The sequence below is a fragment of the Panthera uncia genome (assembly GCF_023721935.1).
Source record: "Panthera uncia isolate 11264 chromosome C1 unlocalized genomic scaffold, Puncia_PCG_1.0 HiC_scaffold_3, whole genome shotgun sequence".
Classification (NCBI taxonomy): domain Eukaryota; kingdom Metazoa; phylum Chordata; class Mammalia; order Carnivora; family Felidae; genus Panthera; species Panthera uncia.
In genome coordinates, this window is record NW_026057584.1 from 56,596,674 (window position 1) to 56,668,548 (window position 71,875).

The window sequence follows — 71,875 nt, forward strand, 5'->3', positions numbered from 1 at the left end:
CACTCCAGAAGTAATGCCAGCGTAGCCTAGACCTCATTATTTTTGGTTGATTTCTCCGTGTGGGAGAGCCTCTACAGATAGTGTTAATTCAAGTGACAAATCGGTATGAGGACCTATGGTTACAAATTTAAAGTGGATATGACTTTAGTCCACCCAAAATACAGGTGTAAAGCATCCAGCTCCTGCTTGCCTCCTTGTGTTGGTTGATTTTTGCTAGCTTGCCCTTCCTCTGAAGGCACAACCTTTTGGGGCCTTAGCATTGTGGGGATGTCTAACTTAACACTGGCCCAAGGCCTCTTGTTTTCTTGCATGGGAAATAAACCCAAGGCTCTAGGTTAACAAGACCAATAAACTCTCCAGGGCAATCATAGCATCATCTTCCACCACCCTGTTTTGGTTCTCAACTCAGTCTTCACTTTGGTGTATGGGGATGTTTTATTTTACCCTGATTTCCAAGTGTTTTATACTGAGAGATGTTTTCACGTTGTTTAATCCACAATTTTTCTGGAAATAGAAGTGTCAGTGGTGCCTTTTTTTACAATGAAAAATTCAACTGGTTACTCTATCAGTATAATTATATATCATTATATATAATGATATAAATGACTTATATAAACAAAAACTACTTTCAAGAAAAACAAGAGAAGGCCTTACAATGATGTATTTGAGAGAATATCTCACTGTCATTTATATATTTGTTATAAATCAGAAAGCCTAGAAAATAATTTCTGCTCTGTGAAATAACAAAATAGCATTCATTTCCTGTTATCTTTTTGCATGTTCTTTGCATATCCACTGCCACTCTGGGTTAGGCCATTATCTCATGCCAGGATTTATGAAATAGACTCTTAATTAATTTCCACATTTCCAGTCTGTCTCAGCTCCAAATCATGCCACAGATAACCACCAATTAATCTTCCTAAAAATGCTGCTTTTGCAGTAACATTCTTTTTATATATCTCTGATACTTCTCTATTCAGACATTTACCCGCTATACCTCTGTGCCCTTTTTATTCTTGCTTTTGTTCGTAATTTTTCTCTCATCTAGAAGGCCTTTCTTCCTTTTCTCTGTCTTTCTGACTCCTGCCCCACTCTTAATGTTCTGTATAAATCTTCCATCCTGGAAAGTTCTCTTACCTACCCCCCTGGAAGCAATCTTGCCCTCCCTAGTACCCAATTAAGTGAGTAGCATCTGAAATATTCACTTAGCATTTATCATATGGAACAGAGAATCCTCAATTTTCAAACAAGTGTGTTCCAAAAGTATCTTTGTAAATTGGCTGCTTAAAATACTAAGTACAATTTCCCTCAGAAGTTAGATTGTAAATACTGGTTCGATTCTGAAGCTAGCTCTCTGCATTCTATTCAGCCCCTGAGGAAGCTGAACCAAAGTACTAAATAGTAACAATTCAAGAATTTGTGGGTCAAACTTTACACTATCTAGAAAAAGCAAAAGAATGAATATTAATGTATTCCCCCTTTGATAAAGCAATAATTTCCACTATTAGGCCAGTTTCTACTCAATTTAACAAATATTTTATTGGACAATTGCTAAGTGCCAGGTACAGTAGAAATACAGCAATCAAGACAGACATATCCCTTGGCCTCATAACAGTCTCTTATCCCTACCCCTTCATGTATCCAATCTTCCCCCATCTCAACGTGCCCTTCTTCCAGGGCCCAAAGTTTCTGACCCAGCAACTGGGCTGTTGCCATTCACCAGTGTGGGAATTACCAGAGAAAAGATGGCCTTGGTTTTGCTTGCTTTGGAGTTTTTTTGGTGGCTCGCTTTTTATGATAGAAGTGGCAATGAATGTGGTTTCTACTATTGTTATATTTTGTTTGGAGAGAGATGGTGTTTTTAATAACATGGAGGACATTTTATTTTATTTTTCAGTGAATTAATTAATGTGAGAGAAGATTACGTATTCTATTGGAACTTAAAGTTTGGCATGCTGTGGGACATCATGTAGAGATCTACAGAGTGATAAAGAAAGGAAATCCGGTCTTAGAGCTTATGGGGATAAGAAGTGACCTGGACTAGAGATAGAGGTTTAGATTCATCAGTGATTGATTCTCATCATAAGTATGAGTTAGATCATTGTTTTGTAAGTATAGGCTGCTTGAAGGTTTATTTTTTAAAGTGCTAAATTGGCTGTGTGATCTTGTATTTTATTTTGTTTTTTTTTCCCCCGAGGGCATTCTACAACAGCAGCTAGTCTGCTCCCCTAGGGCTAGAACCTTTCCAGTCTAGCTTTATGCCTCATAAAGACTCTCATACTGTACTATATGGATGCAGTAAATATTTGCCGATTGTTCCCCTGTGTCAATGTTAGATTCTGAGACACATCAATAATTTCCCTAGGGTTAATAAAAGTAATTGTAAACAGTTGGATAGTCTGATGTACCACAGGCTGGCTAAATATAGCAATAATAGCTACCACATTTGCTAAAATAACAGCTAAGCTGCTATACACAATTTGGGATTAAAGACTCATTAAATAATAATGCAATTCTTTCCAGCCAAACTATTCTGCTTATTCTTCCAAGACAGGCATTGAATATTTCTGTTCCCATGTTTGTGATGACTCCATTTATCCTACCCGGAAAGATTTTATCACTTTTTCCCATAGGTCCACCCTCTTCTACCTTGTTAACCTTTCTCAAGTCCTGTCCGAAAAGGTCTTCCTGAACACTCCGGCCCTGGGTTATCTTACCACCCAGTACACATCAACCTGTTTCCTTAATTTTATCTATGTAGCCTATTTCCCAGCCAGATTGAGGAGGAGTCTTTTAAACTTTTCGGTATCCCCCTTTGCCTAGCCCAATATGGTGAAATAATAGGCATGATAATAACTCGTTGTTGATGATGATTGAAGGATAGTCACCAAATAAGTCATAGGATCATAGGATATTAGAATTTGAAGGAAACTTTGGCAATTCCATGATGCCGGCTTAACATCTAACAGGCATTGTGCATTTGCCCTCAAATTGACTACATAGGCTAATTGGAGGTTCCCAACTAGGATTCCCCAGACAACTGCTAAAATGAGATCTTCTGATGGGGAAGCAGGTCCAAAAACAACCCAGGCTAGCCCAATGTTCTTATTTTGGAAATAAGGAAACATAGTTCCAGGAAGCCAAAATTATTTTTCCAAGGTTGCACAACTGGCTAGTGATTTAATCTAGTTTATCTAGATAAACCTAGTTTACTGATCCCTGAAGGTTTTTGCATAATGCCAAACTATTTGGAGACCGGTACCTTAGCTATATTACCTATATAAAGGACATACATACTTGACAACTTTCCCTTTCTGCTTTCAATAATGATATTTTGAGTTCAAAATCTGTTGAATAATTGAACTAGACAGTGACTGGATAAAAATAGTCTTTTGAGTTAACCAAAATAACTTTAAACTTAAAAATGTTCTTTATGGTTATTACCACTGAAACTGAACTCCAAATGGAGTAAAGTAGGAGAAAACTTCCAGAAGGAAACTGCTTCCACTATTTTATCCTTGCTACCAATTCCCATAGGTCAAGGATATTATGAATCACTAAATCCTCCAAAATAACTTCTATAATGTAAATATGGCTTCTTTGGTGTTGTGAAATTACCACGCTTCATTTTGTTTTGAACATCCTAGATAGACTTCAACCAATAGTCTTGAAATATAGGAAGCTCTAAAAATGGAGTAGGCTATAATATAGTCAATACCTCAAAAACAGAGTTTATTAAGTAAACAAGCATATTTAGCTTCCATTGCATCCTCTCAAAAGTCTGTAATGGGAATAATCCATGCGAAAATTTAAGAAACTATTCATTTCATATCTATGCTTATTAAAAATCTGGAGTATCCCTTTTGAACATATGCAAAAATCCTCAACAAAATATTAGCAAACTGAATTCAACAATACATTAAAAGGATCATGAGGAATAAAAATCATACGATCATTTCATTAGATGGAGAAATATTTGATAAAATATTTGACAAAATATTTGCCAAAAAATATTTGACAAAATACAACATCCATTATAATAAGAACTCTCAGCAACATGGGTATGGGTGGAGCGTACTTCAACATATTAAAGGGCATATATGACAAGCCCACAGCTAATACCACATTCAGTGGTAAAAAACAGGAAGGTTTTTCTCTAAGATAAGGAACAAAATAAGGATGTGCAGTCTTGCCACTTTTATTCAACATAGTGTTGGAAGTCCCAGACAGAACAGTTAAGCAGGAAAAAGAAATAAAAGACATCCAAATCAGTTGGGGCACCTGGATGGCTCAGTCAGTTAACGTCTGACTTCAGCTCATGTCATGATTTCGCAGTTGGTGAGTTTGAGCCCCTCATCCGGGTGCGCTCGTGCCCTGCTTCCAGTGAGCTCTGCTTCAGACTCTGTGCTGTTAGCATGTGATTTTCTCTTTCCCCCTCTCTCTCCCCGTCTCTCTCCCTCTCTCTCTCCCTCTCTCTCTGCCCCTCATGGGATTCTCTCTCTATCTCTCTGCTCCTCGCTCACTCTCATCCTCTCTATCTCAAAAGTTAATTAATTAATAAAATAAAATGTCCTCCATGTAATTAAAAAAAAAAAAAAAAGACACCCACATTGGAAAGGAAGAGGTAAAACTCACACTATCTGCAGACATGATTTGATACATAGAAAACCTTAAAGACTCTACCAAAAACTATTAGAATAAACAAATTCATTAAAGTTGCTGAGATCAATACACAAAAATCTGTTATGTTTCTATACAGTAACAACAAACCATTAGAAAGAGAAATTAAGAAAACAATCCCATTTACAATTACAACAAAGGAATAAAATACGAAAGAAAGAAAGAAAGAAAGAAAGAAAGAAAGAAAGAAAGAATAAAACACCTAGAAATAAATTTAACCAAGGAGGTAAAAGACTTGTAGACTGAAAACTATAAGACATCAATTAAAGAAATTGAAGAAGACACAAACAAATGGGAAGATAGTTCTTGCTCATGGATTGGAAGAATTAATATTGTTACCCAAAGCAATCTACAGAGTCAATACAATCCCTATCAAAATTCCAATCACCCTTCTCACAGAAATAGAACAAAGAATCCCAAAATTTGTATAAAGCCTAAAAGATACCGCACAGCTAAAGCAATCTTGAGAAACAAGAACAAAGCTGGAGGCATCTCACTCCCTGATTTCAAACGATATTACAAAGCTGTAGTGTAGTGATTAAAACAGAATGGTATTGGCATAAAAATAGACACATAAATCAGTGGAATAGAAAAGAGAGCCCAGAAATAAATCCATAAATATATGGTCAATTAACTTATGACAAAGAAGCCAAAAATATACAATGGGGAAAAGACTATCTCTTCAATAAATTGTGTTGGGAAAACTGGACATGTGCAAATGAATAAAACTGGACCACTATCTTACATCATACACAAAAATTGACTCCAAATGGATTAAACACTTGAGTTAAAGGTCTGAAACTATAAAACTCCTAGGAGAAAACTTAAACAGTAAGCTCCTTGACATTGATCTTAAAGATGATTTTTGAGATTTGATTCCAAAGGCAAGGGCAACAAAAGCAAAAGTAAACAAATGGAACTACATTAAACTAAAAACCTGCACAGCAAAGAAAACAGTCAACAAATTAAAAGGCATCCTAGTAACTGGAAGAAGATATTTGCAAATCATGTATCTGATAAGGGGTTAAAATCCAAAATATATAGAGAACTTACACAACTCAATAACAATTAAAAAAGAGATCTGATTAAAAAATGGGCAGAAGATCTGGATAGACATTTTTTCAAGGAAGATATACAGATGCCCAACAAATACATGAAAAGATGCTCAATATCACCAATCATCAGGGAAATGCAAGTCAAAACCACAATGAGATATTACCTCACACCAGTCAGAATGGCTATTATCAAAAAGACAAGAAATAACTAGCGTTAATGAAGATGTGGAGAAAAGGGAACCCACATCATTGGTGGGAATGTGAATTGGTGCAGCCACAGTGGAAAACAGTATGGAGGTTCCTCAAAGAAATAAAAACAGAACTGTCATATTATCCAGCAGTTCCACTTCTGGGTATTTATCCAAAGAAAACAAAAACACTAATATGAAAAGATATATGCATCCTTATACTCATTGCAGCATTCTTTACAATAGCCAAGATATAGAAACAACCTAAGTGTCCACTGATGGATGAATGGATACAGAAGATATGGTATATATATATACAATGAAATACTACTCACACTTAAAAAAAAGCACAAAGAAATCTTGCCATTTGCAACAATATGGATGGACCTTCAGGGTATTATACTAAGTGAAATAAGTTGGATAGGGAAAGCCAAATACCATACAATTTCACTTATGTGTGGAAAACAAAAACAAACAAACAAAAAACAAGCAAACAAAAAAGAATGAACAACAACAACAAAAAACCAAGCTCACAGATCCAGTGGTGGGTGCCAGAGGGAAGTTGAGTTGGGGAGTGGACAAAATGGGTGAACGGGGTCAAGAGGTGTAGACTTCCAGTTGTAAAATAAATAAGTCATGGGATGTAATGTACAGCATTGTGACTATAGCTAATAACAGTTATTGCATATTTGAAAGTTGTTAAGAGAGTAAATGTTGGAAGTTCGCATCATAAGAAAAAGAATTTGTAATTATGTATGGTGATGGATAGTGACTAGACTTATTATGATCATTTCACTGTTATACAAATGCCAAATCATTATCATATACACCCAAAACTAATGTTGTAAGTCAATTATACTTCAGAAAAAAAAAGAATTTTCTACTTCAGTAAGAAAGAAGTAGCATTTAAAAGAAGAATTCGTTTTCTTGCTCTTTCCCTTCCCCCATCTTTTAAACTGACAATAAAAAAAATAAATACAAATTTTACTTTTCAGACAATTTATTCAGTCTTGCTATTGTTATATCTCCAGGGACTAGATTTACATTTTGAAAAAATACCATGATGTACAAATGTGCATACTATACTCAGCCAACATATCATAAGATACTATATAATAACATCTGGGAATATTAAACTTTGCCTTTACTGGCAACCCAATTGGCATCTTTAATTTATAGTGCAGATGTTTTATACTGATGTGTTTTGGAAATATTTGAAGTATTCTCAAGACAGTATTCTGAGGTTTCTGCAGTGGTCCACTTTAGTCTTTTGAAGTTCTCTATACAATAGGATACATACATAGATTTTCCAAAACATGCTTTGGTGGGAATAAAAAAAAAAAGAAAAGTTCAAGTTGGCATTATCCAAAGCTTCCCTGAGTAGTCTGTCCCCAATTCCTTTTTGGCACTGTCGTTTTGACAGTCAATGAGCTTTATGATACCCATCTGATAAAACCGTTCCTGTTTCCAGACTGCTTTGTGAAATCTAAATCATTTTAATGCCTTATATTTATGAAACACTTATATTTCTAAAAGACGGATATGAAATTTTAATTTCACCTCTGAGCACATCATATTTTGGTTGTGCATTAACCAAAGGGTGATGCCCCACGATAGCAATTATTGTCTCTGTGTGTGAGGAGATGGCTGCTGAATCCGATGTGTGATGAGGAGCCCTTCCACGGTGTTGCCACTGAACAGAGTTCTTTCATTCAGGTCCTCAATCATCTCTCCTAGAGCTTGCTCCTATTCACACAACCAGCTTCTCAACTTGAGCACAGTCTGGCTTTTGTTTAATAGGAGCTGACTTTAACCATCTGTTGCCAGTGCTTGCCAGTGGTCCACCACTGTGCCACATGCTTAAAACGTGGACCTTGGAACTTCTTACAGCAGAGTTTACATCTTCCCTATGTCAGCGTAATGTAATTAGCACGTAGAAAGCACATAGACTTTGAAGACACATATGCGTGGGTATAGTTCCTAGGTCCATTATTTACTAGCTCTGTGACTTTGGGTAAGAATGCTTTGGGGCTCCCAGTTTTCCTTCTTCTATGATAGAGACAACAATACTTTCATGACTAGGCTGCAGTGAGGATGGAATTAAAGGAGGTGAATAGAACACTTTCCACAGTGTCAGATTCCTATTAGGGTATGCAATTGACATTCTCTGAACTGACTTGGATTAGCAGTATTAAAACGCACACTGCTTCAATTCCTTTTTTTGTGTGTTAAAAAATACATAACACAAAATTTACCACTTTAACCATTTGTAAAAATTTTAATGTTTATTTTTGAGGGGGGAGGGGCAGAGGGAGAGGGAGACAAAATCTGAAGCAGGCTGCAGGCTCTCAGCTGTCAGCACAGAGCCCAACTCAGGGGGCTCGAACTCACAGACTGTGAGATCATGCCCTGAGCCGAAGTTGGATGCTTAACTGACTGAGCCACCCAGGTGCCCCCATTTTAACCATTTTTAAATACAGTTCAGTGGCATGAAGTACATTCACCACTCCTGTCTGTCTCCCCAACCACCATACTAGTTTCTGTTTCTATGACTTGACTACTCCAGGTATCTCATATAGGTGGACTTATTATAATATGCATCCTTTTTCTTCAATTCTTATGAATTAGCCACTATTTGGAACTTTGTTATTGATTACCTTGTCTTGGCATTAAATTATTAAGTTAACACTGCCATACACGCATTGCATTCAAGATATTAGGGTCTAACATAATGCACCTGTGTATATATGTATCTTAACTATCCTTTTAATGAGAGATTAGACTAGATGATGATGATGATGATGTATCCTTCCACTGTTATCTCCCCAGCCTTCCTTTTGCCCTCTGGAAAAGTCATTTCATTGTTAGCAACTTCCTGTCATCCTTCAGTCTCTTCACAAAATCTGACTCATCTCTTGCCTATGGAGAACTTGGGAACTTTCTGTGCCCCAGCCACCCTGCTATAGCCCTGTGGAATAGAGGCTGCTCATTTTCCATCTCTTATATTCAATGAGCCTGGAGACTGTATTGGCATTCTCCTAATATTTCTGTTTTGAAAAGCATTACTTTTGGGGCACCTGGGTGGCTCGGTTGCTTAAGCATCGGACTCTTGATTTCTGCTCAGGTCATGATCATGGTTCATGAAAGCAAGCCCCATATCAGGCTCTGCGCTGAGCATGGAGCCTGCTTAAGATTTCTCTCTCTCTCTCTCTCTCTCTCTCTCTCTCTCTCTCTCTCTGTCTCTCACCCTCTGCCCCTCCCCTACTTGTGCTCTCTCTATAAAATAAAAATACAAAAGCATTAGTCTTTGATCTTTATGCAAAAACACTTCCTCATTTGGGTCTCCTGTAAACCGAGATAAGTAACAAGGTTTGCTGAGAAATTTGATGTAGAGTAGGAGAAAAAAAAAAAAGAGATGTCAGTGATGATGCCAAGATTTTAGGACTTTAGAAGGATGGAGTTGCTATTCACTAAGGTAGAGAGGACTGAGAAAGCATTTGGAGGCAGAAAGGAGTATCTGGAGCTATGCTTGGACATGTTCAGTTTGAGAAGCTCAGCTGCTCATTAGATACCAATGGAAGATGGCAAATAGGCAATCTAAGTGAGATTCAAGGGAGAAGTTCTGGGAACCTGAAGTTCATCAGTCTATAAATGGTACATAAAGTCAAAAATTTGCATGAGATCATGTAGGGAATGAGTGTAGACAGAAAGGAGGAGAGAGAGGTCCAAGGATTGGATACTCCAACATTTCCAGGTCAGCAAGTCACCAAATGAAACTGAAGAGGAAAAACCAGAAAAGTCAGACGAAAAGCAAACTAGTGTGGTACCCTAGAAGACAGAAGATGTTTCAAGGAACAGGACCATTAACTGTCAAATGTTGCCAATGGGCCAAAGGAACTGAGGACTGAGAAATGAATACTTACTTGAAAGTGTGAAAGCTATTGGTGACCTTAGAAAAAGAGCAGTTTGAATGCAGTAGTGAGGGTGAAAATCTGCCTAAAGTGGGTCCAACAGGGAATCAGGCAAAGGCATTGAAGATGGCTGCCATAAACAACTAATTCAAGGAGTTTTGCAGGAAAGGGACAGGGACGTTAAGTATGTAGCTGGACAGGGAGAGAGGGCTGAGAGGCTTTCTAAGATGGGAGAAATAACAGTATGATTGTATACTAATGTGAATGACATAGTAGAGAGGAGAAGGGAGGATCATGATGCAAAAGAGAAGGGGACAATTGCCAGAGTGACATCCCTGAGTTGAGACGGCATGACCCCGTGTGCAGTGAAAGGACTGGCCTTTTCTAGAAGCATGGCAGTTCATCCATAGCAACATGAGAGAGGATGGTGTATACAGGCACAGATAGGGGTAGATGAGTAGACATGATGGTAAGAGCTTGTGGAATTCTCTTCTGATTCCTACAAGTGTCTCAGTGAAGCAAAATCATCAGCTGAGAGCGAGGGAGGGCAAGTACGAGGGAGATGTTTGAGGAGGGAGGAGAAGGTGCAAAGTAGTCTAGTCATTTAGAGCAGCATTCCTCAAAAAGGCTAGTCTAGGGGCGCCTGGGTGGCTCAGTCGGTTAAGCGGCCGACTTCGGCTCAGGTCATGATCTCGCAGTCTGTGAGTTCGAGCCCCGCGTCGGGCTCTGTGCTGACAGCCCAGAGCCTGGAGCCTGTTTCAGATTCTGTGTCTCCCTCTCTCTGACCCTCCCCCATTCATGCTCTGTCTCTCTCTGTCTCAAAAATAAATAAAACATTAAAAAAAAAAAAAAAGGCTAGTCTACAGACCAGTGCTTTTTCACAAATTCTTTGTTATCTGTCCATGAAAAGGTTAAGTACAGGAATTAAGGGTAAGCATTTAGAAGCTTTTAGCAATTTAATGAAATAATTTTATGACTGCTAAATTTAATGATAAAAATTTGGGACTTGCATTTTGTATGTCTCTGTTTTATTTCATTTTTCTTGTAACTCATTTAAGTTGTATTTTCCAAAAGTATTATTCCAAAATGGATTTAAAAATATAAGAAGTTGACCCTTCACCCAGATAGTTTGAGAAACACTTGGTTTCCACTTAGTGGGGGAGACTGGATGAAGCAAGTATAGCATAACTGCTGGGAAGCATTAAGCACCTGATGTTAGAAATCATGAATTTAAAACACACAGTTAACATAGTTGTTGTTGTCTAGTCTTATTCAACCTCACAGGTAACTTTTTATTGGTTGGAGAATTGTGTTTAAGCAGGCTTTGGTTTCTCCAGGTGAAGTAAAATAAAGAGAGAAGGGACACGAGAGTTGAGGTATAAGCAAGGAATTGATGACAAAGAGTGACTATATACTTTGCCAAAACTCAACAAATGTGAACTTTAGATTTTTGCCTTTCTTTGTGTGTAAATTTTACATCAAAGGAAGAAAACTGTAAACAAAGATTGAACTGAATGATACGCATGCTGAAAACTGTAGGGAGAAAGTCAAGATGTCTGTAATTTACCTTGAAATCAGTTTTTAAATTGCTGGATAGAGGCACCTGGGTGGCTCAGTTGGTTGAGCATCCAACTCTTGATTTCAGCTCAAGCCATAATCCCAGGGTGGTGGGATCAAGACCCACATCCGGCTTTTCGGTGAGCCTGGAGCCTGCTTAAGACTTTCTCTCTCTGTCCCCCCGCCCCCAACCTCTCTGCCTTACTCTCTCAGCGCCTGGGTGGCTCAGTCAATGAAGTGTCTGACTCTTTTTTTAAAAATTTTTTTAATGTTTATTTATTTTGAGAGAGAGCGCACGCGGGAGAGACAGAGCTTGAACCGAGTAGGGACAGAGAGGGAGAGGGACACGAATCTGAAGCAGGCTACAGGCTCTGAGCTGTCAGCACAGAGCCCAACGGGGGGCTCAAACTCACAACCTGTGAGTTCATGACCTGAGCCGAATTTGGACGCCCAACTGACTGAGCCACCCAGGCGCCCTTAGTGTCCAACTCTTAATTTCAGCTCAGGTCATAATCTCACAGTTCAAGAGTTTGAAACCTGCTTCGGGCTCTGGGATGACAGCGCAGAGCCTGCTTGGGGTTTTCTCTCTCTCCCTCTCTCTCTGCCCCTCCCCTATTTGCAATCTCCCTCTCCCTCTTTCAAAAAAAAATTAAAAATAAAAGATTCTCTCTCCCTCTGCCCCTCTCCCCCACTCACATGCTCGCTCTCTCTCTTTCTCCTGTCTCTCAAATTAAAATTAATTAATTAGTTGCTGGATGGATAGAGTAATGGTTAAACAGATAAATATATGATAAAACTGGATGCTAGAATTTAAGTGATGGAGACATGGGTAGGCACGATAAAATTCCTTCCATTTTGCTCTTTGTTTAAAATTTTTCATAGTAAATGTTGAAAAACATATTGCCTTGAATATTTTTATGATCATTCATTTTATGTCCCCAGCCAGATAATTAACTCCTAGAAAAGAAAAAAGGTTATTTCCAGAAGGTTAGCTACTCCATGCTTCTTTTCTTCACAGATGAGGAAACGGAGTCCTAAAGATGATGAGTGACTTCGTCAAGATCAGATGGCAAGTTAGGGGTATATGTGACTCCTACAAAGTTTTCTTCCCAATACATAAGAGGCAACTGTAGTCCATAACTCACCCCTACGGGATCCATGGAGGAGCCTCTGGAATGCCCATAAACTCCAAAAGCTAAATGTTGAATTTTGAGTGTATGTTCAAATGTGCACTTTCTAAGAAGAAAATTAATAGCTTCCAAAATGTCTTTAGTTTGTGACTCAAGAAAGATTACTATCTCTTTAAAAGGGTAAATTTGGGGGCGCCTGGTGGCTCGTCCATTAAGCGTCCAATTCTTGATTTAGGCTCAAGTCATGATCTCACAGTTTGTGAGATGGAACCCCGCCTTGGGCTCGGCACTCACAGCATGGAGCCTGCATGGGATTCTCTCTCCCTCTCTCTCCCACTCTCCCTACTCATGCTTTCCTTCTCTCTCTCAAAATAAATAAATAAACATTAAAAAAATAAATAAAAGGGCAAATTTTATTTTCATCTGCATTCCTTGAAAGTACTGAACACAGTTTTAAGACATTCAAGAAATATATTTTTTTACATTTTTTAAAATTTAAATCCAAGTTAGTTAACCTACAGTGTAATAATGATTTCAGGAATACAATTTAGTGACTCATTACTTACATATAACACCCAGTGCTCATCCCAACAAGTGCCCTCCTTAATGCCCATCACCCATTTAGCCCATCCCCCCACCCACAGCCCCTCATCAACCCTCAGTTTGTTCTCTGTATTTAAGAGTCTTTTATGGTTTGTCTCCCTCTCTGTTTTTATATTATTTTTGCTTCCTTTCCCCTATGTTCATCTGTTTTGTTTCTTAAATTCCACATATGAGTGAAATCATATGATATTTGTCTTTCTCTGATTAACTTATTTCGCTTGGCATAATACACTCTAGTTCCAGCCACATTGTTGCAAATGGCAAGATTTCATTCTTTTTGATTGCCAAGTAATACTCCATTGTGTACATATGCCACATCTTCTTTACCCATTTATCAGTTGACGGACATCTGGGCTCTTTCCAAACTTTGGCTATTGTTGATAGGGCTACTAAAAAGATTGGGGTGCATGTACCCCTTTGAATCAGCATTTTTTTTTTAGCCTTTGGATAAATACCTAGTAGTGTAATTGCAATTTTTTGAGGAACCTCCATACTGTTTTCCAGAGTGGCTGCACCAGCTTGCATCCCCACCAGGAGTGCAAAAGTGTTCCTCTTTCTCCGAATCCTCACCAACATCTGTTATTGCCTGAGTTGTTAATTTTAGCCATTCTGACAGGTGTGAGGGGTATCTCACTGTGGTTTTGATTTGTATTTCCCCGATGATGAGTGATGTTGAGCATCTTTTTGTGTGCCTGTTAGCCATCTGGATGTCTTCTTTGGAAAAGTGTCTTTTCATATATTTTGCCCATTTCTTCACTGGATTATTTGTTTTTTGGGTGTTGAGTTTGATAAGTTCTTTATAGATTTTGTATCCTACCCCTTTATCTTATGGGTCATTTGCAAATATCTTTTCCCATTTCGTTGGTTGCCTTTTAGTTTTGCTGATTATTTCCTTCACTGTTCAGAAGCTTTTTATCTTGATGAGGTCCCAAAGGTTCATTTTCGCTTTTGTTTCCCTTCCCTCTAGAGACATGTCAAGTAAGAAGTTGCTGCAGCCAAGGTCAAAGAGGTTGTTGCCTGTTTTCTTCTCTGGGATTTTGATGGCTTCCTGTCTTACATTTAGGTCTTTCATCCATTTTGAGTTTATTTTTTTATATGGTGTAAGAAAATGGTCCAGGTTCATTCTAAATGGCTGTTTTGTTTTGTTTTGTTTTGTTTTGTTTTTTTGAGAGACAAAGAGAGACAGAGTGAGGGAACATGAGCAGGTGAGGGGCAGAGAGAGGAGACAGTGGATCTGAAGCAGGTCCTGCACTGACAGCAGAGAGCCCAACATGGGGCTCGAACTCATGAAGTGTGAGATCATGACCTGAGTCGAAGTCGGATGCTTAACCAACAGACACCCAGGCGCCCCAAGAAATACTTTTGAACTGATAGTGTTTTACTACTGATAATCAGTGTTAAACTGATAATATTTTAAACTGGTTGGTGATAATGGTATTTAAGAAGGCTTTTTGTAATTCCAAGATTGTAAAGCTGTTTATCATTTAAGACACTCAAATGCTTTATAGTTTTTAATCATTGTTGAGCTTACACCTTCGTGACTCTCATAAACCTGGCTGAGGTCTGATTAAAGATTTCTTTTTTTTCATTTCTTTGACATTTACACATTACTGTATTGTTTACCAAAATCCATCCAAGACTTTCAATTCTTACTCTCTAGGAAAATACTGTATTATATAATATAATATATTCAAGTTTGGACTATACGTTATTTTGCCTTTGTATATGGGGTAAGAAGTTGACTTTGAGCATAGAGTCAAGCTTGTGTGTTTTCCCCTGGTCCTCTGCTCTCCCATTAGAGGAAAGCCATCTTCCTGAGCATTAGCTTTTTTACCTATAAATTCAGTAGTTCCTAAAGTGTGTCACAATGTGGTGTTGGTATTAAGTGAATTATTATTTTTAAATAGTTTAAAGAATATGAAACAACAAAGTATATAATATTATATTTGGTCAAGGGAAATATATATTTACATACATATGTTCTATATATAGATTATATACTTCAAGAGATCCAAGATTCTGTAAATTATTGAAGAAATGAATGATTTGGCCACAGCTTCTTCTAACAATTGGGGGAAAATATTCTTCATTTCATATAAGCATCTTTCCAGAGTGACTCTCCCATCTACCTGTGCCTGCATTTGCCATCCCTCTATTTTTCTTATTTGTCAACCCAGTCAATGTCTACCTAGGTCTTCTAAAGGCCACATTTGTTAAGTAAATATTATAAGAACACCTAAACACTGACTGCAACAGGTTTCTCCTGAATCTCCCAAGGATAAACTGAATAGATAGGTTGGCATGGCTAACACAGGACTGTCCGTAAATCTGCCTGGGCTGTCAAAAGGAAGAGAAGAAGAATTGTGCAGGAAGTAAAACAGTCAATGAGACAAATTAAAGGAAATAAAGAATTCTGGTGTGGATTGAACAGACAAGCTCAAGAACAAAATGATAAAGACCTTTAATCACGTCAGAAAGTCTATAAAAGTATGTAAGTACAAGGACCAGAAAATGTTAATAATAAACCTTATCCTATTACATAAAGAGATAGAAGAACTGCCAAAACTTCAGAAAGGTCATCTCTATCATATATGAGATAATCAGGGGAATTTTAGTAATAACTGAATATTTAACAATGTTAAGGAATTCTTGGGGATTTTTTTTTGATGTGATAATATTATTGTGGTTATTTTTTTTTTTAGTCCTTATAGAAATACATACTGAAATATTTACAGATGAAAAGATATGATATTTGGTTTTGTTCCAAAATAATTCAATGGGGAGGTATAAACAAAACAAGATTGTACATGAATTGATCGTTGCTGAAGCTTATTGCTGAATACATGGAGGCTCGCTTCTCTCTACCCTTGTGTACGTTCAAACCTTTCCATTTAAAAAATGTTTTAAGATTATGAAAGAATATCATTTGCACACAGGAAAAGTTTCACAGATACTGCTCTTTCTCATGATTGACAATTAAGCCCTGCTATTGCAAAAAACCCTCCCTTTGCAGACACTTGTTCCTCTGGAGACCCTCAATGGCATTATATTAATGCAAAGATCCCCCTGGGCTGAAGAGTGGCTCCAACCAACTTAAGAATGGAATGAAATCATGATAGAGATGCCTATGTACAATGTGTGCCCGTAAACTGTAGTACATGTTTTAGTGTTAGTGTGTACTCACTGAATGACTACCTTTTTTTTAACTAGCCAGTTTTTAAATTATTAAAATAAAACCATGTTCAGGGTTAAAAAGTCCAAATAGTACAGAAGACAGAAAAAGGCAAAAAGTAAAATTCTTTCTCTCAACATTCAGTCTCAGTAGATAGAAGCACCTAATCAACACTTAGAGTGTCGTTCCAGAAACATTCAATGCGTAATTGCACATGTGGTTGTATGGTTGTATGGGAATACAAAAAATATTAAAATAAGCACAAAAATTATTGGGCTTTTGGCTAATTTTATTATAAACAATTATTAGTGAACATATAATGCATCTTTATTTTGCAGCAATATTTATATATCCACAAAGTTGTCTATTCATAGAACTTCATCTTAGCTCTCTTGTCTCATATGATTTCCCATATCATTCTAATATAATTATTTATATTTTCATTGATCATTTGAAAATGTAGCTGAACTTTTTACCTTAATTTAAAAGAAAATGGGTTAACATGAAAACAAATTAATGGCTTATTTATTGTTTCTTTTTAAAAATTTTTTTAGGGGTGCCTGGGTGGCTCAGTCGGTTAAGCGGCCGACTTCGGCTCAGGTCATGATCTCGCGGTCCGTGAGTTCGAGCCCCGCGTCGGGCCCTGTGCTGACAGCTCAGAGCCTGGAGCCTGTTTCAGATTCTGTGTCTCCCTCTCTCTGACCCTCCCCCGTTCATGCTCTGTCTCTCTCTGTCTCAAAAATAAATAAACGTTAACGTTTATTTATTTTTGAGACAGAGAGAGACAGAGTGCGAGCAGGGGAGGGGCAGAGAAAGAAAGGGAGACACAGAATCTGAAGCAGGTTCCAGGCTCTGAGCTGTCAGCACAAACCTCAACACAGGGCTCGAACTCACAAAATGTCAGATGTTGACTGGAGCTGAAGTCAGATGCTTAACTGACTGCATTACCCAGGCGCCCCTATTGTCTCTTTCAACCTTTCAAATTGAAAATGTTTAGATGGATTTTCCTTTGGGGCTATTACAGTGCTCTCATCAATGAAGTAATATAAAACTTTAGTGCATGAAAAGACAAGAACAAGATTGGTATCTCTATTTAATCTTATGTCATCTGTCTGAATTAGGAGTAAAAATGGTTATGTTATAGGTATATGCAACACTTTTTTCAAGATACATTAAATTGTAAGAGCAGCTTTTTTATATTACCTCTCTGTAATGTTTAGCCTTTTTTTAAGTTGTAAGGTTTGCAGCAATAAAAAACATTCTTTAAAAGACTTTAATGCACTCATTTTCCACACAACTATGTAATTACTGCACTTAAGATGATTCTCAATTGAACATTAACTACAAGTTCTTTTTTTTTCCTGTTAATTCTTTTTTCTTTTTATTGCTTTTTTAAAGTTTATTTTTTTAGTAATCTGTACACCCAACGTGGGGCTCAAACTCGTGACCCGGAAATCAAGAGTCCAATGCTCTTCCTTCCAGGTGCCCTTCCTGTTACTTCTTTTACAATATTCCAAGATTCAGCTTAGGCTTCAGTTAGCCAAAAACAATCTTATTTTTCAATATGGCCCCATTAATGTGAGCTCATTTTGTGTTCTTCCAATGGTTACTGATTTTTCAAACTACTGAAAAAGAAAAGGCGACTCTTACTTTGGTTACATGCAGTGCTATTCATGGGCACATGACCCGTGCAGGCACACAGATCCCAGGGTCAAAAGAGCCCCAGTCTTGGTTTAATGCTCTATCACTGTGTTGAAATTCATAATAATTAATCCTTGAACTTGGCTTACATAAGCAAAGTCCAAAGGGACAAAGAAGCAGGGCGTGAGCAGATAATGCAGAATGTGCACAATGTATGTGTATCTGATGTTTCTTGCCACCCCACTTTCATATAGCATTCCTGATGCTGCGTGAATACAGAACTCCAATGGATCCAGCATGGGACTCAAAGCAAGCACAAGGCAAGCATTTTATTGAAGCCGTTGGCTTCTGCAGAGTGTTAGGAGAATGTGCACGTATCAAGAAGTGAAAGAGGGGCACCTGGGTGGCTTAGTCGGTTAAGCGTCCGACTCGTGTTCAGGTCATGATCTCATGGTTCGTGGGTTTGAGCCCCGCATTGAGCTCTGTGCTGACAGCTCAGAGCCTGGAGCCTGCTTCAATTCTGTGTCTTGCTCTCTCTCTCTCTCTGTCCCTCCCCGGCTCACACTCTGTCTCTCTCTCTCAATAATAAATAAACATTGGAAAAAAAAGTGAAAGAAAAAAACAGGTGAGTCAGTTTTTTGCAACATATCCAGGGTGGTAGTAAGAACAAAAACATATACACATGCAGGTACAAGCTACAAAACACAAATTGTACAATTTTGGTTATCCTGCATACAAGTTAAATGTTCTCATATAATTTGGGGGCACTTGGGTGGCTCAGCCAGTTAAGCATCCGACTCTTGATTTCAGGTCAGGTCATGATCTCACGGTTCATGAGTTCGAGCCCCACTTTGGGCTCTGCCCTGACAGCACAGAGCATGCTTGGGATTCTCTCTCTCCCTCTCTCTCTCTCTGCCCCTCCCCCGCTCGTCTTTTCTCTCTCTCTCTCTCTCTCTCAAAATAAATAAATAAGAATTTAAAAATTGAAGAAAAAAAACAAATGTTCCCAAATAATTCAATAAATATATCTGAACAAATTTAAAACTGGAATTCCAAAATAGAAAGATGAATGGTAAAAAAAAAAAAAAAACAAAATAAAAACAGTAATTTAAAATGTTAAGTCTTCTTTACTCAGAGCAGCATGAAGTAAATAAAAGAACACCATGACAAGTCAACAGAGATACTGTGGGAGAAGGGGGAAAACTTTATATTTTAGTATCTTTAATGACACTTTTTCCCCTGACTTTTGAACAAGGGGTCCCCCATTTTCATTTAGCACCAGGGCTCACAAGTTCTGAAACCAGCCCTGGTTAAGGGTTCTCTGCCTGAAGGGGAATTCTCCTGCAGGAAGCATCTGTCTTCCATTCTGAAGTCATTAGTTCACTCTGGCAGCTCGGGTCTGGCTGGAGAAAGAACATCTTTATTTTGGCAAATGGGCGACACTCACAAACAAGTAGCAAAAGGAATAATCATGTGTCCTGAAATCTAGTATGGTAAAGTGCTTAGGCTCTTACGGATTAGGTTTGCTTTCCTTTGTTGCCATTTACAGCTGTGAATTTTTCACACCGAAGAGCAGTTGTCAAAATAAATGTTTTTCCTTCGCCACTTCCTTACAAATGCTCAAGACTTTCAGTGCCGTCTTGCTGTGAATTTTCTTTTCTCTTACAACTACTAGAAATGACCCAAGGCTAACCCAAAACTGTGTTGTTAATTTTTGTTACGTGCTTTTCTGTCGTTGTCTCTGATGAATCATCTTCAGAATATTTCAACAAATATTTATTAAGACCTAGCCTTGTGAGAGACACTGAGCTAGGCACTTGGGAGACCAAGTGAAATAGAAAAGGTCTCTGGCCTCAAGGGATTTAGATGGACGAACCCTCCAGAGGAAACAAGTAAGGCCAAAATGTGCTGGTGCGTGATCTGGTGGCTCATAGGGCAAGTCTTTTGTTTCCCACACAAACCAGTGAACTTTACCTCTGGTGGTACATAAATCACTCCCTCATGACAAGCTAAGCACATTAAGTTAACTTAGAGTACCACTGGATAAAAATATTAATATTGCCAGAAATGGCAAGAAGGGGTAAAATGAGCTCATTTGGGAGGGAAAATGCTCCTTTGAAAAAAGCTGCTATCCTTATGAGTTAAAGTTTCAGTGTCTCTGATTTGAAAATCGAAGCACAGAAATGCTGCTTTGGAGAATCTGACCTAAATGAAACTCACTAAGTCCCAAATCCGCGATTCAGAGTAACTCCACTGACAATGGTCAAAATCATTCCTCAAGTTGTGATAGGTGCTGTCACACTTCCAGAGTCCATTTATCCATAGGTCCCTGAGATCTTTTTTTTTTTTTTTTCAGCATTCACTCAGTCTTCTTCATTCTCAACACCTACAATGGGAATAATAACTGGTGATGTGCTTTTAATACCAGGCTCTTGAGAGTTGGCTTGTGGTTCTGTTACAGACATGTTCCTGAACATGATTTAACATATATTTAAAGTTAGTTATTTAATGCTAGAAGGCAGAAATTCTTTGGAACTTGTTTTCATGAAATTCTTGTGGATCTGTTTACTCCTAACAGTCCCCAGTTGCCTCATACTTGTCTATTCCCCAACATCTATTCTTTCCTTCTTTTTGGCAATACTATTCCTGATCTGTAGCTGAGCCCGTGGTCACCTGGCATAAAGACATTTCCCAGCTTCTTTAGCAACTAGTAATGGCCATATGATGAAATTTTATCTAATGTGATATAAACAAGAATATGTATATAGCATCCTTCTTTCTTGTTGGCTGGAATGCAAATGTGACAGCTAGGGGCTTAGCATCCACTTTGGACCAGGAGATAGAACGCTAAAGACAGACAGTAAAACGGAAAGACAGGAGGAACATATATGCCTGATGACTTCAGGAACTGCTTATTTCTAGACTTTCACATGAAGAGATAAAGCTGTAACTTGTTAAAGCCACTATTATTTTGGGTTTCTGTTACTTGCTGCTGGATCTAATCCTAACTGATACATTTTCGTAGAGATGTCTGTTTCATCTGTCTTAGATGAACTCAGTCTGAATATTTATACTTTTTTTTTCCTACCTTGAAAATTACTGCTCCTTCTGCTAAAGTTTCCTTAAGGAAAGTTATGCTCTTCACAGCTCCAGTTAATTCTAGCTTTAAAAAGGGTTTAAACAGCATAGCAGCTGCAGATATGAACGCAATGGCTACAAATACCAGTTATTGGCTTTCTGCCAATATGTATTCTAATTCTGCTAAAGAATTCCACCTATTTTATATTCTAATTCTGTCTAAAGCATTCAGCTCTAAGCCCACCTCTTGTCTGCTTTCTGATCCTATCCATCCCACCTGCTTCCACAATTTGACAGTTAGCAAAAAAAAAATTTTTTAAGGGGCACCTGGATGGGCTTAGTCCGTTAAGCATCTGACTCTTGATTTCAGCTCAGGTCATGATCTCACAGGTTTGTGGGATCGAGCCCCATGTCAGGCTCTGTGCTGACAGAGTAGAGCCTGCCTGGGATTCTCTCTCCCTCTCTCTCTGCCCCTCCCCTGCTGGCACTCACTTTCTCTCTCTGTCTCTCTCTCAAACTAAATAAACATTTTTAAAAAAATTTTTTTAAGAAACAGGGCATGTGGATTCCACCTCAAGCCTGGACCAAGTCTGATAGAAGCTTTCTAAGTGGAGGTCCGGAGAGTGTTTCCTGTGGCAGCCACTGAAGCTTTTGCTGGCATGGGAGAGTCACAAGATGCCACAGTTGTGAGCCGGAAGACAAGTGGTGTGCTTCCAACCCAAAGGACAAGGTGAGGACTAGATGGCTAATAAACTAGATGGACAAACGAGCTCTAGAGTCACTAGAGGAGAAAGTCTCAGCAGGATGGACAAGTACCCGACTGAGTCTGAAAGAGCAGTGTAAGATTTAGTCCTGAGGCAGAGTAAGCAGCAGGGGATCGCTTTACCTAATTCCCTGCAGACACAAGTGAGAGATGTTCCAATGGCCTTAAAATGAAAAATAGAGCCTAGGATCATAAGGAAATTACTACAAATATGAGCTGGACATGATGACAGGTTAAGGTGATAATCGTAAGGAAAAGTCCTAAGTGTGGTTAAGATGAACGAAAGTTAAGGTACATAAAGAGATAACTGCATAACAGTTAAAAATTTGAAGAAATCTATGAAGGTAATTATGATTCTGTAATTGGTTTAACTCTTTAATTTGACTTTTGGGGGGTCTAGATGGAAGGAGTGCTATTAATACCAAATGATAATCGCTAGTATAAGGGCTATTATCCATTTTAAGCTACTTAATTTCCTTTACAAGGAATCATGTCAAACATCATGCAAATCCTGATGCATTCAACAAATGAAATTTTAACTGAAAGTGAAAAAATACCAAGAAAGTTGGAAATTAAATTAATAATTGAAACAAGCCATTCCCAAACAATCTCAGAATATACTGGTTTGAAAAACTGGGCACGTTAATCCCTACAAAAAGCAAGAGTCAAATATATCAGCCAGTGGCAATAAATATCCAGGATTTAGCAAGAAAACTAAAGGAATCGATTATGACTGCACTCCACTGATTCAGGTAGGGTCTTTCCTTTCCTGTTCCCTTTAATGAAGTGATTTGCAGGGGTGCCTGGGTGACTCAGTTGGTTAAGTGTCTGACTTTGACTCAGGTCATGATCTCACAGCTTGTGGGCTTGAGCCCCACATCAGGTTCTGTGCTGACAGCCTGGAGGCTGCTTTGAATTCTGTGTCTCCCTCTGTCTCCGCCCCTCCCCCACTTGTGCTCTGTCTCTCAAAAATAAATAAATGTTTGGGGCGCCTGGGTGGCTCAGTCGGTTGAGCATCTGACTTTGGCTCAGGTCATGATCTCACGGTTCGTGAGTTCGAGCCCTGCGTCGGGCTCTGTGCTGACAGCTCAGAGCCTGGAGCCTGCTTCAGATTCTGTGTCTCCCTCTCTCTCTGCCCCTTCCCCACTCATGCTCTGTCTCTGTCTCTCAAAAATGAATAAACGTTAAAAAAAAAACAATTTAAAATAAAAAAAAAATAAATGTTAAAAACAAATTTTTTAAAAAATAATGAAGTGATTTGGAGAATGATCTCTTATCCCTGAGAGCTGTTCTTTCCTCTTTTTTGTTTTCTTTACTGGAAAATGGTTCTAAGCAGTGGTCCAGGGAGCCTCATCTGTGAGGGGTACAGCTATGCCTCCTAGAAGGACTAGGATGGGGGAACTAGCCCAATCTATTGGATCTGGAGCTCTCTAGGCCGATTTGACAGGTGTCCCAGAGTGTACAGAAAGAGTGAAACAAGCATCAGTTTCCGATCTGATTTCCTTCTTTGCCTCAAGGCCGTATCTGGTGCCTTTGACACCAAGGCAGGCAGAGTAAGAAACTCTGAACTATTAGCAGAAAATGTATAAAACAAAGTACCTACTGAATGCCAATGGATATAAAACAGTAGATATGAATTCTGCCTTTTACTTATGATAAAGTTGGTGAAACAAGAAACAACCAGGGGTCATTACCTTTTTGTGTGTATCTTCCACTAGATTTTAAGTTCCATGACTTATAGTAGAAACTATATTCATCATATTCACAGTTGCCCATTGATGCCCAGTCCCTGCCCACCCAATAAGTACTTGAATAAATGAATGAACATACACTATTGAAGCAACAACAAAAGGCAGCCTCTACATAATCATGTACCAAAGTGCAGGGTACATGAAGAATAAAGCAGTTAGAAAAGCAAAGGTAGTGGGCACCTGGGTGGCTCAGTCGGTTAAGCGTCCGACTTCAACTCAGGTCACATCTCGCGGTCCGTGAGTTCGAGCCCCGTGTCGGGCTCTGGGCTGATGGCTCAGAGCCAAGAGCCCGCTTCGGATTCTGTGTCTCCCTCTCTCTCTGCCCCCCCCCCCCCCGTTCATGCTCTGTCTCTCTCTGTCTCAAAAATAAACGTTAAAAAAAAAATTTAAGAAAAGCAAAGGTAGCTAAGTGGACAGTCAATGGGTTTGGAGGTTAAGGTTAGAGTTGAACCTTCTGACTATGTGCAGGATAAAAGATGCTCTCCCAGCTTGCCAGAGCCTGGCAGCTTTGGGACTCTGTCCTATCAAATGTATAAGGCATTCTCTTTTTTTTTTAAATTTTTTTTTAACGTTTATTTATTTTTGAGACAGAGAGCGAGCATGAACGGAGGAGGGTCAGAGAGAGGGAGACACAGAATCTGAAGCAGGCTCCAGGCTCTGAGCTATCAGCCCGACGCGGGGCTCGAACTCACGGACCGCGAGATCATGACCTGAGCCAAAGTCAGACGCTTAACCTACTGAGCCACCCAGGCGCCCCTGTATAAGGCATTCTCAAGAGAGGACATAAAACAGTGAGTATCACAACTTCAATATCAAAGGTGTCTGTCCCATATGGGACAATGGTAGTATCTTGGTAGAGGTTCCAAGAACAATCGCTTCTCTAAAGTCTAGAGACCTTCAAACAAATGACACTTAGTAATGAGACGTTCTTTGGTCACTAGACCTGGTGAAGAGACGACTGATGGAAAGATCATCTCACCTTTAACTGGTAGAGGAAGGATCCAGTTTTCTTGAGGATTCATAGATACTGAAATAACTCCATTCATAAGTCAATCCATAAGGCATAGTACTATAGTGCCCCAGGGGCTGTTACCACCCTGCAATAACAAGGGTATAGAGAAGTTACTGGAACCTGAAGGTTGTACACAGAGGGACGCCAGACAGGAGCGAGGACACAGCCAGCCTAATGAAACCCCTCAGGGAGGAAACCATAAATACTCTCTTCCCTCTAATCTCCTTTACCAATACCAACAGGAAGCCGAGGGGCAAGGGGAGCCCTTTGATGCAATCTCTACAGGTCAATTCAGATGCAGACAGCAAGAGGGAGGAGGCTAGGCATGGATCTCAGGGGGCTCCAGCACAGCTGTGCTTTATCCATTCTTCATAAGTCTGCGTCTGGGTAAAGACTCCTTCCTTACAAATAGAAAAAAAAAAAAAAAAAAAAAAACCCTCCTTCTAGAATTAGTTCTCAATCAGACTAATGCAGTGAACCACAAACAAATCAAATCATGGAATCAAAAGCCTAAATTACAATCCCAGTTCTGCCAATAATTGGCTGTGCGACACTGAGAAAGTAAATTTTCTGTATTTAGGCTTCCTAGTCAGTCCACTCTTCGCTGTCTCATGAAAGTATTTTGAGGATATTTGCAGCACTTGACTATATGTTGACCACAGTCATTTTCCTTAATAGCTCAATAACCAGGAGCTTCCCTGGTTCTTTCTACTCATTTCTTCAAAATCTCAGTCTCTCTCTCCATCATTGTTTTATATTCTTTCCCACTGCGTTTCATCTGATATTGAACCCTGCTTTGTGGTGATGTACTATGAATACTGTTGTGGTTTAATTCCATGTTTGGTGCATCTGTTGTTAAGCTCTGTAAAAAGCAGATCCTTCAAGTTTAAGGTGAACCCCACACCAATAGCATATTTTGCAATCCTGATACTATCGCAACTTGTTCAAAACACAAATACCGTTCACAGATACTGTTGAAAATCTCCATACAGAAGCAGTAAAATGCCAGAAGCCACATTATTCAAAGAACAACTGATTCTATAGGATTGTGAATATGGTGATAATAACGATGATGATGATGACGATAAATAATAGGAGTTTACCTTTACGTATGTTTACATATTATTAAAGAAATAACGGGTGTTTGGGGCGCCTGGGTGGCTCAGTCGGTTGGGCGGCCGACTTCGGCTCAGGTCATGATCTCCCGGTCCGTGAGTTCGAGCCCCGCGTCAGGCTCTGGGCTGATGGCTCGGAGCCTGGAGCCTGTTTCCGATTCTGTGTCTCCCTCTCTCTCTGCCCCTCCCCCGTTCATGCTCTGTCTCTCTCTGTCCCAAAAATAAATAAAAAACGTTGAAAAAAAAAATTAAAAAAAAAAAGAAATAACGGGTGTTTGTGTGTCAGGCACCATACTATCTATTTTGACATATAATTTCATACCAATTATCATTAGGTATTATTAGATGTCTTCATCACCCCCACTTTGTAGAAGAGGAATATGAGACTGAGAAAAATTAGATTACTTCCCAAAGGTTGTCAGGTATTACTCAGATTAAGGATTCAAATCCGGTTTGAATCTAACTCTACAGCCCATGTTCTTACATGCTACAATATAATTGAATTTCGAAAAGGGCACATAATTCAAACTCTCTGACCCAGTAATCCCACTTACAAGAATTTTTCCTACTCCAAAAGAAAGGCAATTCCGTTCTGGAAGTGGATAATGGTGACAGTTGCACATCAACTTAAATGTTCTTAATGCCACTAAATTGTACACTTAAAAATGAGCAAAATGGCAAATTTTATGTTAGGTATATTCTACCACAATAAAAAATATTTAAGAATTCAACAAGAAAAGGGGCACCTGGGTAGCTCAGTCAGTTAAGCATCCGACTTTGGTCATGATCTCAAGATTCATGGGTTCAAGCCCCGTGGTGGGCTCTGTGCCTGGAACCAGCTCAGAGCCTGGAACCTACTTCGAATTCTGTGTCTCCCTCTCTCTCTCTCTCTGCCCCTATCTCGCTCTCACTCTCTCTCTCTCTCTCTCTCTCAAAATAAATAAACATTTAAAAAAAAAGAATTCAACAAGAAAAAAAGAAGGCAATATTTCAAAATAAAAAAAGTGATTTTTGTAATATGGTGATTTAAATGCTTGTGTGACAAAATTAATTATAAATATACATTACCTATTTTGTTTTTATGTATAAAATTGTCTACTCAAGCTGGCTAAAAACTTTGAAACTGTGTTCTTACTGGGGAGGTAGAATTTTTCTTAGGTTTGATATTGCCATATATTTGGGCATGGCAATTTTCAACCAGAAATCAATAGCCATCTAAATTAATATTTAATGAACAGAAAAACAAAGACAGCTTTAGCATGAAATGACTCAGAAATTTTGCCATCCAGCAACCACTGAGGATTATCTGAGGAGTTACTATAGCAAATTGAAGAATGTACCAAGGAAGAGAAAGACATGGGAAAAATGAAAGTTAAGTTAGAGAGGGGGAAAAAAAAAAGAACCACATCCACAGAGATGATGGTTGTTACATTATTTTTAATTGCAAATTAAATAGGAAGTAATGGAAATGCCTAAAGAGAATGAGGAGGTTAACTAAATCATGCAAAATTTTATTCACATTATGCTCCCCAGCAATATAAATGTATGCAGACTGAAATAAAACAGGCAAAAATTAAGCCACAGTTGTGATTGAGTAGTAGAATTATGGACGACTTTCCACGCCTCCCTTTTCCAAACTTTCTGTAATGCCATTTCACTGTTGTAATAGTTATCTATTGTTATGACACAAATTATCCCAATAAGCATTGATTTTCCCAGTTTTTGTGAATCAGAAATCCAGGCACAGCTTTTCCAGATGCCTCAGTCTCAAGGATGACAGCTGGCTCAAGGCATGACCCAGAAAAGATCCCCTTCCAAGGGCACTCAAGTGGTTGTTGACAGGACTAGGTTCTTCTGAGGTTGTTGCATTGAGGGCCTGGGTTTCCATTCTCTGGCTCTTACCCAGGAGCCTACCTCAGTTCCTTGCCACGTGGCCTGTCCATAAAGCAGCTCAAAACATGGCGACTGATTTTCATCAGAGCAAATGCATGCAGGCAAGCGCGATGGAACCCAGAGCCTTTTTGTGGCCTCACCTCAGAACCAAAATTTCATTATCTTTGCCATATTCTGTCTGCTGGAAGCAAGTCATTAGGTCCAGCTCACACTCGAGAAATTGGAATCACTGGAGTCATCTTAAAGGCTGTCTACCACAATGGTCATTAAAATAAAAGACTCGTGAACTAGAGCTCTTCTTTTCTTTTTATCATCCAGCCCATGACCCATTACTTTCAGGGAACAGGATTCAGCAACGTCTTTTAGCACAAGAGCTTCTAGACACTGGAAATACCAGCAACCATGTCCTTCCCTAAGGCCTCTCGAAAGGAATGTTCCTCTGCCAATTCCGTGGTTTTAAGCCAGTGAAACCTGCATCCGCCTTCTGCCTCCAGAACTGCACGATGATAAATTTGGGTTGTTTTAAACCACTGGTTTGTGATAATTTGCTAAGGCAGTAATAGAAAACTAATACAAGCCACACGCCAAACAAATCACAGAAGTGTAGCTTATCCAGTCTCAGTTAGATTGAATGGTTATTTTACTAGAAGGGGTCGCACAGAAATATAAGGATTCTTTGGGGTCTGGCTTGTAGGAGTCCTGTGAAAGCAGTTTAAGCCTGCTATTGCAATCATTAGAAGTAGTCGCAGAAAGAGCAGTCTTAAATCTCTCATTGACTTCTCTCACTGAGTTGTGATAGTAACTTTCATCCACCACAGAAATTGATTTTAGTTAGTGAAGAAATTGGAAAATATACGCTTGTTTATTTCAACCAACATGAATGAATAAAAACATTTAGCTTCTACCGATACTCTGAGAATACAAAGCCTCTTCTCAACTTTAAGTGCAAGAATACAGTGACATTTTGGCAAAGGCAAAGAAGGAAGGAAGGAGGGAAGGAAGGAAGGAAGGAAGGAAGGAAGGAAGGAAGGGAGGGAGGAAGGGAAAATCCTTTCATTTCCATGTAAGTAAGAGGGGACTGGCTGAAAACTTGTCCTTCATGGGTTAAGTTAGATGGGACCCCATTAATCTATCTATTCTAGAAAGAAAAAGACAGCAAAGTCCATCCTCCAGGGATGGCAACACATGATTCCGAATAGTTTAGCCATTTTAAAGCTAAGGCTACAGTGTGGTGAATTGGTAAGTGCAAAGAGATGAGATGGACTTCTTCTTGAAAATTCCAGGGGATTTTTTTTTCCTTTGCTTTCCACTCCACTTCAAGAGTCTGTGGATGGAGACTGACAGATGAACGTGAAGGTTAAGAGGTAGATTTCCTTGATGATGCACTTGCCAAGCTTCCATTAACACTTCAGGGAATTGTGTATAACTATCAGTGGGAGTATATCTCCCTAATACTCTATTTTTAATTTTTTTTTCAATTAACAATTATGTTTAGTCAATCCCCAGCAGGATTTGTTGGTGAGATTGCCGGTTTCCTAATGCAAGTTTCTTTTCCGTTAGCCAAGCTAATGCTGATGACCTGTTTTCACTTGATGATGTACTGTTAGGTATATCCAGTGTCTACGTAAATGCCTTTGTGAATTAAATCTTGTCTGGGAAGATTTGCTCATTCAACCTAGGGATTAGAAATTATATTGACCCAAGAAGCAAGACTTGCTATATTTAGTCTGGGATCTGTGCCAAACATGCATAGCCAGACCGAGGGATTAGGGAGCCCTGACACCAGTTTTACTCCAGTGCCTTATAAAACATCAGGGTTAGTGATTATGCTACATCATTGGAAAGATACATTCCCAGGTTTCAAATTATTTTAAATTTTTTGTGTGGTGCCTCATTTTCAGATCAATAATATTCAGTGCATGAAGGGAAAGGAAAGGACTAGAAGGGGAAAGAAACAGCCTTTTTAGCAAGGACCAGCTGATATTTTTATTCCCATTCTGTGTGAGAAAACCAATCCACAGAGAGGCTAATTAAGTAAATTATGGAAAGGTACAATCAAGTTGGTAGCAGGATGAATATTCCAGCCCAGACCTATCTGACTCCAGATCCCATGCTCTTACCTTGTTACTATTCATTCCACCTTTGTGTGAGAGAAAAGGGGTGTGTATATTTCATTTCAGATAGAAAAGTAAGTGGGACCATTATAATAATGGAATGAGTTCAGAATCTCCCAAGAAAAGCTGAATAATAGCTTCTGACTCAAACTCCCCTTTTTCAGACAGTCATTTTCCTCCTCTTCTGCCTTTCCTTCCTAATAAAAGCACGAATGAAATTAAACATTAAAACTCCAGGAGGAAAAATATCTCCAGGAGGGCACAGATTGTCATTTATCTTTGTATTTCCAGTGCCTTATACTTACCTGGCCCAGATTAGGTGCTTGTCACTGGCTTGTCATGGGAAAAAGAAAATGAATTAATAAACCAATGAAGATTATTCTATTTATAAAGCTTATTGGAACTGCTGTTCCACTTTCAAATGTAGGAAAGTATTTTGTTATCATTTAAGCCAGCTGTTTCGATGATATTAAATATTCCAAATTTCTGAAGTGTGTTACTAAAGACTGATTCTGAACATGGAGCGATTTTTCTTCCTCACCATACACAGACACATATACACATATATATGTAGTGCTATATATTTTTTACTGTTTTATTTATTTTTTGGGGGGAGGGAAGGGGCAGAGAGAGAGGGGTGGACAGAGGATCCAAAGCCGGCTCTGTGCCGACAACAGCAAGCCTGATGTGGGGTCGAACTCACTGACCGCGAGATCATAACCTAAGTCAAAATTGGACACAACCGAATGAGCCACCCAGGCGCTGCTGTAGTGCTATATTTTTATTATGCTCCCCAAAACGATTTAAAACAGTATATTCAGAGGTATGAGCACTCTGAGCTCCAAGTAACATTCTCAGAAAGGGCCTTTTAAACTTTCATTAATTAAAAATAAGATCTCTAAAAATGAGAGCATTCATAGGTCTCTCTAAACTGTAGGTATCTCTTGGGAAGGACTTACAAATTGGCCAACTGCAATGTAAAATACTTTTGAAAATGTGGGTAGATGTGGAGGATATTGCCATTAACGGAAACTAAGCAAAAAGCGGTAGTTCATATTTAAAGTCTGGCTGTATTTGAAGCAGCTCCATGGACACAACCCCAGACAGCAGTTAAAACTTTCCAAAGTAATACGTAATGGTGCTCTGAGAATTCTTCTCAAGACGTACACCTAATGTTTCCCACATTAGACTTTTCTTTAGAAGCAAGCATGGAATCTTAAGTGTCTTCTAGCAAAAAACAAACACATTTTAGAATTTTCATGTGAAACATTCCACGAAATGCCTGGTTTCCAAGTGAAAAAAACCCTAAGGAATTATAATTAAATACAAGTTTTGCTTCAGTGAAAAGCCCATTTCTAGAGCATTAGTTCTATCAAAAGTGAGACATTTGCCAAGAAAGGCTTTAGTTCATAACCTTGAGAATAGAGATTTTTTTCTTCATTAATACCACCTTTGGAGGATGCATTGGTATAAAGAATATCAATACACACAGGTCATACATGAGGTGTGTTTGCATTGATTATACATTCTAACAGCCTAAAATCTAACTGAAGAAGAAGGTAATATAGGACCACAGAGATCTTTGCATGTTATAAAAATACATGGGGAGGTGTGTTGTAATGTGAATAAGACTAATTGATCATCTTATTGGGGAAACACTTACCTCAAGATGAAAAATGGCCACATTGTTGTCTGACATTTGGATTTTCGATGACCTGACCAGAAGAAACCTTAGTCAAACACTCCAGAGACATGAACAGTTCAAGAGAGCAGTTTCTTGCCAAAGGTCACTGATAGAATAATAGGGTTTTTTCTTCACCATCTGAAGAAAGGCTGATGCTGCTTATATCCTAGTGAAGGGGAAATAAAACGACGGCCAAAAGCCATGCTTTTATTAAAAATAATATCATTCATGTAACAATGAAATGACAGGATAAACTCTAAAATTTCTTCATAATAGAATCCCTAGACAGTATACTTAAGGTGTAAACTATACTCTGCTCATGTGATGTACATCAAAGTAAAGTATTTAATTCTTTTTGAGAAAATATAAGCTAAGAAAATACCAAGATGAATCACTAGTTAGCTACCTTGAAAATCATTCAAATGAATAGAATTCTGAAGATGAGAAGCCATACTGCTTCTAACCTTTCACATAAAAAGAGACTTTAGGCAGGCTTAAAAGTAAAAAAAGATAAAGAGAGGCTCCTGGGTGGCTCAGTCAGTTGAGCATCTGACTTTGGCTCAGGTCGTGATCTCGCTGTTCGTGAGCTCCAGCCCTGCGTCAGGCTGTCTGCACAGCCCTTTGGATGTCAGCACAGAGCCCTTTGGATCTTCTGTACCCTCTCTCTCTGCACCTCCCCCGCTCACACTCTCTCTCTCTTTCTCTCTCTTTCTCAAATAAATAAAAACATGAAAGAGAGAAAGCCCATTGGAGTTCTTTGTCCCTCTCTCTCTTTAATGTTTTTATCAATTTTTTATTTTTATTTATTTATTTATTTATTTATTTACTTCTCTATCACGCAGTTAAGGTGGTCAGATAGAAGGCTTGGTGGATGTTCTTAGTCACCTCATGCACCTTTGCTAATTTCAGCATTTCCTGTCTGCGAAAGCTGTTCACATGAAGAATTTTAATTTTTAAACCTGTTTGGGATTTCAGTTTTCAAGTCCCAGGGGAAAATAGATGGATCTCTGAAATTAACCTTTCCCAGGTGGCTACCAATTCCACGAATCTAGTAAAATTAGGTTTTTGCCAACATTATTTTTACAAGATTCTCTGCAGATTGACCTATTACTTGCAGTCAGAAATTGCCAAAATCTCATAGCTTCTTATGATCCATGAATGGGAGATGACTACAGGATCCTCTTCCACTCCAGAAACAGACCTGAGTCTGAATCTCTAGTCTATAGAAAGGTGGTAGCATCCTTTCTTCTATCTGATTTTGAGGGTGGATTGCATCCTAATCAAATCAAATCGTTCAAGTGCTTGCACAGTTTTATCATTGTCACCTCTGAATCATAAATGTTAAAGCTAAAAATGGTGAACCAGAGCTCCTGGAAGGACCCAGAAGGTCCACCAGCATGGTCTTTGTCATTAACTTCTGTGTTGTTTTGACTACTTCTTAGGAAGAAGTCCCAAACTCCTTCTCTCTTTCTCTTGTCCCCTACTTCTTAAAGTTTACAATAAGCACATTATTTAATAATCAAGTCTTCAATAACAGAAATTTTATTAGGAATGAAGAAGTGTTTACATTTGTTTCAGACTCCCATGCAGCAAAATCAGGTGGAAATCCAGAACCTTCCATTTCCTAGCTGTGTGATCCTCAGAAAATTATTTAACCTCTCCCAGCCTGTTTCATCCATCTGTAAAATAGACCCAACAATACCTCCCTCACGGTGTGTATTGTAAGGATTAAATGAAATATAAGAAAACTAGAATGTCATAGGTACATAAGAGATGTTAGATTCTTTTTAACAAAAATCCAAATTTATTTACATAGAAACTGGTAAATAGATGCGGTTTTTTATTGTGGTTTTTTTTTTCATATGTCAGTAATGTCTTTAGGGTTAATTTATCTCTTTTCACCATTTCATAATCAAACTTGTTTAAAATTTGCATATTAAGGGCTGATTTTAAGTGTTTATATACACACAATATTCTCTTGCTATTGTCCAGTTACCTTTATATTTTTTAAAATCTTATATAATTACATAGTATTTATAATATTCATTTTGTGTATTCCATAGAGTGATGTATGATAATTATTTATTTCTATCCCTGAACATATAATTTGTTTCCATTTCTTCAATAGTATCATCAATAGTGTCACAGGGGAGGAGGAACTTCGTTCACACAAGAGTGAACACTACTTTATTAGTGTTAATGTCTTAGGATACAGTTCTAGAAATGGTGTTACTAGATTAAAGAATATGAACACATTTTTGTGGTTTTGATTTGTTTTTGTTGATTTTTAAAAAAATATTTTTTTTTTACATTTATTTATTTTTGAGAGACAGAGACAGAGCATGAGTTGGGGGGTGGGGGGACAGAGAGAGAATGAGACACAGAATCCAAAGCAGGCTCCAGGCTCTGAACTGTCAGCCAGAGCCCGACGCGGGGCTCAAACCCACAAACCTTGAGATCATGACCCGAACCAAAGTCAGAGCTTAAACAACTGAGCCACCCAGGCACCCCCCCCTTTTTTTTTTTACATTTATTTATTTTTGAGAGACAGAGCACAAGTGGGGGAGGCGCAGAGAAAGGATAAGACACAGACTCTGAAGCATGTTTTTGTTGATTTTAAGTACAGAGAAGGAAGAAGCTACTGGGAGGCAGGATTATCAGAGGTCTGAATATGGAGATTTGAAAGGTGGGAAGAGAAATATTCCAGGAAGAAGAAAAAAAATAAGCAGAACAAGAGCTTAATATGAAAAAAAGGGGAAAAGACAGAAGGAAATTAACCTGATTGAAGTAGAAGGGTTTTTTTAGCGACGGTGGGAAATCAGGCCAGATGAATAGATTCCTATTAGAGGCGCCCTTGAGATAAAATAGTGTAAGCTTGCTGTCCATGTCTGGAGCCCAGGGCAGTGGCACAACTGAGAGAGGGATGGTTCATGAAGAATCACTGGACAGGATTGAGGCTGAACTGGACAGGAAGGACACCGGAGTTATGGAAAATATCTATAATCAGAACTTCCCATGTGATGTCAAAGGAGGGGGATGTGGAAAGTGAATCCAAATGCTTGAAGAGAAAAATGAATAAAGGAACTTAGAAAGACATTAGTGTAAGAGAATGAACAAAATTGGACTTCCCCAAAATTCTCACCTGAGTGACTGGAGATGAGGAGAAGGTGGTACCACTAAACTGACAGGACTTGAGTAACCAGGAAGGAGAACCAGTTTACTGGAGGGGGATATTGGGCGTGGGATATGATTTTGAGTTGATAGTAGGATATTCAGGGGGAAAGGCCTCCTATAGGTGGTTGGAAGCCCTTTTGTTCTTTAGAATTTTTGTGGTTGAAGTCGGATACATACAAAACAAGGAGTTCATATTACAATACAGAACATTTTACCAGAAGACCGAAAAGGGACTATGGAGCTTCTGAGATGGTCAGATTACCCATGGCCTTGGACCAAGGCAGCAGGCCATCTTGATATCTGCCTGCGGCCTCCCAGGACCATGATGTGAGTGTCAGAATTTTATCAGAAATCATGCCCCATTCTTTAGTTCCATGATCAACTATGTGGTAAAACACATTTGTGGTGAAACGTCAGAACAAAAAAGAATGAGATCTGGGATTATTTCATTTAAGGTACTGTAGGGCACAAAACGGGTAATGCCAGTACAGGCTCAACCCATTTTACTTGGGGGCCAATAACATATTGCTCATGAATTATTAATTTTTTCCTTCAGAAGACACCTGTGTGAGAAGACTCCTCTAAAATATATGGTAGACATACTAAACTCAGAAAATCTCTGAAGAACAGTATAAATACCTTTCAGGAAACTACATGATGTTGAAAATTTGGCAGGCCTCACACCTGCAAAATCTTACAGATGAGCTCCCATGTCCACACCAAACAGTCAGAATTCCAGGCTCATCTTTTAACTATAGAAAATTCCATAAGAAGAACCTAATAATCCCCCGGGTCATCCAGAACCACTGAACACATACCCTGTGTTCTAAATATAATCCTTTACATTTTTCCTTAGAGGAATACTAATCACATGTGTGGGCCATATGTTGCCGTTTAATATCTCCCCAATCAGCAAGAAATTTCCTCAGATTTTTCACAGGATCCCTGAGGAACCAGAAATAGACAGCAGGAGAATCCAGTTTGAAGTAATCATCTTAGATTGAATTAAATATACTCATATACGTAATAGCACCAGGATCTGCTAGAAGAATTTGAGTGAAGTAACTTTTCCCAAACTCGTGTGTTTTATCTATCTTTAATTATTGCCTTTAAATGTCTGGAGAAATTCTTCCATTAAAATAGCTTCCAATTCGAGAATCATAAATAAGACTGTTGGTGTGAGGCCACTGTTAATCACCTCAGAAAATGCTCACACTGTCTTCAGGGTAAGTAGGGAATGCACCAGAATAGCTCATAGACAGTGGGACTGCTTGTGGCCCAAGGGTTCCCCCAACACAATCTGTCTGCTGAGCATTCTCAGTCTGCAGAGGAGGAAGGTTCTGGAGATTGCTGGTGGTGAGCCACCCGAAAGGCCTGTATCAGAATCACCCCTGAAGCATGTTAGATACATCCAACTCCATGAGCCATGGGTCTCTAAGGCCTTCTGAATGTAGAGGCCCGGGGTCTCCTGCTTTCTCAAGGTCTGTGAAGTCAGAGTGAATGAGGATGGAAGGAGTGGTAAAGGAGAGTGAGAACAGTGGTTTTGATTCTTTTAAACTGGTGGATGTTCACAGAATTACGTATTTTTTTCCTTTTTTGTAACTCCACTAAATATGCTCATTGCAATTAAATAAGATTTTGCAGTCCATTACCCTGTAATAAACGTAGCCTTTGGGTATTTTTGAAAACTGAAATTAGAAGAAAAACGAGCAAGAAAATGTGTTGATTAATGCATCTATGAGGATCTTTATACTATCTTTTAAGCAGACTAGTGAATATTTTAAAGCAAAATAATAACACGAAAATAAATATACTTTGTATTTGTATTTGTAGTGAGAAACGTGTTTTTCAAAACAACCGTCAAGGAATTTACATCGTCAAACCCATTTCAAAGATGAGAGACAGTAAGGCATGAAGAGATCAACTGGCCGTCGCCTACAATGTGTTGGTAAGAGCAGTAGTGGCTGTCTAAAACTCCTGGTGGAGCCGGGTGACAGGGATTACCAGGGCATTTGTTCAAAATTGTACCCAATTTGCTTAAAAGAGGAAACATCTTATCTGTATTTCCCAGGCATGACTATGCTCCCCAGGTCTGTAGCTTCCTTCTGCACCCTCCAGACTCAAGCTGCCTTTTGGACCCTCTATTGGGACAGGGAAAGGTGGATAAAGCTCACTTCCGTGTATTCAGGGCCAATGTCAGGCCTCCCTCCAGACCCCACCCGACCACCATGTTTCTCCCACTCCTGGGGTAATTCATATCCAGAATTGGAGCCGAAGACGGAACTAGTGGCTGGCCTCCAAGGGCCTCGCTTCCTGCTCTTCACACCCTTGTGTAGTCCCCTCCCACACTGGATCAGAGCTGGCCTGTGTGACTGGTAGAACATTCCAAAGTGTAGTGTGTCATTCCAGAGGCCAGACGGGCAGGGTATTGAGGCTTTTGCCTTGGTTTCTTGAGTTTCTTGTTTTGGAGGAAGCCAGTATCCAGGTCGCAAAGACACTCAAGCAGCCCCACAGAGAGGCCCGCGTGGAGAGCACTGACCTGCCAGTCACGTGAGGGAGTCACGTTAGAAGTAAACCCTTCAGACCCAGCCAAGCCGTCAGACCGCTGCAGTGCAGCTGATATCTGGCTGTAACCTCGTGAGACATCCTGAGCCAGAACAACCCAGCCAAGCCACTCCAGAATTCCCAAGACGCAGAAACTGTGAGGTCACGGGTGATTGCTGTTGCTTTAAATAAACCACTACCTTTATAAACATATAAGCACCTTCTATATATTGTTGTATTTAATCCTTACCACAGTCCTTACCACAGATACCATTTTGTTCATTTCCCCGTAAGGTAACTCAAGCACAGAAGAGAGAGGTCCAACGGCCTGCCCAAGGGCAAAGAGTAAGGAGTAGAGTCAGAATTCGAACTCCAATCCTCTGATTTCCAAGCCCATGTTTTGGGACTGGAGCGGAAAATCACTAAGTCTCTTTCTGGCCCGAGCAGAGTTGTGTGTTGTGAGTTCTGTGTTGTGAAAAGCTCCTCCTCCCCTCCTTGCTTCATGCCACCTAAAGCACCAGCCACCTTTAGTGGCCTGTCCTGGGGCCCTAGAGCCATCCCAGGTGCTCATCCGCATGTGAGATTTGGGAGAGCCCCAAGCCTGCTCTGGCCAAAGTCTCCCATCGTCTCTCCTGAATTTCCCTTTCTAGATTGTCTGTAGGAATTTTTAAAGTCTAGTAAAAAAAATAAAAATAAAAAAAAATCCCTAATTACAATTTGAATGTTAGCTGGGAAATGTTTAAAGAACATTTGAGAAAGATCTGAAAATGCAGCGTTTCCGGGTGTTGGAAGGCCCCTGAGCGGGTGAATACCCAGTAGGTGAGCGGACAGTACTTCCTACACGTGCATCCCACCCACACCCCCAACGCAGAAAGAGAGAAAAGTATAGCTTCAATCATCCAAAATTTGCAACCAGAAAACCCAGAGATATGCTTTCTTAAATTTAAGGGTACGTATAATTTGGTGTGATTTTGAAAAACACGATTTTACCTTAAATGCCTCGTATTAGAGGTGAGGCACAACAACATTCGTTCCTGTTGTGAAAACATCATGCTAACTTAAATATGCCAGACGCAAACGGACAAATAATACATGACTCCACGCATGGAAGGTATCTGGAAGAGACAAATTCGTGGAGACAGCAGTGGGAATGGTGGTTGCTGGGGCAGCGGGGGGTGGGGTAGGGAATGGGAAGTTCGTGTTTAATGGGCACAGAACTTCAGTCTGGGGAGATGAAACAATTCTGGTGATGGATGGTGGTGATGGCTACATAACAATGTGAACGCACGTCATGCCACCGAAATGTTCACGTAAAAGTGCGTACAATGGTGAATTTTAATTTATGTATCTTTTACCGTAACAAAAAACTTATTTTCTAATCGTTTCTGTTGCTAGAGCTCCAAGGTCTATATCTGGTCTCACTAACTCCTTCCCATTTTTCCTCCAAAGTGTCTGTTTTATGTTTTTCCATCTTCTTCCTTGCCTCAAGCCGTCATCATCTCTCATGTAGTCTATTGAAATGAACCCGTTAAATGGCCTCATGGATACCGCCTCATCCCATCCAATCTGTCTCACAGCACTGGTTTCTGTGTCATCCGAGAGTTTAACTCTCTCAGGGCCTCACTCTTGCCTTTAGAAGAAGCTTCACACATATTAAAACAGTCTTCTCTCTGGCCGACTTCGGCTCAGGTCATGATCTCGTGGTCCGTGAGTTCGAGCCCTGCGTCGGGCTCTCTGCTGACAGCTCAGAGCCTGGAGCCTGTTTCAGATTCTGTGTCTCCCTCTCTCTGACCCTCCCCCATTCATGCTCTGTCTCTCTCTGTCTCAAAAATAAATAAACATTAAAAAAAATTTTTTTTAAACAGTCTTCTCTCTCATTCAGAGGGAAACCCAGGCTGGACACCCGTTTTTAACAAGCATTATTGCACTTATTTTTTAATTTTATTTTTAAGTAAACTCTACACCACACGTGGGGCTTGAACTCACCACCCCAAGATCAAGAATCGCGTGCTGTACCAATTGAGCCAGTCAGGCACCCCTCACTTATTTTGATGGTGAAATACAGCATACAGGCAGAAGGGTACGTTAAGCTTTCGTGTGTAATTTCAACTACCCATGTAACCTGGTTGCGATAGAATATTGCCAGCTACTGCTTGTTGCTAACTGACTAGATAGCACGGGTAAATGGAGGAGTAGCAGAGAGTGCCTCAAAAAAAGAAGATACAGAGACAAATTTCTCTTACTTTATCATCTTAACCCAAGCATGGGCGAAAGAACCTTCTAACAGGACCAGAGTGGGACACATGGACAACTCCTTTAAAGAAAAACCTCTTCAGGGGCACCTGGGTGGCTCAGTTGGTTGAGTGTTCGACTTCAGCTCAGGTCATGATCTCATGGTTCATGAGTTTGAGCCCCGCGTCGGGCTCGCTGCTGTCAATGCAGAGCCTGCTTGGGATCCTCTGTTCCCCTCTCTGTCTGCACCTCTCCTGTTCGCGCTGTTTCTCTCAAAAGAAATAAACATATAAAAATTTAAAAAATACAAAAATCTCTTCAGTAATTATGGTGTGTAAAACCAGCGTAACACTAAACAGATAAGGTAGGGAATCCAGAGTTAGGAAGATGAATACTACAGCTCCTTTCCTGGAGGAGACAGACACCGATGCAGATCATTGCAACATTTTGTGTACAAAATGCAAAGTGGAAGACAGAAGGATTTAGAAATAGAATTAAAGTTAATCGAACTATGAAACAAAGCAAGAAGCAATTGGCAATGGGGTCTTTGCCATCATTTAGTTCAAAATTCCCACTTTGAGCTGAGAAACTTCCTGGAATCCAAAAGAAATGGATGGAAAAAACCTATTCCATTTCTCTAATGCCAGTCTATGAAGCGACTCACAATGAGTTTCCAGTGGAAGTTGTGGAATCCCTTCTCCAGAGATCTTATGATAGACTCTGAAGCCTCATGTATCCAATGGGCTGCCAAATTTGTTAAAGCAACTGGACGCGTGCCAGACGGCCACTTTGTTTTGTGCTGTGTAGACACAGTCCTAAGCATGTGAAGCTCCGATAAGGCACTTAAAGTTATTTTTGGACTTGTCTGATCTCCCTTACTACTCAGTTTTTAAGTTCCTTGAGGGCAGTGCATCACACAGGGTTCTAAGAGGCACACATTGGACCCACTCAAGTTAGTTGAAACAGGGTGGGAAAATGATTAGGTGTGGTTCCTCCAGGAGGGTCACAGACCTTCGCTCAGAGGAGGCTCTCCAGCCAGCCAGGAACACCTCCCTCAATATAAGCCAGCACCCGTCCTAGAGCTGGCTTCGCTGCCGTGGGCAGGACAATCAGCTGTTCCTTCACCCCCCGAAAAAGCGGAAAGCTGTTGGAGAAAGAAGAAGAAGGCACAAGGTCAGCCAAAATGACCAGACCACTAGCAGCGGCAATGCCGGTGCTCCACAGAATTTTAATACTTTGGGCCACATGAAGACACCTCATACGGTTGGAATACGTACCCATTTTAAAGTTTCTCACAAAAACTTAGAGGTATCAAGTTGCTAACAAAATAAGCCAACCCAGGGGCGCCTGGGTGGCGCAGTCGGTTAAGCGTCCTACTTCAGCCAGGTCACGATCTCGCGGTCTGTGAGTTCGAGCCCCGCGTCAGACTCTGGGCTGATGGCTCGGAGCCTGGAGCCTGTTTCCGATTCTGTGTCTCCCTCTCTCTCTGCCCCTCCCCCGTTCATGCTCTGTCTCTCTCTGTCCCAAAAATAAAAATAAAAAACGTTGGAAAAAAAAAAAAAAAAAAAAAAAAAAAACAAAATAAGCCAACCCAAAATAAAGCCAGTGAAAGAGCTAGCATTTTCTCCCGGTAGTTATTGGACCTTGAACTAGTCTCCCGGAGGCTCAACTGGACCTGAGTTTTTGGTGGGTCTCTCTCAGAGACCACCGTGACATTTCATTAGTCTTTCTACAACATGAATGGACGATGGATACCAAAGGATATTTTGGTGTCGCTCTCCAGAAAAAATGCAACGCAAGTTAAGAATACTCCTTCTTATCAAAAGTTTGCTCACGTCTTCGGAAACTTGATTTTCACATAAAAAGCAACGTTTCCCCAATTTTGCTTTAGACATATGGAAAAATGATAACCAGGAGTCTAGTTTGGGGGGGCTTGGGGGATGGGCAAAATGGGTGAAGGGGAGTGGGAGATACAGGCTTCCAGTTACGGAATGGATAAGTCAAGGGAATAAAAGGCACAACACAGGGAATATAATCGATGGTATTATAATAGCAAGGTGTGGTGACAGATGGTAGCTACGCTTGTGGTGAGCACAGCATAACGTATAAACTTGTCCAATCATGGGGCGCCTGGGTGGCTCAGTCGTTAAGCGTCCGAGTTCGGCTCAGGTCATGATCTCGCGGTCCGTGGGTTCGAGCCCCACGTGGGGCTCTGTGCTGACAGCTCAGAGCCTGGAGCCTGTTTCGGATTCTGTGTCTCCCTCTTTCTCTGACCCTCCCCTATTCATGTTCTCTCTCTCTCTCATTCTCTGTCTCAAAAATAAATAAATGTTTAAAAAAATTTTAAAAAAAATTGTCCAATCCCTGTGTTGTACACCTGAAACTAACACAACATTGTGTGTCAACCATACTTCCCTTTAAAAACTATGTTCCATACACTAGAATAGAGTGTCGTTTCCCATATTTCTTGGTTCTCCATTTTACTTAAGCTAAACGTATTTTTTTCTTATTCTTCTGCTAATCACGAATTCTGCTTTTATCAGCATGATTCAGAGCTTGTTTCCAACTGGTAGGATGAAAATTGAACATATGTGACACCCAAGTGCTGAATTCCCTGTTGAAGAAATGAATGATAGACCTTATCTATCATTTATTCGACTCATGTGTACACCCATGTATATGACAGACATTTTTATTTAATTATTCAGGATTTGGCACATGAGATGCATTACCTAATTCCTCTGGGGTCTTCCACTGGCAAAAATAAATGCAAAGACTGTGACTGTCCAATGCAATTTTCCCTTTTTCATGTATTTGAGAGTAATGACTGTATTACCTCTACATTTAGTGATCCATTATTTTAAAATTTTAAGCAACATAAAAAAGTACTACAGAGAAAAAATCAACAAAATTTTCCTGCCATGTAGAAACAACCATCGTCAACATTAGGTGAACATCTTTTTTGACATTCCTATCTATGTAGACACACAGACAGGAGGAATGATAGATGAACACATGCAGAGATAGCTTAGTACACGGAAATAATTTTCTAAAACTGGGGATGTACCGTGCGTGTTAGTTTTAAAATAAAAATATTGAATTTAAGAAATGAGAAACAGGGGCGCCTGGGTGGCGCAGTCGGTTAAGCGTCCGACTTCAGCCAGGTCACGATCTCGCGGTCCGTGAGTTCGAGCCCCGCATCAGGCTCTGGACTGATGGCTCGGAGCCTGGAGCCTGTTTCCGATTCTGTGTCTCCCTCTCTCTCTGCCCCTCCCCCGTTCATGCTCTGTCTCTCTCTGTCCCAAAAATAAATAAAAAACGTTGAAAAAAAAATAAAAAAATAAAAAAATAAAAAAAAGAAATGAGAAACAGATGAAACTAACAGGTAACTATTTCTTTTTTTTTTTTTAATTTTTTTAGTGTTTATTTTTATTTTGAGAGACAGAGTGCAAGCAGGGGAGGGGCAGAGAGAAAGGGAGACACAGAATCCGAAGCAGGCTCCAGGCTCTGAGCTGTCAGCACAGAGCCTGATGTGGGACTTGAACTCGTGAATGGTGAGATCATGACCTGAGCTGAAGTTGGATGCTTAACCGACTGAGCTACCCAGGTGTCCCAACACGTAACTATTTCTTCCTCACTAAGAGAGTAGTCTCTAGAAGAGCCTTCTGACACTAAGGGGGGAAAATACTTAAAAGTCTGGACATTTTAGCAACTCAAATGTGTTTTTTGATTTTATTAGTGTCCCTAATACTACATAATCTTAACTCAGAAAGCTTTAAGCTAACTCTATGTGTTCTGAGTTCAAAATGTTAATTGTGTTTTACAACTAAAATTAGAAGGGAACAGAATTGGAAAATCTGAAACTTTTACTTACAAATAATCTGGTGCTAGCTCACCTTTGTCTTTGTGATGCATATGACGTTAGGGACAGGTATAAAGCAATACTTTTATTCATCTTTGATCATTCAGACTGAAGTTCTTTCAGTTTGTTGGTATAATAAAATATGTAACTTATAATAGTTTTTGTTTATATGAGACTAGTTAAGAAATCTATAACTTTTTTAAAACTTTTTTTTAATGTTTATTCTTAATTGTTGAGAGAGAGAGAGACAGAGACAGAACATGAGCAGGGGAGGAACAGAGAGAGAGGGAGACACAGAATCTGAAGCAGGCTCCAGGCTCTGGGCTGTCAGCACAGAGCCCCATGCAGGGCTCGAACTCACGGGCTGTGAGATCATGACACAAGCTGAAGTCTGACACTTAAGCGACTGAGCCACCCAGGCGCCCCTAACATTTTTTTTATAACCTATAAAATTTTCAAAATTCAGGGCCAAGCCAAAAATCACAAACTTTCAGTAAAAGTAGACTTGGACAGTTCTTGGATAGCATCACCATGTAACAAATTCCAAAGCTTCTTTAGAGACACAAACACAGCTGGTTTTGAAGTTTGCAAAGGAACCATATGCTACTAGAAAAATAGATTATTCTGGTTGCATGTGGGCTTTCACTTGCAGTCAAAACAGAGGAATAAACTGGGCTTCTTGGCAGGTTAACCCAAGGAAGTTTAAATTGTTTTTAAAGTTGATTAAAGATTTTTAGGGACAAATAGTATGTGATCCTTGTCTGAATAAGAAATATTATATATTTTTTAAACTTTTTTTTTTTTAAAGAGAGAGAGCTAGCATAAGCAGGGGAGGGGCAGAAGGAGAGAGAGAGAGAATCTTAAGCAGGATCCACACTCAGCACAGAGCCTGACAAGGGGCTCGATCTCACAACCATGAGATCATGACCCGAGCAGAAATCAAGAGTCAGACACTCAACCGACTGATCCACCCAGACACCTCAGAAATATTATATTTTTTAACTTGTCCTTTGTAGCTTGTTATATTTATTTACTTTGAATCTATATTTTCTACAATTCTTTTATAAGCTAGTAATTTCTTTCCTTGCCCCCTATAGTAAAGCCAAAACACTTCATGAATTTGTTTTTTTTTTCTTTTTTTCTTTTTTCTTTTTTTTTTTTTAACGTTTCTTTATTTTTGAGACAGAGAGAGACAGAGCATGAATGGGGGAGGGGCAGAGAGAGAGGGAGACACAGAATCCAAAACAGACTCCAGGCTCCAAGCGGTCAGCACAGAGCCAACACGGGGCTCGAACTCACGGACTGCGAGATTGTGACCTGAGCCGAAGTCGGCCGCTGAAGCGACCGAGCCACCCAGGCGCCCCAACACTTCATGAATTTGAAACGTAGCTTAAGTTTCAAATGTAAGAGGAGATATAAACATTTATATATAATTACTCATACAAGCAATAGAATACTAACACTATTTCGACAATTAGGTCATAGGCATTTAGGAAAAATAAAATACTTTCTGTTTACATAGGATAATCTTGCCTTAAAATGTCCCCTCTGCAGCAAGCTTTTCTTTCTTCTTTCTTTCTTTCTTTCTTTCTTTTCCAGTTTAAGGGCAGTCTTTCATAAACCCACAATGGAAATAGTTACAGGTTTATGCACAGTTAAGAAAATTCATGATTCCCCACTGCCAGAGTAGGTAGAGGGAGGAATTTCTTCTTTCTGCAGCAACAGAATCAATAGGTTGATCCTATTTTAACTTTGATGTCAACAGAACACAGCAACCAGAGTCTCTATTTTTAAGGTTGATAAATTCAAACCTGGGGAAGTGCCACAATGTAGGAAACTCATGTAAATCATCACTGCAATCTAATTTATGATGCCCGACCCTCAAAATACCATGCATGTGATTTCACATGTCCTTTTGGATAGGGAAAAATTGAGTATAATGGACTTAAGTTTTTTGCATTGCTTGGAATGATCTAGTAAATTGGAAGCCAAGGTCAATGGTCTAATGCCCCTTTCATCCTTTATTTCTCCTAGGCTGGGATCTTCTGTCTTGGGATCTTAATTCAGTGAGTGCTCAGCCATGGCTCTCATCAAGTATTCATTAACTACCATTTTGTTTTAGTCTGTTATCATGAACCACCTATATTTTGTTAATTTTATCAATAACCCTAAACCTTTACTTATTCACTCCAACCTGATTCCCTATAATTCTTTTCTTTTCTTTCTTTTTTTTTTTTTTTTTTTTTTTTTGAGAGAGAGAGAGAGTGAATGAGTGTGAGGGGAGAGCAGAGGGGGAGAGAGAAAGAGAGAGAGAATCTTAAGCAGGTTTCCGACTCAGGGCTTGGTCTCACAACTGTGAGATCCTGACATAAGCCGAGATCAAGAGTTGGATGCTCAACTGATTGAGCCACTCAGGCGCCCCTGATTCCCTGTAATTCTGGTTCCCTTCTCAATATCTCTTCAACTCTAGCTGTTAATTCTCTGTGCCTGGCACCTAAGAGCTCAATAAATATATGTTTTATATATACATGAATATTTCTCTCCCTCAGCCTGTGTCTTTCCATCTTAGCTTCCTGTTACAACTCTCATAATCCATCCATCCTGTTTTAATAATTCGTGAATGTTTATTAAGCATCGGACATTGTGTGAAGCAATATGCACGAATGACCTCTGTTCATCCTCACAAGTCAATGAAATAAGGATATTATTATTCCTGTCTTTAAGGGAGGAACGTAGGGCTAAGTGACATTCCATTATCCATCCTAGGATTTGCTCCCAAGACTGTCTGCCTCCAAGGTGCACTCTTGTAACCACTATGTTTAATCGTCTCCAGACCATTCTTGAGAAACCCCATACTAGACCTCGTTTGGTTTCAAAACTCCTCTTCCAATGGTTCTATTCCCATAAGGTACTCAAGTTCCCACAAGGTACTCAAGTAATTATAGTAATGAATGCAAACAGTATATTACAAAGCCCCAAATAACAACCAAAGTGCATTATACATTATATTCTATAAGGATAAAAGGGATAGTTTTAGATAACATTCACAGTCTCTGTTGGTTTACAATATATTCAATTGAAAGAATGTGCCTTGGGGCCCCTAAGTGGCTGTGTCGGTTATGTCTGACTCTTGTTTTCAGCTCAGGTCATGTTCTCAGTTTCTGAATTCAAGCCCTGCTTCAGGCTCTGCGCTGACAGTGGGATTCTCTTTCTCTCCTTCTCTCTCTGCCCCTCCCACACTCTCCCTCTCTCAAAATAAATGAATTAAAAAAAAAAAAACTTGGAAAAAAAAATGTGCCTTGAAGCTCAAGAAGGGAAATTCATAGTTCCTCCTTCACTTCCTCACCTCCTATTGGTAGTTTATTGTGTGGCCAAGAATAGCTCATGTTCTTCTGTGAATAATGAAATATAAAGAATAATGGAGTACCTGGGTGGCTCGGTTGGTTACGCGCTCAACTCTTGATCTCAGCTTGGGTCATCATCTCATGATCGTGGGATTGAGCCCTGTCAGTACAGAGCTTGCTTGGGATTCTCTCTCTCCGTCTCTCTCTGTCCCTCCCCTGCTCATGCTTGTGCACTCTCTCTTTCTCTCTCTCTCTCTCTCTCAAAATAAATAAATAAACTTTGAAAAAAAAAGAAAAAAGAAAGAAAGAAGGAATACTTAGCACGAGGCTCCGGCCTGGCTCGGTCAGTAGAGCATGTGACTCTTGATCTCAGGATCCTGAGTTTGAGTCTCACATTGAGCACAGAGATTACTTTTGAAAAAAATAAATAAATGAAAGAAAGAAAGAAAAGGAATACTTAACAAATTGTTTATAATATTCCTGGCAGAAGAGGTGCACTGTATGTGATGATGTAATAAAACTGCATTCAACATTCAGCAACTAACACAGAATCACTATTATGTAACAGGTATTCAGTGAGAGATAAAATATATAACAATGGAGAGAAAACTAATGGAGAAGGGGGAAGAGGGAATCAGCGGTAGGGAGGGAGAGGGAAAGAGAGAGAGAAAGCGATCTTACAATACAGCAGGATATTTTAAGTGCTGAATGAGTAATACAAGCAAATGCTACAGAAGCTCAGAGGAGTTCACTTTAAGTTTGGGTGGTGCAAACAGATGTCACAGTGATGAGATTCGAGCTGTGCCATAAAGGATGACCTTGGATAGGCAGAAAGGCAGAAGAGAAAGGAATGGCATAAGAAAAGGTGCAGAGGCAGAAAAAGCATAAATTTCCTTGTGGAAAAGACTGAAGAGATAACGTTAATTAGGGTAAAGTTTCTATGTCAGGTGTGAGATTAACATGAATGGACACAGACATTGAGAGAGTTGGATCTCAGGTTAAAACATTTGAGTTTTTCCCACTGGCAACCAAGAGCTACCAAGAATTTAAAATGGACAACATGAAGACAGGGCTTTAAAATGGATTGGCTGGGAAGGAGACTGGAGGCAAGGAGGTCAGCAGGGCATCCATTGCGTAGCTGATTGAGAGATGATAAAGCCTGAACCAATGGAGAAGGAAAGAAGGCATGAGACATTTTGAAGGAAGAATAAGTAGGGCTTGGTGACTAATGGAAAGCAGGAGCAAGTTGGGTATTTGTATCTCTTTTCCTGAACAGAACAGAGTATTTACTTTGGAATCCCACATATCTTAAAGGAGGAGAAATTCCAGATTTCTCTGTTCTGAAAGCTGTCTACTTTGAAGTATTAAGAATAAGGAGATTGAGAATCCTAACTTGAAGCACTGACATACATTTGAAAAGTTTATTAGACCCTAATTTATCTGTTCAAAGGGAAGTGGTAACTTTGGGGGTAGCTATCACCATTGTTAGCTCTTTTGTTCCAGTTAAGACCAATGAGAAACATCATCTAGTTCACACATACACACACACAAGTAGATGAAAACGTAAAAGCTTCTTGTTGATGCTAATCTTACACAGCTACATTGCTGTTAAATAAACTTTTCAGTAATAACCAGCAAGATAAGGAATCCAGCAGAATAATAGGGTGATGTGGAAACTTAATGATCACCCAGACCAACCCCTCTGTTTTATAGAAGAAACTGAGACCAGGGAAATTATGTCCCCTTTCAATTAGAAAACACAACTGGAGCTACCCATAACCAGTAAAGAAATCAAATTAGTAATCAAAAATGTCCCAAAAAACAAGAGTCCGGGGCCAGATGGCTTTCCAGGGGAATTCTACCACACATTTAAGGAAGAGTTAACACCTATTCTCTTGAAGCTATACCAAAAAATAAACATGAAAGGAAAAACTAATGAGGCCAGCATTACCTTGATTCCAAAACCAGACAAAGATTCCACTAAAAAGGAGAACTATAGACCAATTTCCCTGATGAACATGGATGCAAAAATCCTCAACAAGATATTAGCCAACCAGATCCAACAACACATTAAAAAAAAATTATTCACCACGACCAAGTGGGTGAATATACCTGGGATGCAAGGCTGGTTTAATATCTGCAAAATAATTAATGTGATTCATTACATCAATAAAAGAAGGACAAGAACCATAGGATCCTCTCAATAGATGCAGAGAAAGCATTTTACAAAATACAGCATCCTTTCTTGATAAAAACCCTCAAGAAAGTAGGGATAGAAAAACCATACCTTGAGATCATAAAAGCCATATATGAAAGACCCAACGCTAATATCATCCTCAACAGGGAAAAACTGAGAGCTTCCCCCCTAAGGTCAGGAACAAGACAGGGATGTCTCACCACTGTTATTCAACGTAGTATTGGAAGTCTTAGCCTCAGCAATCAGACAACACAAAGAAATAAAAGGCATCCAAATCGGTCAGGAAGAAGTCAAACTTTCACTCTTTGCAGATGACATGATACTCTATATGGAAAACCCAAAAGATTTCACCAAAAAACTGCTAGAACTGATCCATGAATTCAGCAGCCACAGGATATAAAATCAATGCACAGAAATTGGTTGCATTCTTGTATACCAATAATGAAGCAACAGAAAGAAAAATCAAGGAATAGATCCCATTTACAATTGCACCAAAACCCATAAAATATCTAGGAATAAATCTAACCAAATAGGTGAAAAATCTATATGCTGTAAACTATAGAAAGCTTATGAGAGAAAGTGAAGAAGACATCAAAAAATGAAAAAATATTCCATGCTCCTGGATAGGAAGAACAAATATTGTTAAAATGTCAATACTACTCACAGTAATCTACATATTCAAGGCAATACCTATCAAAATAACACCAGCATTCTTCACAGAGCTACAACAAACAATCCTAAAATTTGTATGGGAACAGAAAAGACACTGACTAGCCAAAGCAATCTTGAAAAAGAAAACCAAAGCAGGAGGCATCACAATCCCAGACTTCAAGCTATACTACAAAGCTGTAATCATCAAGACGGGATGGTACTGGCACAAGAACAGACACTCAGATCAATGGAACAGAATAGAAAACCCAGAAATGGACCCATAAATGTATATTGAACTAATCTTTGACAAAGCAGGAAAGAATATCCAATGGAATAAAGACAGTCTCTTCAGCAAGTGGTGCTAGGAAAACTGGACAGCGACACGCAGATAAATGAAACTGGACCACTTTCTTACACCATATTAAAAAAAAAAACCTCAAAATGGATGAAAGACCTAAATGTAAGACAGAAAGCCATCAAAATCCTCGAGGAGAAAGCAGGCAAAAACCTCTTTGACCTTGGCCACAGCAACTTCTTACTCAACACATCTCCAGAGGCAAGGAAAACAAAAGCAAAAATGAACTATTGGGACCTCATCAAAATAAAACCTTCTGCACAGCGAAGGAAACAATCAGCAAAACTAAAAGGCAACCGACAGAATGGGAGAAGCTATTTGCAAATGACACATCAGATAAAAGGTTAGTATCCAAAATCTATAAAGAATTTATCAAACCCAACACCCAAAAAACAAATAATCCAGTGAAGAAATGAGCAAAAGACATGAATAGACACTTCTCCAAAGACAACATCCAGATGGCCAACTGACACATGAAAAAATGCTCAACATCACTCATCATCAGGGAAATACAAATCAAAACCACAACGAGATACCACCTCACACCTGTCAGAATGGTGAATATTAACAACTCAGGCAACAACAGATATTGGCAAGGATGCGGAGAAAGAGGATCTCTTTGGCACTGCTGGTGGGAATACAAACTGGTGCAGCCACTCTGGAAAACCGTATGGAGATTCCTCAAAAAATTAAAAATAGAACTACTCTATGATCCAGCAATTGCCCTACTAGGCATTTATCCAAGGGATACATGTATGCTGTTTCAAAAGGACACATGCACCCCAATGATTATAGCAGCACTATCAATAATAACCAAAGTATGGAAAGAGCCCAAATGTCCATTGATGGGTGAATGGATAAAGAAGATGTGGCATATATATATATATAATGGAGTATTACTCGGCAATCAAAAAGAATGAAACCTTGCCATTTGCAACTACGTGGATGGAACTAGAGGGTATCATGCTAAGTAAAATTAGTCAGAGAAGGACAAATATATGATTTCACTCATATGAGGACTTTAAGATACAAAACAGATGAACATAAGGGAAGGGAAGCAAAAATAATATAAAAACAGGGAGGGGGACAAAACAGAAGAGACTCATAAATATGGAGAACTGGAGGGGTTGTGGGAGGGGAGATGAGCTAACTGGGTAAGGGGCATTAAGGAATCTACTCCTGAAATCATTGTTGCACCATATGCTAACTAACTTGAATGTAAGTTTTTAAAAATAAATTAAATTTTAAAAAATAGATAAATAGAAAACAAAAAGAAAGGAAAAGGGTTAAACAAAAGAAAGAAAGAAAGAAAGAAAGAAAGAAAGAAAGAAAGAAAGAAAAAACACAACTGGTGCTAAAATCTGCATCTCCTCCCTGAAGAATAATGTTCTCTTTTTTTCCCAGTCCTTTACCTAAGCTTCAGTGATTCCATCCTTCTGGGAAATGCTTAGAAGCCAACTGTGTAGCTGTGTCATATCTAGTTCTGTATTTCTCTTCTGTTTATAACACTGAGAAGGAAATACAACAGAAAAGAGCCTCCTGGATGAGACAGAGCTCTCCTTCCAAGACAGTGAAATAGTTCAGCCAGCCAGTAGCCCAGAAGAGCAGAGTGGGATTGAGATACTCAGCGTGGAGGACAAAGCCCCAACCTATTCTTGTCTGCATTATCTGCCACTACTTGATGTACTTCAAGAGGAGCAAACAGACCTTCTGTTTCCAAGATGTTGGAGAGAAGCAATCACTGCTATCATCTTGCAAACAATCCTGGATACTAGGAATGGAGCAACCTTTTCCGGAAGGGGAAAATAGGGATTGACCATGAACCCAAAGAAACTTTGGGCGCCTGGGCTCTCAGTCAGTAGACCATGCAACTCTTGATCTCCGGTTGTGAGCTCAAGCCCCACATTGGGTGTAGAGATTACTTAAAGATAGAATCTTAAGGGGTGCCTGCATGGCTCAGTTGGTTAAGCGTCCGACTTTGGCTCAGGTCATGATCTCACTGTTGGTAGGTTCGAGCCCTGTGTCAGGCTCTCTGCTAATAGTTCGGAGCCCGGAGCCCACTTCGGATTCTGTGTCTGTCTCTCTCTCTGTCCCTCCCCTGCTCACTCTCTGTCTCTCTCTCAAAATAAATAAACATTAAAAAAACTAAAAAAAAAAAAAAAAAAAAAAAAGAATATTAAAATTAAAAAAGAAAGAAAAAAACTTGAGCTTCACTAACTTGGGCCTTTTCAGGTCCTGAAAGATACCCTAGCAATTTTGTATTCGTAATTTTTTTTCTTAAAGATATTCCCCCAAATTGTAGTTTAGTTTCAACAAAACCCCTAAGAAGGGAATATAGTGGAAGAGTGGAATATAAGAAGGTGCTATAGTCTAGCATTCTCTAGAAATGCCTCAAAAGGGTCAGTAACCTGCTGTATTAGCTATTTCCAAGTCCAAATGACCACCAGTCTTTGGCCACCCTTTGTATGTATTAAATTATATCAATAAGACTAGTAGAAGTGGAAGAGATAATGTTGAAGTCTTTACAGTCTAAGCAATTGACTTTCCTTTTATGCCAATATTTAGGAATTCTTTCCTCTTAGTTCGCTATTGAATTTAGTTAAAGTTTCTATTGAATTCATATTCCTGCATAACAATTATACCTTCAGAAGCATATAAGTGAGATGTCAAATAGAACTATTTTGTATGTTTGTTGCATGTTCATGCTCTGGAAGTATGCTTTAGAGGTCAAAACCATGAAAAACTAGATTTCTATTTAGATGGAGATTTATCATTATTTGTGAGCTATGTCCAGTATGATTTCACTTTAAAACCACAAATACAGTTTTAACAATCGGCATTTTTCTTGTTGAGAGGTCTGTGGTCAGACTAAATATCTCTCTGAACCTGATTAGGTCCTGAGGTTTTTAAATTCAATATTCAGCAAATATAGAGCATTTGTTAGGCCATAAGAAATAATTAAGAACTCCAGAGCTACTGTAGGTCTCCCTGAGTCTGCCCCTCTTTTCTGATGATATGATAATCGGACATAACCTTGTCTGGTCCCAGGCCTCACCGTATATAAGACTGGGACAGAAGACTCACATACAATTAATCTTTTGAGGATTTAGGTGACATTGCTTTAGGTTTTTACATTAGCAAGCCCTTTGTTTGCTAGTACTCAAGTAATGGAATTTTAAGTATTATTAAATGCTTTATTTCTTCTTCCTCATTCCTAACTATCCTGAATCCAGAAAAACAGACAGACACATGGTCATTCTGTGAAGACAAAAGAACATTGAACAGTAAATTATACAACAGCCAGAACGGTCCACTGTGTATTCATTCTCGTAATGGAACACTGGTGGGTACATTAGCATATTTAGTTTGAATTTTTATAAAATAGAGATGGGATTGTTCTAGCAGTTTCACAGTGTGCATAGCTACCATCATACTCCATGGACGATCTGACTCAAAATAATGCAAGGCTCTGAATAATGGGAAGGGGAAATGTTCTATAAACAATTCACAAGGGTTGGGTACCTCCACTGACAAGATACATTTAACAAACTCTAAAACCCACTTTTCCCAGGGACATGTGGGTGGTTCAGTTGGTTAAGCGTCTGACTTAGGCTCAGGTCATGATCTCACGGTTCGTGGATTCGAGCCCCACATGAGGCTCTGTGCTGACAGCTCAGAGCCTGGAGCCTACTTCCAGTTCTGTGTCTCCCTCTCTCTGCCCCTCCCCTGCTCTTGTGCTCTATTTCTCTCTCTCTCTCTCTCTCTCTCTCTCTCTCTCAAAAATAAACATTAAAATTTTTTTTTCAATCCACTTTTCCTATACAAACACAGTATCACTGTATTCCCATGGACTGCATTTACTTTCTTAGAGCTGAACTTTTTTCCAATGTTAGGCCTAAAATAAAATATGCAGAAATCTTTGAATTGTTTCTGTATCATTTTCATTGCTGGAGGGTACCTCCAGAGGTCACCTAGTTCATCCGGATCTCCAGCCAGGACTCTCCCTAATACTGAATATAGCTATATAGTGATCTGCATTAAGAAAGCTTTTAAAGATCCCTGGGGTTGGTCAAAAAATAGCTAATATTGGTCTGATTCATAGAACAACATTATACATATGTCAAAACAGCCACCTTTATCAAGGAAGACATCCATCAGGGTTAAATGTTAGCTACAGCTTCAAAAGGAAAAGCTTTATTTTCTCAGAGAAAACCGTGGTAGATTAAGGAAATGACCAGGCGTGTTGGTATTTTACTGTTGTTGTTGTTGTTTAGGTATACATTTAATGCTTATCAAAAAGGAAACATTGTCTTGTCAAAGACCGCTGCAGGGGAAGCCCTGGGGTGGCTGGAGCAAGGAGATCACAGCTCCTGTAACAAGTCCTTTCAAATAGCTACAAAGCTGGGAGTGGAAGGGTGAGGTGGGGCTGTTTTTCAAACAAGATCTGATTAGCATCAAGTCAATGGAGGGCAGATGGTGAAACACAAGAATAATATCAACAATCTGAAACTACTATCATACTGTATGTTAACGAACAGAAATTTAAATAAAAACCTTTAAAAAAGAGGGTGAAACTGTGAAAAACAAAAAAAAGAATAATATTGACAGACCTGAGTTCTACCCGATCTCTTTTTATTTCTTCAACTCCATTAAACCGTGGGTGCAAAAGACAAGAATTTAAGTGTAACTTCAATCTCCTAAGACAATCGCATCACAGTTTTACAGGGATAGTAATCACCCACAACTGTTAGACTTCTGAATTATTGGATTTAAAGCGTGACGCTAGGGGCGCCTGGGTGGCTCAGTCGGTTGAGCGTCCGACTTTGGCTCCAGTCATGATGTCTCAGTTCATGAGTTTGAGCCCTACATCCAGGCTTGCTGCTGTCAGCTCAGAGCCCTCTTCTTATCCTCTGGTCGCCTTCTCTCTCTGCTCCTCCCCCGCTTGTGCTCGCTCTCTCTCTCTCAAAAATAAATAAAACATTAAAAAAAAAAAAAAAAGCACTACATTAGAATTTAGAAATCTAGGTAAAAGGAGAGCTTAAAAGTTCTTATCTGGATTATCTGGGCCTTTATGCTTTTTGGTTGAACTATAGAGAGATTTTAAAGATACAGCTATAACTATTCATAAAGTGAGGACCTGCCCTGACAATTGTCTCAAGTATCCACTTGGCTTTGTGTATGACTGTTGCATTTTTTCACATATTTCTGTAAGGTTGCATAAAAGCCTAGTCAACCATGAGTGCTTTCAGGGTTAGAAGCTAGGAGTTTGGGTGAAAACAAGAAGTTTATCACATACCCACCCTCTTGCCAACTTTCAAATTTTGTGCTTCTTTCAAAGAATTCTTTGAAAATATTTCATTTTTAAAAACGGAGACACCTCTGTGCTGTCTTAGTAGGCCAGATGCTTAGTCTGGGTTACAGGAAGTGGAAAGTCTCTGCCAGCTTCCTTTGTAATTCCTGACTTTGGAAATGGGAATTCAGCCATTGAGAACTTTTTGATATGCAGCTGCCTTTCTCAGAGAACGCAAACCGACTAACAAAATCTTCAGGTTGCCTTTTCCTTGCCTGAGAGCAAGAGGTAAAAGAATAAGGAGGTCTTTCTGCAGTGTCTTCTTGGCTTTACGACATTCCCACAGTGGGCACCTTTGAGTTAATGTGCAGTCTCTGTATTCACCATAAAACTCAGGCACTTAAAGTATAGTACCTCCTTAGTTACTTGAATATTTGGCAGAGTAGTTTTTTTTCACCCTTAAACTGCTCAGATAATTGTCCGTTACTTGTTTGTGTAAACAACCTATAAAAAATGTGTTTGTTACTTTTTAAAGTTATTACAGTCAAGAATTTCCCAGAGCAGAATCAAGAAATTCCAAATTGAAGAAACCCCATTAGCTTTTAAGAAAAATCATGGAAATGAAAGGAGCGTAAGGAAAGACAGAGAGGAGCAGATTCTGTAATTTTTATTACAAAAAAAAAGTTCGAACTCTTTACATGCTATGACATTCAATGCCATGTAGAAGTTCATTGCAAGCAAACATTTTAAAAAATATACATACTGTATATATTTACATTCAAGTCTGAGTAGTTGGTGTCAAGGTGTAGTTCAGGTTCGAATCTTCACCCACCCTGTGGATTTGTTCAGCTACTAACTAAACAGCGATTGTATCTTCACTCAGGCACATGAAGAGGTAGAAACTGCTTTTTAAAGAAAAAAACAACAAAACTGGAGTGCAAATGTGAAGATCATCTTTGAAGCAGCTTAGCTACATCAAGGAGGCCCTAACTAGCTTTGGTCATCTCAAGCTGAATACATGTAGCCCATTCTTTAAATTAAAATCTGGAAAACTTTGGGTAGATGTTCTTCTGAGTAACTCAGGGGTTGTCAGAGATCAGCAACTGCCACTCGGCACCCAATAATTGCATATGACTAAGTTAGGCGACACAGCAGCAGGGCTGGGCTGGCAGCTGGGCACCTTTTCCCTGATAAGACACAAATAAAACACAAACGAGTGGCTTAAGAGACCTCAAATTGATATCTGTACACCTACAGCCTAGAACTCAGAAGCCGACTAGGATACTTCGTTTCCCAAGTGAAACCTCTATCCCAAACTGAACTAGTAAGTCTAGACAGGGGTGAGGTGACCTATGACTTCTGCAGGCCAAGGTTTCTCAGCCCCAAGACTAAACCTCATGAGGGCTCTTGGGCCTGAGAAGGGCTCCCTGGGCTCTTGTCAGACTTGGTGGTGCTCGTTCCTGAGAGGGGGAGTTGGAGGGAAGCCACAGGGGTGGCCGAGGGGAGAAGCCCTTCTCGTTCTCTTTTCTTCTGTTTCATCCTGCGGTTCTGGAACCAGATTTTGACTTGCGTATCATTCAGCTGCAAGGAGTTGGCTATCTCGATGCGTCGGGCTCGAGTTAAGTACTTATTGAAATGAAACTCCTTCTCCAGTTCTGTCAGTTGCTTGGTGCTGAAATTCGTGCGGATCGCGCTGGAGGGGCTAGCGGCTCCATACTCGGCGAGTTTGCCTGCAACATAAAGACAGGGCATCGGTGGGGTGAGAGGACGCGGACATAGAACGCGGGCGAGCAGCGGGGCTGGTGAGAATCAAAATCACAGCTCAGCTCTCCTGGGTCTCTGTAGACACAAGGTGTGCCAGGAGAAACGCCCCACGGAGAGCGCCTTCCCGAAATTTCCTCAATGCCTGGCACATTTTCGGAGCGTGTACTTGGGGCACGCTCAATGGAATGCGCCTACTTAACAGCGCTGCGGGACGCATTTCCTTCCGAAGTCCTAAATCGCCGTCCAGAGGGGCAGCTGCAACGCGCTCCCAGCACAATTCTGCGGAGGAGGCTCCGATCCCAACCCCAGTCGCGTCCGTCCAAGGCCCAGATACTTACTTTTCTTAGGGGCGTTCCTCTTCACTTTCATCCACTCGAAGGTGCTGAAGGCGGCGGGGAGGCCGGAGGCCGGCGACGCAGACTTGGGGTAGGCGCCAGGGGCCGGGGACGCGGTCTGGAAGGTCCCAGGGTGGCCGTCGGCTGGCTCTTTCAGACACGCCGGCAAGGGGCCGGGCTCGCCGAAGGCCGCGTAATCCACCTGGCCGCTGAGGAGAAAGGAACCACTGCCCGAGAAGACGGCTGAAGTGGCGTAGTGGACGTGCGCCCCGCCGTCGTCTGCCGGCCGCCGGAGCGCGCACGGGAAGTCGTACGCCGGCCCCGGCCCCAGGAAGCCGTAGTCCGCGCCCCCTGCCGCGGCAGGTGCGGCGCCCGGCTCGTAGGCGCCCTCCAGGGTGCACGGCGCGTAGGAGGGCGCGGCCGAGGGCGGCGCGGAGGGTGGCGCGGGGGTGGCCGGGGGCAAAGGCGCAGGTCGGGCGGCGGCCAGGGGCAGGCAGCTGACGAAGGCGCCGTCGCCGCTGCCCAAGGGGAAGGCGGGCTGCAGGGCCACGGGCCGGGCGTCGGCGCGGCAGAACTTGGGCGCGAAGCTGAGCGCGTCGCCGCCGCCCCCGCCGCTGCCGCACGACACGTATTCCAGGTAGGAGCTCATGGTTCCGGCCCACCCGCCTGAGCGGGGGCCCGAGCGCGGGGCCGGACAGGACCGCCGCGGGCTGCGCCGTTCCGCCCTTCCTCTCTACCCGAACTGCCTTCGCCGAGCCATGGCGAGCGGGCCGGAGGTAAATAGTGGCCTAATATAGCAGCGGGGGTGGCCACGTGGCGCTGGCCGGCCAATGGGCGCCTGCCCCGCACGGCCGGGGTCCCGACTGGCGCGCTGCTCCACGCGCCTGCCCCGCCGCCAACTTTGCCAAACCTGCGGGTGGCCGCCGTCCAGCGCCCCCGGGCCGCGGGGAGAGCGGGCGCGGCCCCGGGGCGGCGTGGAGAAGGGCGGGGCGAGAGCGCCGGACGCCTGCCCCCCCCGGGACGGGCACTGGACGAAGCGGGAGGAGAAAGGCAAGACTAGCCGCTCGGGTGAGGACGAGAGGATAGAGGGCGAGACGCTTGTTCTTCTGGATCGGTGGGTGGCTGATCCCTCGGGTGCGGATAGTGGGCACTGAGGTGGGGAAGGGGTTAAAAGGGAGCGTGGAGTTCGACCCGTGGGCACTGTTCAGAGCCCTATGCGCTTTCGGTTTTCCTGGCACTGGTGTTACCCTTCTCCTAAACCTAGAGGACGTGTTTACTTTTCCCTCGCTTTCAGCCTGCCTCCGATTCACCGGACTAAATGTTGTGCCCTAGGCGCTGGGGCGCCCTGGGGCCCTGGGGCCCTGGGGCCCTGGGGCGGCATCAGATCTTCACCTTTAGACTAGATTTTCACGTTACTTCGGCAGAGTCCCTTCAGTTTCCGCTCTTACCGTTTGTGGAGTCAAGGTGGGGGCGAGTGTTGGAGCGCCAGGTTTTGACTGGGACAAAAGATAAGGTTTCTGCCTTGCGGAGAAGTTTACCAGGCTTCCCCCATAACTGGGTTATCCAAATGCAGCATCTGCGCTTGTGGTTGAACGCTCGTGCTCCTCTCCGGGAGGCTGGCTCCCGCACCCGGGCTGCGCACGCTCTGGCTGGGGCGCTTGGCTGGAGGGTGCAGAGGCTTCCCAGGGAGCCGTCAGATCTCAGAGGTTTGGACGGGCTTGTACCTTGAAGCAATTAAAGCTTCTGTTCCATCAGATAAGTGCTGCGTCGTCTCTTGCGAGTGAAATCTGAGGGCTCACAATGTTAATGGGCTCACGTCTTTCCCTTGATAATACGGTTTTGTTTACGGAGTGTGGAGAGACGGGAAATAAAAGCGCAACTGGCACAGGAAATGAAGAGTAGAAAGGTTACAAAGACCGGCTTTACATGGACAAACTTTTCAACTTCCTTGAACATTTCTTTGGGGCTGCAGGAAAATAGCAAAACTATATAAATAAATGTTATTTACACACAGCAGTCATGAGAGAGGGTGGCTTCCTAAAACTGTGTGAATACGGTCTACTCTTGACTTATTCAAGTGCCCTTGAGAATTTGATCTATTATAGCCTCTTAGTTATGGTGACGGAGGTTTTATTATTGTTTCACTGATCCACTTGTCATGCAAGAGCGATTGAGCCCTTGCCTAAAATTCCACTCTGAGGAAGCCGGGAAAATAGGAGCCATCACAGTCCGGGGAGCCAGTTCCTTACAGGGATGTGAACCTGTGAATAAACAGAGCCACACCAGAAGTGTTACCCTGGTGAGGGTGAAGTTGAGCCAAGGTGGGGAGGGGGGAGGTGGAGGGTACCCAGCTAGGAGTGAGCACAAAGCTAATAGTTCTGGTGTTGCGGCACTGCTGGAGTTCTGGGATTTGGTTGGGAAATGGAATCCTGTGCTGAAGATGGCCCTTCAAACTTGATGTTGCTACTTCAGTCTTTTCCTTTAGCCAATCAGATGACAAAGGTCCTAAATAGTTCTTTGAAAGAGAAAAATAGAGTCTTTTTTCTAGCTCTCTGGACAGGGAATGGTAGAGCTCTTCAGACCTAGCTGAGACTTCATATGTAGAAACATTTTTTGGCTGTCCCCAACTCTGATGGCCATACAAAAATATCAGTGACCCAGATGCTGCTGAGTTCACATAACACCTCATGCACCCCTGGCTAGACTTTAAGAGCCAGTTTTTACCAGGATAGTGACCTAGCATGCACACCTCTGTCTAAATCAGTCTTTCTCTCGAAAGGTTTTCGGTTAATCACAACTCCTAGGCCCAGAAGCCCCAGCAGGTCAAGAAGGAAGATGGCCTTGTAAACCTCTCTGGAGAAGGCATCCTGCAGGCTGCAACTCAGGATGTAGGACAGAAAACTAAGCCTAATTGCCCGGCAGATCTGACCAAAACTTATCACACTAAGGGCCTTTGCTCTAAGGTTTCAGGGAAAATAGGCAGCCTAGGTGCCTTGGCAAACTTCATTGCAACAGAGACCAGGCTTCTGCTGCTAAGCACTTGGGGCAAAGGTTGGGTCCTTCCTGTCACAATTAAGCATTGACTTGATCCACCCATGAGCTGTCTACACTGTTTCTCTGAAGCAAAATTTTGGAGATTGAACTTTCGCTGGTGGAAGAAAATGTCCTAAAAGAGAATGAGATTTTTTTCTTAAAATTGTATTGTTTTGTTTTCAGAACTATGAGTGAGAGTTGCCGGGAGGAGGGTGTTCAATATTCGTTCAGACCCAATTGCAGTTCAATGATCATTGCGTACAGAGAGCTACATTCTGTTCGTCCTTCTCTCTACTCCCTTTAACCTCTCAGGCTTTGGCATATCCTACACCTTGGGGCCAAGAGCTGCCATCTCAACCCCTGGACTGGTCCTTGACTTATTCATATTGGAGCCGAGACTCTGGTCATCTCAGACTCAGAGTCATCATTTCCCAAGGACCTACTGTGTAAGAACATTTTGTTAGGGGAGGTCTAGGCTGCACAAAAAAAGATACTCTCAAACCAAAGGAACAAGGGATTCATTTCTGGCACAGGTCTCAACTATGCTATAAATCTACTCCAGAAGAATGTGAATCTATAGTTCTCTAAGGAGAGATCGGAAGATATTATTGGAGGAGCTATATGCAGAAAGATGTGAACGTAGGATATTTTGAGTAACTTTAAAGTTTGTCTCCTAGATGTTCACAGAGTATGGGAGAAATGTCTTACTAATTTTATTGCTTGTTCAAGTCGTGAATTCCCAAGGGTCACTTGCCCTGCCGGTCCGGGTGCTGTGAGTTCTCAGCAGGAGGTGACAGCAGAGGGGCCTGATTGCCAGGTTGTGTTTGATGTAGGAATGCTTTGAAATCTCTCCCATACTGCTAACCAGGGCAGCCACCCTGAAACCCCCACCCCCCATGACAACCTTTGTCTCTCATTCAAACAACAAACTTTTTTTTCTCCTGCAGACAGAAGACAGAAGTGAGGGAGGGTGACACTCTGGTCTTCTGTATGTTTACAGTTGTTCCTAAGAAGCCTCTTGCAACCCCTCTCCACGAGCCTCTTCATGTTACCCCTTGGAGACGCTTTGAGCACATGCAGACTCTTGGCTCCACAGCCCCAAAGGGTAGAAGGGCTCTTGCTTGTTGGGGTGAAATGCGGAGGGGGGGGGGGGCGAGGAATGGTGGGGGGATGGGCTTTTCTCTCAAGCAAGATTTGTAGTTCTCTGCAGAAGCCTTCAGTCATCCCATGATGGAAGTGGGGGTGAAGGACAGGAATTCTAAACCTATCAGAAGCCTGATAACAGGACCCTCCTTGAGGAAAACAGTTTGGAGTGCTGTGCCTTTCCCTGCGAGCTTTGTGAATGAAAGGCTCATGGGTCAAGCCCTTGTCTGGCACACAGTAAACATACAAGAAATGTTTTTTGGACAGAAATAAAAATGGACAGAATGGTGTGTTTTTACCATGACTAATATCGGATAAAAGATATCTTTAGATAACGGCTCCCAAAACCAATTCATGTGGGTGGAAATCAGCATAGAAGCTTCTTTAAAAGTGCAGGTTCCTGAGCCCACCCAAGAGATACTTATCTAGTATGCCTGACTCCAGTAGGAGTTGTGATAAGCCTCTTGAGTGATTCTCAAGCAGGGTTCTTGGGAACCATATTTTGAGAATTTCTGCCTCTCAGAAATTGGGGTGGGCAATGTGGGAAGAGAGCGGTAATTCGGTGGGAGGGGCCCTTGGCTAGCATCATGAGAGCTCATGGCTAGCGGGAACATTATACCTGAACAGTGCCCAGAAGCCTCTTGGGTGGTAGGGGCAGAGAATGTGAAATGGCTCTCACATTTTGGTTTGGCAGCCTAAGTCTAGTTGGGGTGAAGTTTTATAAAATATCCTTAAGTAGTAGTCAGTAGAACTTTCCCAAGTTTTGCTGATAAAATAGTGCTTTGCAGAGACCTGGCTTCCGCTCCTTGTCACCTTCCTAACTTGGCTTTAGGGATGCCAGTAAGGTAGGAAGTGAAAGGCGTTTGTCTCTCCCGGTCTCTTAGAGAAAATGTAGAGTAGTTCTGAGGTAATGGAAAGAAGGAAGGAGGAGTAGGAATAGGAGTCTCAAGAGGGCGGAGCCAACTCTTCTTTCCTTCCACCTCTCCCAAATTGTCTGGAATGAACATCTGAGCTCCGGGGAGCCAGAGGGGATGAAATGTCCCTTGGCCTAAGCTGTAACTCTTCCTTTGATTAAAGATCAAGATGTCATAAAATGTCAGTGCAAGAAGGCCCCTTAGAGATGAGTGACATTGAACCCCTCATTTCAAAGAGGGAGTAACTTTACTCAGAGGTTAAAAGACAAAACTATCGGGGTGCCTGGGTGGCTCAGTCGGCTGGGCGTCCGATTTTGGCTCAGGACATGATCTTGCAGTCTGTGAGTTCAAGCCCCGCATCGGTCTCTGTGCTGACAGCTCAGAGCCTGAAGCCTGCTTTGGAGTCTGTCTCCCTCGCTCTCTGCCCCTCCCCCACTCCTGCTCTGTCTCTCTCTCTTTCTCAAAAATAAATAAACATTTAAAAAAAAAAAAAAAAAGACAAAACTACCCTGCAAAAAATGAGGGAACTAACTTGGGTCTCCCAGCTGTCTACAGTCTGCTGCCTGTCCACAGTGTACGAAGAGGAAAGAGTAAAACAGCCCCTCCTTTGCACTGTGGCAGGGTCAATGCTGAGCAAGCAGAGCAGTGTTGAAGGAGACACCCTTGTTTCTGGAAGGCCACACAGGCAGTGTGACTGACTGGGAGGCTTGCTGGCCTCCCTTTGCAATTTGCTGAACTGGTGCTCCAGACTTCTGAGGCCCAACCTTGAGCTACTCCTACAAGAGAAGGCAGAGGTGGATCTGGGTCCCCACCCCCTCCACCACGCAAGGGTTAAGGATCCCCTCATTTCCTGCTGAGCTTGACCCCTGGGGGATCAAAACCAGAGGTGTCTTTCCATTAATGTAACTGGATAGTACAAATTTAGGACCGTGTGAACACAGGTATACCCAGGTCGGTTACACTTGTACTAATCTTTTTCTCCTTTATTTTTTAAATAGGGTATACGTTGAAATTTACATGGTTCAAGATTCAAAGGGTACACAGTGGTATGCGGTGAGCATCTTTCTCCCATCACCTAGTTCTCCTTCACATAGGCACCAGTTAAGAGTTTCTTACATATCTTTCCAGAGATACCTTATACGTTTCTATCTATCTATAAATCCCCCCACGTTTTTTTTTTTTCTTTTTTTTGCTTAAATGATGGTGTACCAGACAGACTCTCTCGCACCATGTTTTTTCCCCTGTTGTATCTTGAAGATCATTTCCTATAAATGCATACAGAACTTCCTGGCTTATTTTTACAACTTCATGCTGTTCTGCTGTACACACCTACCACAATTTATTTAACTAACCCCCTATTAATGGATATTTCGCTTATTATTCATTGTTTTCCCATTACAAACACATGTTCAAGTTTTTAACCTATTAGAAAAATCCCCAGACATGGAATTACTTAGTCAAAAGTATGTGCGCTGGCAATCTTGACGCAGATTGCCATATTGCTCTCCTTAGATGTGAATCACTTTATGCTTCTGCCAGCAACATATGAGAATTCCTGTTACCTCATACCCTTGCCAAGTCAGTGGGATAGTAAAAGTTTTTATTTTTGCCAGTCTGATAAATAAAGAATAATACCTTTTACTTGTCCTTATAGCATCTCCAAAAATGCCATTCTTTTTTATCTTGTTTGATCTTTTCATAATTCTAGTTTACAAATGGTAATGGCGACACAGAAAAGATAAACTGTTGGTCATTATCACACCCAATGTAAATGGCCAAGGTCAGACGTTCAGCACTCTTTCCTGTACTGCACTGTGCCCCGAGGAAGCCTAAGGAGATTCAGAGAGAGTGGGTGGCTTCAAGCATTCCCTGAAAGACACATGATATAAAAAAGCTTTCCGACATCTGCTAAGAGGCCTCCTCCTTAGTGGTCTGATACCAAGACCACATTTCTGCATGTGTCCCTGGAGAGTACCCTCCGGAAGCAGAGGAGCTCTAATTAGCAATATGATCTGACCTAGTCCTAAGCATTAGCCTGTATTCAATATCTGGGAAGCAGTAGGTGTTGTTTTTAATTTTCCTGAGACTTATTTCTCACTGGACATCCAGGATCTAAGTTATTGATCAGCATGGTGTGGGTAAGAGGATGTTTTCCCTTGGTTTTAGCTTTGCCTGTGACTCTCATTTAGACCTGGTGAAGATACACACACACACACACACGCACGCACGCACGCACGCAACTTTACTGATAAACTTATGAGGTAGATATCTATTGACTGTTTCACTGAAGATGAAACTGAAGGCCAGAAAGATTAAGTGAATTGTTTAGGGTCATACAATGTATCAGCAAAACAGAAAATACAGTGTAGACCTAAAACGGAAGTCCTTAGTTTCCCCCTGCAAAATCTTCTTTTTCCCCTTCCTGTATTCATTTTGGTGAATGACCTGGCCACCCAATCAGGGCCTCTAAATAGAAGCCTAGGGATTAACATCCATAACTCCTCTTTCACTTGTCCAACTGTCAGCAAGTCCTGTGAATTTGTCCTCCTGAATGTCTTCCCTCTTCATCCTCGTTACCTTAGTTCCTCCCTAGGCTGGATTATTGCAGCAGCTTCCCCTTCTTCTTTCCTTCTTGCCTCCTATCCCTCCTCCAGTCAGACACAGCATCCCTCCCAAAGAGCAAGCTTTCCAAATAGATAACGTCATGTCCCAGTTTAAAAACTTCAGTGGCCTCTCACTGCCTGCAGATTAATTCCAGACTCCTTTCCACGGACCTCATACAACCTCTTTTGCCAGCCAGATGCTCTACTCCAAACTCTCTTTGTTCCAGGTCTAGACCTTGTTCTTTCTTCCCTCCCTGCTTGCGTGTGCTGCTCTTTCCACCGAGTATGTCCTTCCTTCCTAGACCTAAAAAGCTCATACTTCAGGAATCAAAATTCACCTCCTCTGAGAAGCCTTTTCTGACACTCCACTTGTGTTAGTGGCTCCTTCTCTTTATTCCAGGAACCTTTAGGCCACACTTCTGTTCTAGCGTCTGTCACACCGTTTTAGGATTCTTTTTCTTCCCCAGTAGATCAAAAGGCATACACTATTAGTGACCCATTTTTAGATCTCAGAGCCCAGCACAGTGCACACAGGAGCTGTTCAGCAGGTATTGCTGAAAGGCAAGGAGAGAGAGACTCTGACCCAAGGACAAGAGGACCAGTATTGTAATTGCTTAAAGAATTCAGGACACTGTGCAAGACTTAATGCTACAGCTTATATCTATCTAAAGTAAAATGATAGTAGAACATCTCTCCAAAGCAAGTTAATTTCCACCTGAGAGGATGCTGAGAGAGAAGACAGGGAGGGAGGAGCTGGGATTTTGTCTTTCAGGGGCTCTTTCCTATAGGCTGAGGCAACAACTTTTAACTAACGTCAGAAATTTCTCAGCTGATGTCACTCAAAAAGAGGGTAAAAGAGGGGGTAGCCTGAAACTTTCTTAGAACTTACCGAGGACTACAAGCACCACCATAAGAACGCTTCACCACCCACTTTACCCATGACCTCCTGCTGCAAACAGCTCTAATGCTAATGACCTCCTTCTCTCTCCCTCCACCAACGCTTACAGTTTTCAGTCTATCCCTTTCTGGTATTTCTAAAATGAACCCCAAAAGAGCTGAAGTAAAAATACTCCAGTCCTTCCTTCACACTTGAAAAGAGAGGAGAGGCGTATCATTATGGTTGGCATTTTACGTGTATTTTTATTGTTCTTTTTATATGGCATTCAGGTTTAGTTCCAAGTTTAACAGGGATACCCTTGCTTCCTTCCAAATAAATGACTCCTGCAGGTAGATAAGAGAACTAAACTAGCTCCGCCCCGTCCCTGAATTCTAGTCCCCTGGGAATCTTTTTTTTTTTTTTTTTTTTTTTTTTTTTTTTTTTTTTTAAGACTCTTACATAGTGTCTGCAAAACCTGGGATTTTCCTCTTCCCTTTCCAGGGGTACAGCTGCGCTAAGGGTGTGACGGGGGGCGGGGAGCAGGAGGGGGGGGGCAGGGTATACAGTCTCCGTGCGTCTGGGGCGGGCGCGGGGGCCGCCCCTTGGGAGAACCGTGGGCTGCAAGGGGTCCGGAGGCGGGGCCGGCAGGCGACCGGGAGGACAGGGAGTGGGGGGGTGTCCGGCCTCGCGCCGCAGAGCGTGGGGCAGCGGGTCGCGCCCTCCGTGAGCGCTCACCCCGGGTGCCTGTGTCTCCTCTGCTTGCGGTTTCTGGTCGGCTCCCAGCTGGCCCAGACTTGCTCTGAAGTAGGAGGAACCGCTGTCGAGTGAAAAGTGCACACCGGGTGATTGATGAATTCTTAATAGGACTAACCTCTCCCGCCACCACCCCCCCCCCCCCCCCCCCCCCCCCACCCGGAAAACCCTCCCCCCAACCCCCCCCCCCCCCGCCCCTCCCCAGGCCTCCTCGCCGGCAAGAGGGGACGCGGCCGCCAGCCGGTTGGGTGATTAACTCACCGTTTGTCTTTCGGAAAGTGTGCCAGGTGGATTGAGGCAGCCTGGCCGCTCCGGCTCTCTGCTGACTGCGCCCGGCTGCAGGCCGGAGAGCGCGGAACGAGCGCGCGCGTCACATGGTGGCGCGGCGCGGAGCCGGCCTTTGTGCCGCGCTATCGCCCGGCCGCCCCGGGGAGGCGGCGGCTATTGTTCCCCGCGGGGGAGGGAGGTGCTCAGACTCGGGGTCCACGCCAGCCTCCTCCCGAGAGTGTCCCCACATCTGAGGACGGGTGGGGGCTTCCTTTGTGTGTTTCGGGCCTGCGACGGGAATGGCGCGCCGTTGCCGCCCCAAGGGGCCGCAGAAGGGGCCGAGAGGTTGGTGCCAGCGCTGTAGCTACTTCGAGCTCGGCCCAACCGACCGACCCAGTTTCCCGCTCTGCCCTTGCGGAAGAGACAGGGAGGGATGTGGTATTTGTAGGGCAAGCGCTTGGAACAATAGAGCCATCAAAAGGCCTTCTCCCTGGTCTCCTCCTAAGGCAGCTAGGCTCTTCTCCCCTCTTTCAGAAAGGCCGAGGCCCAACAGGTCCTCTTGGCCTGATTTTAGGCCTGCTTTCCCAGTAAAAACACTTCATCTGTTCTCCACGAATCCTAAGTCTCCTCCTTGGACTCTTACTGATGTAAACATCCCATTTTCATTATTTTCCAGATACTATTCTTCCATAAATTGATCCAGACTAGCCATAGGAACCAGTCAAGATATTTTGCCACAAGATCTAGGACAAGAGGATTTACCTACTATTGCCCACCTTGCAAATCTCCTAGGGACCTTTCACCTGCTTCTGCTACTGCAAATGATTGGACATCCATTTACATTTCCTCTTCTTCATGTGTGGAAGGAAACTTTTGTTCACTGTGCTTCAGGCTGCACCTGGCCTGAAAGTGGGTCCTTGAATTCCCCTTGTACCATTCCAACTTGCCAAGGTGGTTATGAGACCTGAGGGAGGTGTTTAGGCGTGGACTTTGGGCCAGGTGTGTAAATCCATTTGGTACCAACTTTGGGCCCCAAGGATAAGGGCATGTGTAGCTGCACCAGAAGAGAGGGGAACAGTGAAAACTAAAATTTCACCCTCTGTGATGATCTTCACCACCACCAGTACCAACAATGCTGTAAGTACAGAGGATTCACCTACCCAGTCGTTTTTCCTCTCCATCCGGGCCCTCTGCAAGAGTGAGCCAGTGCTCAGAGATGGTGGAGGGTATGGCTGGTGACTCAGTCTCAACTGTGTCTCAACTGTGTCCAAAGGTCTAGGGAGAAGTCTGCTCACCGGTAGCTATATCCTCTCTGGGAAGGCACAGCGCCCTAAAGTGGTGAGGCTGTAGGCCTGTGGGAACTGGGGCCTCCTGCCCCTCTTTTTATTTTTATTTAATACTCACAAACTTCTCTTCATCCCCCCCCTTTTTTTTCCCTTACAGTTTCTGAAACAAGGACCGAGGTAACACCAAGAACTCCCAGATGAAGAGGACCTTCCTGGATCTGTAACTGGGATTAACCAGTTCTTTACTGGGAGAGAAAGTTTCAACTAATCCTCAGGATAAAAGCAAACAGGCCTGTGACTGTCCCTTGAACACTGACAGTGTAAACAAGCTTCTGGCTCCTCCAGGTCAAGCAGAGGAACACTTTTCATTAGAATGTTGGGTTTCTTCTTTGTTATTCAAACATACACCCACACACATCCCCTTGTCCCTCCCTAATGAACAAACCTCAACAGATGGAGAGCCTAGGCTCCCAAGACTTATGGCTGAGAAGATGCACTTCACTCAAGGGTGGGTTGGCTTGTACAGAATGGGGGAGAGAGAAGAAATGGGAAGCTAGTATAGGTAATTACTGTCTTTTAATACTCCTTACAGATAGAAATCCAAAAAATCCAGTTCCGCAAGGTTAGCAGCCTCTGGGGCCTGGGAAACCGATTTGGCTGATGTGTCTGTGATAGGGACTAGGCTTGGGGCTGCACCAGGGGGAAAGTACTCACTCTATATTCTATCATTCTCTCTCATTTGAAAGCCTGTACAAAGAAATGGTACAAATGGATGGTTAACTTAATGATTCCATCAGAGGCGGATTTTTCTCTGTCAGGTCCCGGGATGAGGCTGAGGTCTGAAAGCCAGGAGGCAGAACATTTACTTAATCGCCCTTTCTTACCGCCTTTCCAGGGGCCAGGACTGCTCTTCAGACCTTTCCTCTGCCACGTCCCCGTACCCCTGGCTAGCTCAGTTGGGTCTTCTTACCCCACTCCTGGCTGGGCCTGAGTTTCTCCTGGTAGCCACGGCAAGGTCTCCTTATGGCTAAATCTTTTCCCACTCCCACCTCCCATTCTACTGCGGGCCATTTTTGCAGCCCTTCTCTACCCAGCTGTAATTAACATTTGATTGCCTGGACAGAACAACCAGGGGCTCCCAAACCGCTGCCACCCCCATCCATGGACCCTTTCTTCAGGCCTCAGGATGATCCCCCACAACCTCGCTGATCCCTCCCCTCCCCCAGCCCTCCCCGCCGCCTCTATAGGAAAAAAAAAAAAAGCCGAGCTGGTCAAGGCCTGAGCCAGAGAGCCACTTCCTCCTCTGGAGCAGCAAACGGGGTAAACCTCCCAGAGACCAATGCCCAAAGCGAGGCCCGGCCCTTCCCCACCTCCAGGCGTAGGCCCAACAGTGCCATTGTGAGGCCTTTCCCGACGCGGAGCCCTTGGGGAAGCTGCGCACACAAAGGCGAAGCCGCTCCTGGAAGCCCGGTTTGCTCGGCGCCCTCAACCTAGCGCCGGACAGTCGAGGCCTTGTGCGCTCCCCCATTGTACCCCGTGCGGCCGTCTCGGGCAAAAGTCACGGGCTGGGGTGGAGGTTTCCTTCTCCTGCCAGCTTGCCCCTTCCCGCTCCAGGTCACACACTCCCCCCACTTCCCCGGGAAGGAGAGGCCTGGGCCCAGAGCGCCATTGCCCAGCCGGTGCTCCCCTCCCCCACGCTCTTCTTTCTGCTTTCCCGAGGCCCGGGAGGGAGGAGGCGGGCGCCTCCGCCGATAGAGCAGCTATTGTGACCTTCCCTCGCCGAGCAGGAACCCAACCGAGTGTACCGCTGGCGGGGGAGGAGGCGACTGTATGCGCAGACCTCGGGGTGCAGAGGGGGGTGGTACTGGGAAATAAATAAAGGTTTGCAACCTTGGGCAGTTGGGCCCTTCAGAGGGCGTTTGGTTGTGTTTAGACTCCGGTGCTTCCTAACACTAATTGCGGGCTCAAAAGGAGCAGAATTTATGGCGAAGGCCAAGGCGGCTTGTTTATAATTTATGAAGTTTTAAATGGCTGTGCTGCAGGCCCTCCTCTCGCCCTGGCCGGCGGCCGCGCGGGAAGCGCCTCCCCAGACTCGCCACCGCGCCCTCCTCCCCGCGCCAGGAGCGGCGGAGTGTGCCCATCACATGACACGCCGAGGGCAGGAAAGAATCCAAGCCATTCTAGGAAGCCTCGGGGAAACCTGTCACCAAAGGTGAGAGAAAGTCAATTTGTCCCAAGCGAACTCCCCCACCCCGTTAGAGAGGGGTGCCTCCGGGTAACTGTCCGGAGAGGGAGCCCCCGACCCCGCACCTCTCTGGAGCATCAGTGTGAGAGGAAGCTGATGTCAGCCGGCCTAGACACCGTTTAAAGTCTAATCCATGAGACCTAAGCCGCAGATGACACTTGGGGCCTTGCAGACACCCGCAGACTCAGCAGATACTCCTGCGGTAACACACCGCGCTGGAAAACGCCTGGAGCCATAATGCATTATGTATTTTTATTATTATTTATGGTAGGAAGAGGAGATGAGGGAAAACCGGGCTGAATCTAAACAGCCTGATAATTCATCTATTTAATATTTAGCCAGTTAAGAAAGGTTGTTGTAATCCCTGCAAGGCAGCAAGCTCTTCTTTGACTTCCCTAATAGCTTAAAAAATAATTTCTTACAAGACAATTAGAAATTCTGCCTATGGATGCAAATTTCATAGAAAACAATTTTAAACCTTGCAAATGGGTAAAATATCCCTTCAGTTGAAGTCATTTATTCTGTTGATACACTTGTACAACATGTATACTCTAAACCTGCTCAGATAAAGTGAAATTTTGCAAAAGGATAATCCCTACCACCCCCCCCCCATCTAACATGCCATTTTAAAAACAAAGGAACAAGGGAACTAGATATTATTTGAGCTATCATTATTTAGCGAAACACAAACATCCAAATAGAAACGATTGTTGTTCCACCAGAAGATTAGAAGTTAAATTATTTCCACACAATGGGAATTTCACCTCGTGTCACTGGGGGGGGATGTAGTAGGAGCTGTATTATTTGTCAAACCGAATAGAGATGCGTGGGCTGACTTTGCTGAAATACAAAAGACTTGAACCTTATCTGAAGGCGCTTTCCTTTCCAAGTGTCTCCTCCTAGAGAAGCGGGTGGACATTGTCCACCCCTAGCCGAAGCCAGGCTAATATTTACAAAGTGGATATAAATCCTTGAAGACATTTTTGCCCGTGTTGTACAAAGAAACCGGAATAAACAAGGTGTTTATACTTGTTGTGTTCCATTAATTAAACTTTTATTACTTTACATCGTGGGGAATGTTTGTTTACTTGAGAAATGAACCACCAACCATCATAAAGGAAAAAGTCCTGACAGCATTTCCTAGAGAAAAAGCTTAGGTGCGTGTCTCCAAATGATCGTTTCTTTTTGTGCACCTTAGCTTTTTCAGAGCTCAGTTCTTCTTACAACTTCTTGTGTCTTTTCTTTGATTGTCAGTTTTCTTTCAAAGGTTATTTTTTATTAGCGCAGAAACGTGAGAGCTGGCCTCCCCAGTGTAAATGCAACCTTAAAAAGTCGATTTATGTCTAAAAAGAAGGTGGTGGAAATAGCATAGCAGGCACAGCACAAAGCCCTACCCAGATTATCCCCCCCCTCCTCCCCGGGGCATTTCTGGGTTTGCATCCTCAGATTTCCACCCCCCACCAATGTCAATAGCTGCAATGTAATCAAGTATCCCCAGAACCAATTCGTATACCAGATTCCAAATAAATGAAAAATAGATATATCAAAGAGTCAGCCTATTCGGGGGCCTTCTGCTGGGAGTGTGCAAAAGATAAAAGGCAGAGTGATCTACTTCCAAGTGTGCTTGATTAACACAGATACACTTCCGACTGAGAAATT

At 41.8% G+C, this 71,875-nt stretch overlaps 2 protein-coding genes and 3 long non-coding RNA genes across 5 annotated transcripts in view; 1 reads left to right on the plus strand and 4 right to left on the minus strand.

The window, feature by feature from the left end:
• Positions 1-19,171: 19,171 nt before the first annotated feature.
• Positions 19,172-35,266, minus strand: LOC125911533 (uncharacterized). The gene is made up of 4 exons (XR_007454357.1): positions 35,161-35,266; positions 31,327-31,513; positions 24,509-24,626; positions 19,172-19,340 (listed from the first exon to the last, which is right to left on the minus strand). It is a non-coding gene; the product is annotated as an uncharacterized LOC125911533 (long non-coding RNA).
• Positions 35,267-35,393: 127 nt separating this feature from the next.
• On the plus strand, positions 35,394-37,228 carry LOC125910914 (uncharacterized). The gene is made up of 3 exons (XR_007454209.1): positions 35,394-35,507; positions 36,355-36,469; positions 36,977-37,228. It is a non-coding gene; the product is annotated as an uncharacterized LOC125910914 (long non-coding RNA).
• An 18,419-nt stretch (positions 37,229-55,647) lies between these two features.
• On the minus strand, positions 55,648-57,744 carry HOXD1 (homeobox D1). Its single transcript, XM_049615505.1, has 2 exons — positions 57,099-57,744; positions 55,648-56,726 (listed from the first exon to the last, which is right to left on the minus strand). Exons 1-2 carry the CDS (start codon positions 57,742-57,744, stop codon positions 56,392-56,394), a joined length of 981 nt encoding a protein of 326 aa, XP_049471462.1. The 3' UTR covers positions 55,648-56,391.
• An 8,158-nt stretch (positions 57,745-65,902) lies between these two features.
• On the minus strand, positions 65,903-66,875 carry LOC125911540 (uncharacterized). Its single transcript, XR_007454358.1, has 2 exons — positions 66,680-66,875; positions 65,903-66,482 (listed from the first exon to the last, which is right to left on the minus strand). It is a non-coding gene; the product is annotated as an uncharacterized LOC125911540 (long non-coding RNA).
• A 4,436-nt stretch (positions 66,876-71,311) lies between these two features.
• The window catches only part of HOXD3 (homeobox D3), a 5,544-nt gene continuing 4,980 nt past the window's right edge, over positions 71,312-71,875 (minus strand). Inside the window, exon 3 of the mRNA XM_049615499.1 lies at positions 71,312-71,875. This exon is cut by the window's right edge and continues 1,583 nt beyond it. The gene's annotated coding sequence lies outside the window, so the exon portion shown is untranslated.

What these genes read in the sequence shown, in the direction of transcription:
- HOXD1 (XM_049615505.1), bottom strand. Translation starts at nt 57,744, where the DNA reads ATGAGCTCCTACCTGGAATACGTGTCGTGCGGCAGCGGCGGGGGCGGC. An exon ending in GAGGAACGCCCCTAAGAAAA is followed by an intron (nt 56,727 to 57,098) that starts GTAAGTATCTGG and finishes TTTATGTTGCAG; the next exon opens with GCAAACTCGCCGAGTATGGA.